Source organism: Zophobas morio, unplaced genomic scaffold (assembly GCF_036711695.1).
Source record: "Zophobas morio isolate AGI-343-1 ecotype UQ-CSIRO unplaced genomic scaffold, CSIRO_AGI_Zmor_V1 ptg000686l, whole genome shotgun sequence".
In the NCBI taxonomy this organism is placed as follows: domain Eukaryota; kingdom Metazoa; phylum Arthropoda; class Insecta; order Coleoptera; family Tenebrionidae; genus Zophobas; species Zophobas morio.
The window spans coordinates 43596-112224 of record NW_026972789.1 but is presented as its reverse complement, the minus strand read 5'-3'; the positions used below and the strand labels follow the sequence as shown (position 1 = coordinate 112224).

General features: G+C 34.2%; 7 protein-coding genes, 2 long non-coding RNA genes and 2 other non-coding genes across 11 annotated transcripts in view; 6 read left to right on the top strand and 5 right to left on the bottom strand.

Annotated features, from left to right (window-relative positions):
• LOC135121749 (large ribosomal subunit protein uL13-like) overlaps positions 1 to 789 on the bottom strand; it is an 842-nt gene extending 53 nt beyond the window's left edge. Inside the window, exons 1-4 of the mRNA XM_064046028.1 lie at positions 701 to 789; positions 443 to 566; positions 234 to 388; positions 1 to 175 (exon numbers count right to left, since the gene is read on the bottom strand). The exon at positions 1 to 175 is cut by the window's left edge and continues 53 nt beyond it. Of these exons, the coding sequence (XP_063902098.1) occupies positions 1 to 175; positions 234 to 388; positions 443 to 566; positions 701 to 724 (478 nt within the window). The 5' untranslated portion in view covers positions 725 to 789. The remainder of the gene's footprint in view (positions 176 to 233; positions 389 to 442; positions 567 to 700) is intronic.
• A 2684-nt stretch (positions 790 to 3473) lies between these two features.
• On the top strand, positions 3474 to 3672 carry LOC135121752 (U2 spliceosomal RNA). The gene has a single exon (XR_010279101.1). It is a non-coding gene; the product is annotated as a U2 spliceosomal RNA (small nuclear RNA).
• Positions 3673 to 14654: 10982 nt separating this feature from the next.
• On the bottom strand, positions 14655 to 14853 carry LOC135121751 (U2 spliceosomal RNA). Its single transcript, XR_010279100.1, has one exon. It is a non-coding gene; the product is annotated as a U2 spliceosomal RNA (small nuclear RNA).
• Positions 14854 to 17551: 2698 nt separating this feature from the next.
• LOC135121748 (large ribosomal subunit protein uL13-like) lies at positions 17552 to 18394 on the top strand. Its single transcript, XM_064046027.1, has 4 exons — positions 17552 to 17640; positions 17776 to 17899; positions 17954 to 18108; positions 18167 to 18394. Exons 1-4 carry the CDS (start codon positions 17617 to 17619, stop codon positions 18392 to 18394), a joined length of 531 nt encoding a protein of 176 aa, XP_063902097.1. The 5' UTR covers positions 17552 to 17616.
• A 91-nt stretch (positions 18395 to 18485) lies between these two features.
• On the bottom strand, positions 18486 to 20063 carry LOC135121737 (mitochondrial calcium uniporter regulator 1-like). The gene is made up of 7 exons (XM_064046018.1): positions 19989 to 20063; positions 19786 to 19909; positions 19549 to 19702; positions 19226 to 19279; positions 18884 to 18988; positions 18613 to 18673; positions 18486 to 18556 (listed from the first exon to the last, which is right to left on the bottom strand). The coding sequence occupies exons 1-7, from the start codon at positions 20035 to 20037 to the stop codon at positions 18501 to 18503; spliced, it is 603 nt and encodes a 200-aa protein (XP_063902088.1). The 5' UTR covers positions 20038 to 20063; the 3' UTR covers positions 18486 to 18500.
• A 2299-nt stretch (positions 20064 to 22362) lies between these two features.
• On the top strand, positions 22363 to 24810 carry LOC135121739 (uncharacterized). The gene is made up of 9 exons (XR_010279098.1): positions 22363 to 22547; positions 22612 to 22724; positions 22791 to 22808; positions 22868 to 23093; positions 23314 to 23380; positions 23943 to 24005; positions 24055 to 24139; positions 24193 to 24263; positions 24495 to 24810. It is a non-coding gene; the product is annotated as an uncharacterized LOC135121739 (long non-coding RNA).
• Positions 24312 to 27977, bottom strand: LOC135121738 (retinoblastoma-like protein 2). The gene is made up of 11 exons (XM_064046019.1): positions 27843 to 27977; positions 27470 to 27589; positions 25710 to 25874; positions 25557 to 25657; positions 25345 to 25492; positions 25199 to 25282; positions 25026 to 25130; positions 24853 to 24960; positions 24637 to 24801; positions 24502 to 24573; positions 24312 to 24387 (listed from the first exon to the last, which is right to left on the bottom strand). Exons 1-11 carry the CDS (start codon positions 27915 to 27917, stop codon positions 24322 to 24324), a joined length of 1209 nt encoding a protein of 402 aa, XP_063902089.1. The 5' UTR covers positions 27918 to 27977; the 3' UTR covers positions 24312 to 24321.
• Positions 24841 to 25647, top strand: LOC135121740 (uncharacterized). The gene is made up of 3 exons (XR_010279099.1): positions 24841 to 24954; positions 25013 to 25137; positions 25195 to 25647. It is a non-coding gene; the product is annotated as an uncharacterized LOC135121740 (long non-coding RNA).
• Positions 27978 to 31301: 3324 nt separating the features above from the next.
• LOC135121741 (pre-mRNA-processing-splicing factor 8-like) lies at positions 31302 to 41225 on the bottom strand. The gene is made up of 45 exons (XM_064046021.1): positions 41140 to 41225; positions 40959 to 41021; positions 40668 to 40846; positions 40465 to 40616; positions 40272 to 40407; positions 40116 to 40187; positions 39848 to 40018; positions 39618 to 39707; positions 39465 to 39549; positions 39239 to 39396; positions 39077 to 39191; positions 38950 to 39015; positions 38499 to 38885; positions 38372 to 38440; positions 38210 to 38318; positions 37888 to 38151; positions 37691 to 37837; positions 37487 to 37637; positions 37119 to 37434; positions 36939 to 37055; positions 36784 to 36872; positions 36601 to 36724; positions 36343 to 36538; positions 36065 to 36275; positions 35895 to 36006; positions 35760 to 35836; positions 35593 to 35707; positions 35399 to 35541; positions 35172 to 35335; positions 34817 to 35112; positions 34616 to 34751; positions 34422 to 34561; positions 34282 to 34358; positions 34146 to 34231; positions 33889 to 34083; positions 33556 to 33827; positions 33347 to 33487; positions 33063 to 33286; positions 32818 to 33000; positions 32668 to 32766; positions 32482 to 32604; positions 32137 to 32423; positions 31912 to 32075; positions 31763 to 31853; positions 31302 to 31700 (listed from the first exon to the last, which is right to left on the bottom strand). Exons 1-45 carry the CDS (start codon positions 41162 to 41164, stop codon positions 31310 to 31312), a joined length of 7008 nt encoding a protein of 2335 aa, XP_063902091.1. The 5' UTR covers positions 41165 to 41225; the 3' UTR covers positions 31302 to 31309.
• Positions 41226 to 58567: 17342 nt separating this feature from the next.
• LOC135121746 (dephospho-CoA kinase) lies at positions 58568 to 62907 on the top strand. Its single transcript, XM_064046026.1, has 9 exons — positions 58568 to 58681; positions 58732 to 58794; positions 58855 to 58927; positions 59165 to 59235; positions 59290 to 59337; positions 60623 to 60707; positions 61418 to 61499; positions 62229 to 62390; positions 62872 to 62907. Exons 1-9 carry the CDS (start codon positions 58606 to 58608, stop codon positions 62905 to 62907), a joined length of 696 nt encoding a protein of 231 aa, XP_063902096.1. The 5' UTR covers positions 58568 to 58605.
• Positions 62908 to 67320: 4413 nt separating this feature from the next.
• The window catches only part of LOC135121745 (uncharacterized), a 5523-nt gene continuing 4214 nt past the window's right edge, over positions 67321 to 68629 (top strand). The window contains exons 1-6 of the mRNA XM_064046025.1: positions 67321 to 67407; positions 67465 to 67572; positions 67630 to 67675; positions 67806 to 67868; positions 68444 to 68481; positions 68548 to 68628. Coding sequence (XP_063902095.1) covers positions 67321 to 67407; positions 67465 to 67572; positions 67630 to 67675; positions 67806 to 67868; positions 68444 to 68481; positions 68548 to 68628 — 423 coding nt within the window. The remainder of the gene's footprint in view (positions 67408 to 67464; positions 67573 to 67629; positions 67676 to 67805; positions 67869 to 68443; positions 68482 to 68547; position 68629) is intronic.

Genomic DNA, 68629 nt, shown 5'->3' with positions numbered 1-68629 from the left:
TCGCTTTTACAATTTTAGGAGAGTATGTCGCATTAGCTTTCTGTTCTAAATGAACTTTGGAATCAATATTTTGCTCAAAAGGATGTTTGTCGTCTATAAAAATAAATAGTCTTTTCATCATCTTGTAACGAAGTGCGTTCGAAGGGAGCATCCCCCACACAGCTTTGCGAATCAACTGCGGAAAGAATGATTTATCCCAAGTTAGTAGATACTATACATATAAAAAGGTTTACTTCGGTGGGCTTCTTTTCGTGGAGTTGCTCTGCCGTCCAAACTTGAAGGCCACCCGGATAGCCACTATGCTTGTAATATTTTTTTTCTTTCCATTTCTTTCCACAAAACCCAACTAGATTGCTATTTATTACAACAACGCAATCGCCAATGTCAACTAAGAAAATCTTAGTTAATATTAAATAAAATTTTAAAAAAATTGTTAACTTACGGGCAGGATGGTATATAGGTTTATGCTTTCCTAAAATTAGATGAGCAGCTTTTTGAGCAACACGACCGACAGGAACTCTTTTGGCGTTGATCAAATGCCAGCGTGGGGAACATGTTAAAATATTCTATCGTTAAATAAAAAAAGTTAGTCTGGAAAATAAATAGTTTTCCTAACATACAATTTATAACTGAATGTTCATTTTAGGGTAAGAAAGCTGTCATCTTACAAAAAATTTATTTATAAATTTAAAGACTAAACTGCTGCCAGAGCCAACTTGGACATGGAATATAATCCAAATTTTGACTTAAATTTGAAGTATTCTAACAAGTGATAATTTAAAACCTAATCAGGTGTTAGCATAATTAAAACCCACAGCTTTCTGAGTAAAGCAGGTTGCCGTACAGCTCTAGGCCGCTAAGCACGTACCTTTTAAACCCTGCCAAATTTAAAGAGTTCATGCAAAAACTAAGCGAGGGCAGGGAAAGAAACATCTAACGATGCAATGTGAGAAACCTCACGAGTTACCTCAATAAGTGCGCCTAGACCTGAACAGCGAAGGACCGAGTATGTTTACAAGTCCTGGAAAACCTGATTCTGCCACCGGCAAGTCAATGATCTGCGGAAACATTAAGTAATTCATGCGAGCTATTTTGCAGTCTTGATGATATAAACTACCATGCACCACAAACCCGCTCAACAGCTACGTCCCTTCTGCTCCTCAAAGCATTAGTATTTGAAGCTGCTCTGTAAACATTTCTTCGAGCGGTATGCAACCTAACAAACGCATCAGCCTAAGAAAGTACTTTATTGGAAAGTACCGAAAATGGCCGAGCGTAATATCCAATGCTTCATGAGACATATCTGTATTTAGAATTTCCAGATCTGTGAGACCCCCTGCGACAACTGTAAGGTTAAGTAGGGCGTCCACTTTTTGGCGTGGTGGGGGCTCTAACAATCTGCAAGTTTAAAACTCTCCTCCTCTCTCGAGAGGAAGTTTAAGTCATGTTTATTATTTTACATGGTTGGGTCGCATTCTATGCTTTAGGGTTCCGTTCTGTTCTGTCTGCTTTCTTCTATTTTATTCTTTCTGTTCCTTCATAGTTATATAGTTAATATAGTTATATATGTTCATATTATGAAATATTCCTTTTTGACAACACCCAATCGTCTTCGTAGAGATAATGTTACACTTTTTGGTGCGTTAGAGCATGTTGAATTACATATACAGGACTGATACTCTAATAAACCGTTTCCGTCGGAAATGAAATTTATTATTATTCTGATTTAACTGACAGCGTAGTGCGTCGAGTACTACTAATTACTCCTCTGGCGCTTTGAATTTTCAGATGGGACGAGGCGAAGTGCTTTTCGCGGGGATGTACAGATGATTGAGATGTGAAGGAAGACATAGATGACTGATTTCACGGGTTGCTCCATCGCCTAGTAGCCTGCGTGATGACTTCGTAATCTATATAGTATGACCGTCATCATTATACGTGGATGTATATGCCCTTTAGCATATAACAAAAACACCAAGTCGATAAGAAATTAATAAAAAGTAAAAAGGACAAGCGAGGTTGTCATTCCCACCTCATTTAGGTAGTCTCGGATTTGTCATATACATATGGATACCAACGCTTCTTAATTACTATATAACTTTAGACAATATTAAACTTTGAAGAGTATTAAAAACTTTATTACAATAGTATTCTCAAATAAATGTCACTATGTAATTAAAACAAGAAAGTGATAATCTCGTAGAAAATAAACTGCGAGTTCTTCGTGTACGAACTTGTAACTTGTAGCTACGCTATAAGGGTAAAGTAGCAGTAAAGTTGAAGAGCTTGTAGGTCCCAACTTTTAGCTTAAAAAATGGTATGGTTGGCCTTCTAAAGTGATTCTTTAAGTTGAAGAGATTTCAATTTTTCTACAGTAATTATATGAAGCCCTTGGTTCAAGTTTATGGTAAGCTTTTAGATAACTTTTAAAACGTAATTTAAAACTTAGTTCTCAGTTTTTTAGTTTGCTGTGATTAAAAAAACTTGACCCCTGGCAAAGCGCCAGAAACGATATATGATAACCTTCCTCTCGCCGGATTTATAACGAAATAGTTTGGAAAAAAGTGAACGAGCTCCCTTTTCACATGAGATAATAAAAAAAAGGATGGAAAGAATAGGGCTCACATTTAGAATGTAACGCTCTAAACGCAAGTTGAACAACCATTTTTAACTCTCAAGCAAAACTATTGGTTTTAAGTAAGTGTTGTAACGGAAAAAAAAAAAGATTTATTTTAACAAAAAAAGGTCCTAATAAGAAGAATCTTTTAGGCAACTTTTTTAAATCATCGTTCGCTGCTTTTGAAACTAATTGATTTTTGTTTTAGCCAAACAATAGCTGCTGAGCAAGTTTATCTTTTTTTTTTTAAAATAAGACTCTTTGCGTCTGTCTGTCTGAGTACTATTTTTGTTTTAACTCGAAAAAGGTTAGTACGCTTTTATTTGGATAAAAAGTTCAAGGCTATATATGACGCATGACAAAGTCGCCCGCAAAGTGGTTTTTCTAAAGACTAGCGGTTTTTTAAAAAACTAAAAATATACACATACGTATAATCAGATGATAACCGTTTTCAAAAAATAATAAAAAAAAGTATTTTAACTTGTTAATGTAAAGAGAGGCACGAAAGTAGAAGAAATGATGCTTCACTTCGTTACAACTTGTTCTAATAAAATAAATATAATGTTCTGCGAACTTCAAACCGAATTTTATAAGTATATTAAAAAAGAAGAGTAACAATTTTACGAGTCAAAGTTAAGTATTAAGTGTGAGTAGCCTAGCACAGAAAGGAGATGAAAGGCAAACTCGCAAAATTCCATTGCTTTAAAAAAAAAAAAGCAAAGTCATGCTTTATGCCCAAATTTAGCCTTAAGTTAAATTTTCCCAAAAAACACGTGATTCAAGTCCCAATTTTCCCCAACCCTTTAGATTTTAACAAATTGATATATATAGAGTAGGTACCAGGAGTGGGGAGGCTATCGCTTCTCGGCCTTTTGGCTAAGATCAAGTGTAGTATCTGTTCTTATCAGTTTAATATCTGATACGGGGCCACTGGCCCCGAGTCAATATTAAATTTATTTTTGTGCTCTTGGAAGTCGTAGGGGTAGCTTGCTACCTTGGACTTCCGCCGGTTGGCCCCGTCCTGCACACCTTGTCGGGGGAATCATCGGCCGGCTTTGGGTACAAATACTCAATAATGTTAACCTGAAAGAGATTAATTAAAAGGGGGGAGAGTGTGTTGTAGTTAGCTAAAAAGGGTTCTCTTACTGCTTACTGCCCTGCCCTTCTGGAGCCCCCTCCCACTTTTTTTGCCTGTCCGCATTGTGCATTCGTTCCGTTTCTCTGCGGAGGGGGGGGGGGGAAGGGAAAGAAGGGGAGGAGGGGGGGTCTTCTCTGTTTTCACTTTCTTTATTCCGCCTTTTTAGGCTTTCTGAGCTTGTTGCGTCGTCGGGTGGGGGTGGCAAAAAAGGTGGTTTGTGTAGAGTAGTACAAAATATTTTTGTTTAATTTATAGATACAAATTATAAAAATATTAAATATAATAATAATAATAATAATGTAAGAAGAAGATACTAATAAGTAAAGTAAGTAATGAATAATATTTTCAGGCTTGTAAGCGGGCTGTATATAGTATTAATATATAATAATATATATAATATGTTTTTATAATATATATATATATATATATTAGCTTTATATATATGTAATATATATAATTTTAATATAATAATAGAATAAATTTAACATATCTTAAGGTAAAAGAAGGAAGGCTTCCAAGATGCAGTTTTTAAGACACATTTCATCGTGTTACTTGCTTGGGTTGGTGGGGGTGCCAAACCTTTTTTAAGTGAATATACTAAAATAGACCCTCACTCTCTCCTTTCTGTTTAACACAAAAATTTCTTTTTTGGTCGCTTCGCTACTTCTAATATATTATCTTTTGAAGTTACATTTGACCTCACTGTACTCTCCTTTAATATAAAAAGTTTTCCCTAACGGGAAGGATAAACCAAATGCCAACGGATATATTATTTACTCCTGAGCTTCAAAAGAGTTGTGGATGCGCCGCTATATAAATTAATACCCACACTAATAATAGCTGCCCGCTGCCTGCACGTTTAAAACCATGCTCATTCCGAGTTTTTACCTCATCGAAGCCCTTTGTAAATTACTCTGTGGCCCTCAAAAATTTTTTGCAAGGTAAAAGTGACTTTAACAAGATCCGATTTATAGATTGGAAATCAAACTCTTTTTAGAATAATCCTATTTACTTGTTGAATATTTATTACCTATTCGGCTATTTACCTTAAAGTACTATTTTAGGTTAATCGGTTGAGTATTCACTACTTTATTAAAGCTTTATAATTTTATAAAAAGAATAATATTCATATTTTTAAAGCAATTTTCGGAAAATTTAAGCTCTACTGGGCCAAATTTAACTGGATATCTTATCAGTTCTGTCGCTCCTAGTTTATTGTGTAAGGCTGACAACGTTTCCAGGTGTAGTTTATTCTCAACATGGCAACTTCAATTCTATACTACACTTAATCCATCCTCCAGTATTAACTATTAAATTAGAGATGACTTTGGAGAAAGTAAATTATGCTACAAGGGATTTTCCCTTTTTATCATGGTTTTTTTTTACCTACACGCGTGCACCTTTCATATATTTTCAAGAATGCCTTAACTTTTTCTTAAGGCAGTAAGGTAACGATTTATATTTATTTCTTGTAAAATTTGCAATTTTATAGTTTTATGATTCACTTCGTCAAGGACCTTATGGTTTTATTTGGTAAATTATTCGTTTGGACGACCTAGTTCAATTCGAGTCAACAATTATATACGTAATTTAAATTTTTGCCAGCTTTAAGATCAATTTATTAGCCATTATTTAACTACTATACGATACAGTACATCCCCTATATTACACAGTTTTTTGTGATATTGTTTAAAAAAAATAAATTTACAGCTACTACTATTCTATTAAGGGTTATATGACCTTATCTTTGTTTAGGAGTGTATCCGCATTAGTTATTTTATTAAAACATTAAAAAAAATTTAAGGTTAGAGACCGGCAAAACTTTTTTTAGTTTTATAATATGTGAAGCCAAAGATACATTCGGTAATATCAGACGTATAATTAAAGCTCTCTCTAAAATATTATATTACACACCGTTTTGTATATATAACAAAAAAGTAAATATAAAATAAACTCTGCCTGTGTTAATTTATTATACTGAGAAACAAGTTCCTATTAGCTAACCAGTTTTACATCATGATGAAAATATTTTCAAGTGATAACTGCTACTTTTAAAAGCATAAATATCTATATAAATTGAGCTTCAAAACTTGATGGGGTACGGATTATACCATCCAGTGACTGAAAATGTTTTGGACTGGCGTACGAAAACGAATGTATTACTGCAGCAAAATTAATTTCTTTCTTGTTCAAAAATATCTACTTACGTTATAAAATCAATAAACTAGAGTAATTAAAATGAGAGGCCACGCTTGTTTAAAATGGAAAAAGTTGCCAAGGATTATATCTTTACAGCATTAATTGTTATAATTTCATTTGGTGATTTTACCTGAACTTTCACTTTATAAAATTGTTCCAAAATATTAGTCGTTTCTTTGTAACGATTACTATCCCTTTAATGACAAGAAATAAAAGGTATTGTTTATGAAGACGATTATTTTTTAAATAACTGTCTTTTCAGAAACTCTTTACTAGGGCTCCTCCACAAAACGGCACCAAGTGAAGCTTATAAAATTCTTGATGACCCCCAAAAAGTGCAGAGCCCCCCCCCACTTTTTGCTTGATAATTTGACTTGCATTATATTGTAAGCTACGTTCGGAAACTTATTTGTTCGAAGCTTCGTAGAAAAAAGGGCATAGTCACTATGTTAATCTTTTGTACTTGTTAGTTTAATTTTTAACCTTAAATTATTAATTCCTTAACGTAATATAATAAGTTTGTAACACATCAGGTACCGGAAAAGGTCAATGCAAAAAGCCATTTTTATATATTCCTTAACCCCAGAATCCCACCAGCATAGTAACTTAACGTATAAAAAATTTTAGTGGGCAGGTCAAACCAAAATCATATTTTTTCCTATTTCTTTGAGACATTTACTAGAATAACATTTAAAGAGGCGAAATAAGTTAAAAGAATTATTTGGGCACATTTTTTAGGCCGCAGGAACGTTTCTTTTATTTTCAAATTGTTACCATGTTATATAAATAGGTAAAACTATCAATCTAATAGAATTTTTCAATGTAACTTACGTAAAAGAATAAAGCTCTTTAACAGCACTGTTAGCTGAAGATATTATCCTCATAAATTTTAACAGTTTCTACGTCAAAGTCACACCAAATTACCATAAACTTTCATTTTTCACACCTAAAACCTTAAATACATATCTCCATCAACAATTTAAAAAACTTAATATATTAGCTAATACTCTTCATAACAGCCTTATAGTGAAGTCACACTCATATTCTATTTTATTAACAGGAGCTTTAAATTTATTCAGATGGTTCAATATAACATTTAGAAGTGAGGATATTTTGCCTTCAGTCCCAATGAAATAAAAACGTTGCCCTGATATTAATTTACATCTCCTTTTAATAGGCATTTTGTAATTACATCCATGTTTCATCAGTAACAAAAATTTCTTTAAAGATTGCTTATCGCAAAGCATAATTAAAAAATAAAAAGATTATTGGAAAGTAATGTCCTTAACCTTTGATGTACTAACAATGTATAGAAGTCGGCTTCGTGAAAATTATTATGAGATACACTTTGAATAAAGTCGGTAACTTTAAAAAAAAAACCATATTATACACATAGTAGTCTTTAGCTTTTTCTAAAAAGTTAGTGGTGGATTTAATTCAAAAGTGAATGTATATACGTTCATCGGCGACCCAAATATAGAAATTACAACAAATTCATCTTTCTATATACTTCACAAAAATAAACAAATAATAACAATGCAAAATTTTGTTTAACCGGTTACCAAGTCATCCTTATATTTCACTTTAAATATTTTGTCTGAAGATTAAATTTTGGTCCCCTAGCGGGACAAATCCCATCAACCGATAATTTAACTTATAGGACCCAGTATCACCGTCAGGATCAAAAAGTTGTCGCTGGCTCCCGAGAAGAGAGAGATAAAAGTTACAGTGCGAGCACAAGCGATTTTTGCTACCCTAAAAAAAGCCTAAATAGTGTTATTAATTAGAGCTGTTCAATATTTAAATTTTAAATTCTCTGAGTTACCTTGAGCTTAAACTAACTTTAATTTACTAACCTGAGCAACATTCTAATACAATACTAAGACACCCTAACTAGATAGTGAATCCTAATTTAACCTCTTAGCACCCTTTGCTAAATGTTTAAATACAGACTTGAACTACATGCTTTGAGTTTTTAAATCAATTTTTAATAGGAATATCTTTTTGCTCTTTGTCGCCAGGTTACTAGAGTAAAGTGGTTGAAAAAGAATACTATAATGATCATTTTAGGTATTACAAACAACTGGAAACTCCTGGAAATGACACAGCCTAGACGCCTTATTTAAATAGGTCCGATCTGGATTCTCTAGTACCTTTTTGCATGCTTCCCTGAATTTTTTGCGGTTTACTACAAGCTTTTGAAGCAATTTGATGCTTACGTGGAGTAGTGTTATTAACCAGGAGATATATTCATGCGCGAAAGGCTACTGTAAATAACTGAAATTGGTGAAATATTTCATGTTAAATCTAATCTAATAAGACTAGCAACCGATTTGGAAGAAATTTATCCCTCCCCGTGGCATTGAAGCATTGTACATGTTCGAAGAAGATCGGACCGTATAATCGAACCTGAGGAATACCTTCAATGCCTTAATCCTGGCCTTAATAGAAAGGGTATAAGAATGCTTAACCTCATGCAGTCTGCACCTTAATCTTAATTTGTTGAAATTTTAAACTAGAATCTCCCTTCTTTATAACTTAAAGAAAGAGAAATTTATCAGTGAGTTTTCTGTTTAAAAAATATCATCAGAGGCTAAAACGTTAGTAATCCTTATGCGTAATAAATAAATTTTTAAAATGGATAAAAACTTTAGGATGCTTAAGCTGGACCGACTTTTTGTCTTGAAGTAAATTTTAATGTGTTATTCGGTTTCCTTATAAATAACCTTTGCGCAGAAGTTATCTACCATATCTGTCCGACCATTTTCTTAAACTAACTCATGACACTGTTGAGTAGAACACCCTATGCAGTGTTCATACAAATTTTTTTTTAAATTCCTGGAAGACTGGAAGCTTCTTGAAAACAATTAACAGGAATAAATACTGTTATTTTGGAAGTCAACACTTTTAAGTCCTTGCACGCGCCAATAAACCAAAAGCTCCTTTTGTAATTTAAATTTTCAACTTTACTGTCCATGGCGTTATAAAAATCACTTTGTTCACTTTTAGGTTTTAATAAAATATAGGTAGGGTTAAAGGTCATGTAATAAAAAATTGTTTGTTATACCACTTATCGGAATTTGGTCATAGCTTGCCAATTTTTTGGCAAAGCATCGTTTCCGTCTCCTGCTAAGTTATTAATTTTTTATTGTAAAAGACAGACGAGCAGGCTTTACTTTAAATTTAACTCTTTTCGTATTCGAAAGTATAAGAAGTAGGATCTTTTCTGCCCTCCTAACCCTCTGAATATTCGTATTCCTTCACTTTAATAAGTTTCTGACTTTTAAATAACAATGGGAATACTGGATGTGATTGTACGCTATTATGAGTTATTCGGTTGTTGATTGAGTCTATATTAGTTAAATCATAACTACCAACATCTATGGCGCAAGTCCTTCCGCTGAGCGCCATTCTGTGACTCCCACACCCTTCCTGTTTTCCTATGTCTTCAATAGCAATTACCAGAAATATTTTCAAGAAAAGAGTGCTTCGAATATCGGTAACTAAAAATAGTAGTGAAAATAGAAGAATAACTACCTAAACGGATTTATTTCTATATAATACTTTTTGTTTAATTTCTACCGGTTAAAGACAATCACAGTTGAAAAGTTATTCATACTTTTTAACGTGATTAACGTGTAACAACCTCAGATGTAACTAAAAGTTCTTGATAGAGCTTCGACCTCTTCAGCACTTGTAATAAAAAAAAAAAAGTGCTAGTAAGAGTACTTTTTTAACCATATATTTACATGGCTCCATGTACCATTATAACATTTGTATAAAACTCAAGTATGAAAAATGAATTTTGTTTGACACATGTAAGTGCTTTTCCGGTAGTTTTTATTTTCTGTTTATAATAAGAGGGTAATATTTAACGGTAGTGCACATGTGGTTTATATAAGTTCCATTCGTCCATCCGCTGCAGTTTTTATTTCTTTTTGATGATTGTTGTGCAATTTGGTTTGGTGCGCTTAGAGAGTCTATAATAATTAGATAAACTTACAGTACTTTCTAGTACTTCGAATTTCTTATATTATATCACTTTAATGTCTATAAAATACGTTATATCTATATTATATTACTTTGCTCTCTATTAAATACAGGTTCCCGAGGACCGACATCTATTAATCAACAATATGAAAAAAAAAACCTCTGAATCGAAGTTATAATACCATTATAACATAATTATATTAATAAGTGGTACGGCCCTATTAGGTATAAGTTTACACAATTCAATAAAAACCACATTGCCTCATCTCTTTGATATCAACGCTTCCTTTTCGTTAAAAGAAAGTTCTTAGAACTTTAATTTGATAACCAGGAGAAGGCTTTACAGTATACGTTAGAAAAGGTATATATACTGCTTAAGTGTAATGACCTCTGGCTTATTCTTTATATATAACGGAATATAAAATACATATGGTTATAAACTAGTGTATGCAGTACCGCGCTCTGCGCAATAATGATTCTATATGATTATTGTTTTTTTGGTGCATAGCTAATCAAAAATAAGTAGAATTCTACAAGGAAAACGGCTTAGCGCCATCACGTACCAATGAATAGTAACTACCGTCCCTTTAGTTTAATATTAATTTTTTCTGCGCAAATAATGAGAGGTAGTTTGCTTTAATGGCGTCAATATTCTAATTAAAGTAGACTTTATATGTATCTTCCATAATAGCTTTGGCCTTTTGTATGGACATAAAATTTACAAAGGGCATCCTGTAGGTGAGAAATTAAATAATTTGAGCAAACTTCGTCAAGCACGTTTAATTTTATATTTTAAACCGAAGCGGAAAAAAAAATGTGGATACTGCCTTATATGTAACCCGAAACAAATTAAGAATGCTCCCTTTATCTGTAATCGTGTGCTGTGCCCTCAAAGATTTAACCACGTTATTCCTTGCGTCTTTTGGTAAACGTTTGCCGTAGAATCTTGACAAGAGGGTGCCATCCACAGATGGACTATTGTATCGTTATTAGACTGAATGAAAATGACGTGGTGTCTAGCAACCCTCTACTTTGATTGTGTCCTTTGAGCTTAAGCCAAGACAATAGTAACCCACGATATATACACTATAAGGTATGAGGTGTACATTTTTGTCCTCAATATGGACCCTACCCTTTATAGCATTTAATACAAGTTATTACCTTTAAAGGCCTGTTTATTTTACAGAAGTTCTATAATCGGAAGTGGGGGGAGGGGTGGGGGGAAGTAAACTGAGGTCGTTTAAATACATTACCTTTATTTTAACTTGTAGAAATTGGGGGTGGAGACTTTAAAAAAGCTTCTAGGGGACGTCTAATGTTAAATACGATAAGGTTACAATTATAGGAAAAGAGTAAATCACATAAAACACTTGTTTGTCATATATTATAAGTACATTATTTTTAAAATGTCCTGCTACCAAGTTATAATACTACGTTTGCAAATATAATGGTTCGCCTTATGAGGGCTATATTAAAATGAGGGCAACAAACCGACGTGTGCCGATCGTCAACGAGAGTACTCGGCGAACTATATAAACTCTTTACACGCTCCCAAGAAAGGGATCCCTGGAAGAATTCTTAATATACCTCTTCTACCTAAAAAGCTTATTTTTGTGCTCCCATCGAATTATATTTTTCGAAAACCATGAGCACTAACCGTACCAAATGAGCTCAAGATTTATTCCTTAAATTAATTATAGTAATGCAGCAATCTACTTCTCTGTTAGAGGCAAAAAGCACATATTGCGAAAGTATAAATCTACTAGCTCTCATACTCGCAAAATTAATGTACTTTTTTTAAATATCAATAAATTACGAAAAAGAGCAAGAATTTTTAAATTAACCCATCGCTTAAATAAGAAATTTCTCCACCTCTAAAACAAATGGAAGAGTTTAACACAGGAAAAATAGCAAACCATTTTATTTTAGAGGAGGCCATATAAACGTCAAGTGTAGGGCGCATCTTTACTATTAAACAGTTTGGATCTCTACAACATTAAAAGCATTATAAGCAAGTAAAGGACCAGTCAACGTTTTATCACATGAAATATTATTAACAAAGAGCTCTTCTGAGTATAAATAGAGAAACTCCATAATATAAAACCAACTGTTGGAGTTAAAACTCTTAACTCTAAACATTCCTCGTGAAGCAGTACAGTCAGGAGTTAAAGCGGAAAAATCTTTAAACTGCAGACTGGGATAGTAACTGTCAAGTTCTAGTTCAATTGGAACCCACGCATCTATCATTACTTGGTTATTCAGATATTTGGGACATCACCATATAGCAAATTGTAGAGATCTCAATATTCATTTTTCAAGTACTCTTTTTTAGATTATAAACCGAAACTGGCAGCGTTCAATGACGAATTTTGCGACTCAAATCAAAATATAAGTTCATACCTTCTTAAGCACTTTAAATGTTGATAACACAATCCTTGAACTTAAGTGAACTGAAACCTACAGGCCAGCAGTAAATACTAAGGTAACACAAGATCGTGGATCCGACTCACACCGAAGCGATTCTCTTTCTCAGTCTTTTGATTGTCGTGTACGTAACCTTGCCCTCACAAGTTCTAATACGTTACAAGGACCGCTCTGCTCTGCCTTAAGCTAAACGCAAGGACACCTCAGTTCGACTGAAGATCCCAGCCTGATGGTTAATAACATGGAGGTATAACAGGTAAGATAAGTAAAACCATCATACAGGGATCGAGAGATGTCGACGTAGCGAAACAAGGTAACGCTTTTTTAAGTAAAATGGTTTGCGAATATGTTTTACACCTGTAGTGTGCGAAACTTAGCTACCAGGCACAAGGTATGTTGCTAACCAAAAGGGTGGCCACCTGATTACAGGGATTGTAGCGCCAGTTTCAAAACTGGGGAAACCGACGGATACGCACTCAGTCCCGGTGCCATAAATGAAATTAAACTTAAATTAACATATACAGAAAATCTTAGATTAACGAATTTTTGCATCAGTTCTAGTATCATAGGATCGTCTGCACGGTTGAAAAAATGTGCTATTTACTATGGTATAAAAGTGTCCTGTGAGCTAAAACAAAACATATATATATCAAAATGACGATCCCAATAACTAAGTAGTGTAGAAAACTACTTACATCCGAGAGAGAAAGGGCCACAAAACACCAAGTAAGCAAGAACAAAGATATTAGGGACGTTAAAGTAAAACTACTGAAAAACTACAAAAAAAAACATGCCTGAAAAATTTGTTTGAACTTGTAATAGGAACAATACTATTCCCTATATCATTGAAAAATATTGCCGCTCGGAATCGAGTGGTTATAGTGTAGTTCTGGCTACTAGAACTAAATGAATAAAGCGCCGATCCCACAAGGCAACTAAGTCATAATGTGTTAGAAACAGTTACCATGTAGTAAACGAGGTCTTACACAATAAACTAGGAGCGACAGAACTGATAAGATATCCAGTTAAATTTGGCCCAGTAGAGCTTAAATTTTCCGAAAATTGCTTTAAAAATATGAATATTATTCTTTTTATAAAATTATAAAGCTTTAATAAAGTAGTGAATACTCAACCGATTAACCTAAAATAGTACTTTAAGGTAAATAGCCGAATAGGTAATAAATATTCAACAAGTAAATAGGATTATTCTAAAAAGAGTTTGATTTCCAATCTATAAATCGGATCTTGTTAAAGTCACTTTTACCTTGCAAAAAATTTTTGAGGGCCACAGAGTAATTTACAAAGGGCTTCGATGAGGTAAAAACTCGGAATGAGCATGGTTTTAAACGTGCAGGCAGCGGGCAGCTATTATTAGTGTGGGTATTAATTTATATAGCGGCGCATCCACAACTCTTTTGAAGCTCAGGAGTAAATAATATATCCGTTGGCATTTGGTTTATCCTTCCCGTTAGGGAAAACTTTTTATATTAAAGGAGAGTACAGTGAGGTCAAATGTAACTTCAAAAGATAATATATTAGAAGTAGCGAAGCGACCAAAAAAGAAATTTTTGTGTTAAACAGAAAGGAGAGAGTGAGGGTCTATTTTAGTATATTCACTTAAAAAAGGTTTGGCACCCCCACCAACCCAAGCAAGTAACACGATGAAATGTGTCTTAAAAACTGCATCTTGGAAGCCTTCCTTCTTTTACCTTAAGATATGTTAAATTTATTCTATTATTATATTAAAATTATATATATTACATATATATAAAGCTAATATATATATATATATATTATAAAAACATATTATATATATTATTATATATTAATACTATATACAGCCCGCTTACAAGCCTGAAAATATTATTCATTACTTACTTTACTTATTAGTATCTTCTTCTTACATTATTATTATTATTATTATATTTAATATTTTTATAATTTGTATCTATAAATTAAACAAAAATATTTTGTACTACTCTACACAAACCACCTTTTTTGCCACCCCCACCCGACGACGCAACAAGCTCAGAAAGCCTAAAAAGGCGGAATAAAGAAAGTGAAAACAGAGAAGACCCCCCCTCCTCCCCTTCTTTCCCTTCCCCCCCCCCCCTCCGCAGAGAAACGGAACGAATGCACAATGCGGACAGGCAAAAAAAGTGGGAGGGGGCTCCAGAAGGGCAGGGCAGTAAGCAGTAAGAGAACCCTTTTTAGCTAACTACAACACACTCTCCCCCCTTTTAATTAATCTCTTTCAGGTTAACATTATTGAGTATTTGTACCCAAAGCCGGCCGATGATTCCCCCGACAAGGTGTGCAGGACGGGGCCAACCGGCGGAAGTCCAAGGTAGCAAGCTACCCCTACGACTTCCAAGAGCACAAAAATAAATTTAATATTGACTCGGGGCCAGTGGCCCCGTATCAGATATTAAACTGATAAGAACAGATACTACACTTGATCTTAGCCAAAAGGCCGAGAAGCGATAGCCTCCCCACTCCTGGTACCTACTCTATATATATCAATTTGTTAAAATCTAAAGGGTTGGGGAAAATTGGGACTTGAATCACGTGTTTTTTGGGAAAATTTAACTTAAGGCTAAATTTGGGCATAAAGCATGACTTTGCTTTTTTTTTTTTAAAGCAATGGAATTTTGCGAGTTTGCCTTTCATCTCCTTTCTGTGCTAGGCTACTCACACTTAATACTTAACTTTGACTCGTAAAATTGTTACTCTTCTTTTTTAATATACTTATAAAATTCGGTTTGAAGTTCGCAGAACATTATATTTATTTTATTAGAACAAGTTGTAACGAAGTGAAGCATCATTTCTTCTACTTTCGTGCCTCTCTTTACATTAACAAGTTAAAATACTTTTTTTTATTATTTTTTGAAAACGGTTATCATCTGATTATACGTATGTGTATATTTTTAGTTTTTTAAAAAACCGCTAGTCTTTAGAAAAACCACTTTGCGGGCGACTTTGTCATGCGTCATATATAGCCTTGAACTTTTTATCCAAATAAAAGCGTACTAACCTTTTTCGAGTTAAAACAAAAATAGTACTCAGACAGACAGACGCAAAGAGTCTTATTTTAAAAAAAAAAAGATAAACTTGCTCAGCAGCTATTGTTTGGCTAAAACAAAAATCAATTAGTTTCAAAAGCAGCGAACGATGATTTAAAAAAGTTGCCTAAAAGATTCTTCTTATTAGGACCTTTTTTTGTTAAAATAAATCTTTTTTTTTTTCCGTTACAACACTTACTTAAAACCAATAGTTTTGCTTGAGAGTTAAAAATGGTTGTTCAACTTGCGTTTAGAGCGTTACATTCTAAATGTGAGCCCTATTCTTTCCATCCTTTTTTTTATTATCTCATGTGAAAAGGGAGCTCGTTCACTTTTTTCCAAACTATTTCGTTATAAATCCGGCGAGAGGAAGGTTATCATATATCGTTTCTGGCGCTTTGCCAGGGGTCAAGTTTTTTTAATCACAGCAAACTAAAAAACTGAGAACTAAGTTTTAAATTACGTTTTAAAAGTTATCTAAAAGCTTACCATAAACTTGAACCAAGGGCTTCATATAATTACTGTAGAAAAATTGAAATCTCTTCAACTTAAAGAATCACTTTAGAAGGCCAACCATACCATTTTTTAAGCTAAAAGTTGGGACCTACAAGCTCTTCAACTTTACTGCTACTTTACCCTTATAGCGTAGCTACAAGTTACAAGTTCGTACACGAAGAACTCGCAGTTTATTTTCTACGAGATTATCACTTTCTTGTTTTAATTACATAGTGACATTTATTTGAGAATACTATTGTAATAAAGTTTTTAATACTCTTCAAAGTTTAATATTGTCTAAAGTTATATAGTAATTAAGAAGCGTTGGTATCCATATGTATATGACAAATCCGAGACTACCTAAATGAGGTGGGAATGACAACCTCGCTTGTCCTTTTTACTTTTTATTAATTTCTTATCGACTTGGTGTTTTTGTTATATGCTAAAGGGCATATACTAAAGGGCATATACATCCACGTATAATGATGACGGTCATACTATATAGATTACGAAGTCATCACGCAGGCTACTAGGCGATGGAGCAACCCGTGAAATCAGTCATCTATGTCTTCCTTCACATCTCAATCATCTGTACATCCCCGCGAAAAGCACTTCGCCTCGTCCCATCTGAAAATTCAAAGCGCCAGAGGAGTAATTAGTAGTACTCGACGCACTACGCTGTCAGTTAAATCAGAATAATAATAAATTTCATTTCCGACGGAAACGGTTTATTAGAGTATCAGTCCTGTATATGTAATTCAACATGCTCTAACGCACCAAAAAGTGTAACATTATCTCTACGAAGACGATTGGGTGTTGTCAAAAAGGAATATTTCATAATATGAACATATATAACTATATTAACTATATAACTATGAAGGAACAGAAAGAATAAAATAGAAGAAAGCAGACAGAACAGAACAGAACCCTAAAGCATAGAATGCGACCCAACCATGTAAAATAATAAACATGACTTAAACTTCCTCTCGAGAGAGGAGGAGAGTTTTAAACTTGCAGATTGTTAGAGCCCCCACCACGCCAAAAAGTGGACGCCCTACTTAACCTTACAGTTGTCGCAGGGGGTCTCACAGATCTGGAAATTCTAAATACAGATATGTCTCATGAAGCATTGGATATTACGCTCGGCCATTTTCGGTACTTTCCAATAAAGTACTTTCTTAGGCTGATGCGTTTGTTAGGTTGCATACCGCTCGAAGAAATGTTTACAGAGCAGCTTCAAATACTAATGCTTTGAGGAGCAGAAGGGACGTAGCTGTTGAGCGGGTTTGTGGTGCATGGTAGTTTATATCATCAAGACTGCAAAATAGCTCGCATGAATTACTTAATGTTTCCGCAGATCATTGACTTGCCGGTGGCAGAATCAGGTTTTCCAGGACTTGTAAACATACTCGGTCCTTCGCTGTTCAGGTCTAGGCGCACTTATTGAGGTAACTCGTGAGGTTTCTCACATTGCATCGTTAGATGTTTCTTTCCCTGCCCTCGCTTAGTTTTTGCATGAACTCTTTAAATTTGGCAGGGTTTAAAAGGTACGTGCTTAGCGGCCTAGAGCTGTACGGCAACCTGCTTTACTCAGAAAGCTGTGGGTTTTAATTATGCTAACACCTGATTAGGTTTTAAATTATCACTTGTTAGAATACTTCAAATTTAAGTCAAAATTTGGATTATATTCCATGTCCAAGTTGGCTCTGGCAGCAGTTTAGTCTTTAAATTTATAAATAAATTTTTTGTAAGATGACAGCTTTCTTACCCTAAAATGAACATTCAGTTATAAATTGTATGTTAGGAAAAACTATTTATTTTCCAGACTAACTTTTTTTATTTAACGATAGAATATTTTAACATGTTCCCCACGCTGGCATTTGATCAACGCCAAAAGAGTTCCTGTCGGTCGTGTTGCTCAAAAAGCTGCTCATCTAATTTTAGGAAAGCATAAACCTATATACCATCCTGCCCGTAAGTTAACAATTTTTTTAAAATTTTATTTAATATTAACTAAGATTTTCTTAGTTGACATTGGCGATTGCGTTGTTGTAATAAATAGCAATCTAGTTGGGTTTTGTGGAAAGAAATGGAAAGAAAAAAAATATTACAAGCATAGTGGCTATCCGGGTGGCCTTCAAGTTTGGACGGCAGAGCAACTCCACGAAAAGAAGCCCACCGAAGTAAACCTTTTTATATGTATAGTATCTACTAACTTGGGATAAATCATTCTTTCCGCAGTTGATTCGCAAAGCTGTGTGGGGGATGCTCCCTTCGAACGCACTTCGTTACAAGATGATGAAAAGACTATTTATTTTTATAGACGACAAACATCCTTTTGAGCAAAATATTGATTCCAAAGTTCATTTAGAACAGAAAGCTAATGCGACATACTCTCCTAAAATTGTAAAAGCGAAGCTGGCTAACTTGTCGTGGGACGATATAAATGAAGATGGAAGCATTTTTTAATTTAATAAAAAACTTATTTATTTTTGTATTATACTTAAAGACAAATCAATATCAATTTTTTCCCCTTGAAAATATTTAATGAAACTCTAGTGCCAACAATTTATTTTTACTTGCTAAGCCTCATATAAGCAAAGCCCAACGAAATTCCGGAAATCATTGCGCCTAAGTGTAGTAAGTAATTTAAGAAAATTGTTCCCAAAAAAAAAAGTTGGGCCAACCAAAAAAATACTTAAGAAAATCCAACTTCCCTTGCTCGATCAAAGTTTTTAGTCTTTCCGCCTGAAAATAATAATAATAGTAGTTAACAATTCCGCAAATTTTTTAACATATTAGAAATCTTGAAGTGTATTATAGCTATTGGTAATAAAGTTCTCAATCATCTAAGAGATATGAAAATTTTAAAACTTTTAGCGAAAGATAATGGCGCTAAAAGGGCTTAGATCAAACTTAGGACATGTAAATAACTGGGATCTCTTATAAAGAAATTACTTCTGTGTCCACGTGGTTTCTAGCATCCTGGATCGCTTGCGACTGTTGCGCGTGGAGCTCGCGAATGCGGCCTTTTTCTAAACTGAAATCTAAACGCAGGTGGGCCTATTTAATATATATTAAAGCAAAATAAATTCAAATTCCGAAATACTGAGATTTATATATATATAGGCATCGTATCTGTCCGCAGAAACAGTCTTTATTTTTGCGGTCACCAAAAATGCCGTCATACCTTTTTATTATTATATGGAAAGCGAGTGATACAAACAGCATAACTAAACTGCAGTATGTTCTGCTTTCTTTCCAAAAAAAACTGAACATTTATAAAATTGTTTTTATTGCCTGCAACTTGGCTATCTCATCGTTAAGACTTAAACGCAACTTTTCCAAATCGGCCTATAATGGGATTCAATAAATTTATATTAACTATAAAAATAATAAACTAAAACTAAAATTAAATAAAAGTTAAATTATATAATTGCTAATTTGTATAACTTGGTAGTAAAGAAAAGATTTTAAATAATAGTTTGTTAAAAAAAACCTCAAATAAGTCTAAAACTTTTAAAAATTGCCAAGAATATAAATAATATAAAAATCACAATTAAATAAAAAGAAAAGGGTGACATTTTTATAAACAATAACTTGAAAAAGTTAACAAAGAAAACATGTATTTTCTGTTGTTCATATTTGACAAGAGTAAATTTCGATTTATCCAAAATTTCAATTTCGTTTTTTAAATTTGAAAATTTCAGGTCAATAGCTGCAGCAAACTGATTATGGTCCTCTCGTGAAATTTTTATTTCGTCTATCCGAGAAAAGCTGAGTATAAAATTTATAACTCAAGCATAAAACTATGAGAGAAGAAAAATTAAGAACTAGAAAGGAATAAATAAAAAGCAAACGATGAGTCTGTTGTATCTTTGAGGGTGTCACATAATACAGAAGCCTGTTCATTATTAAAGCCAGCTTTTTGCAATTTTTTCACGACTTCGTATGTGTCAAATTTAGGTGCGTTAGAAAAATGACCTTTGACGATTGTAACGTTTGTTATAAATAAAAAAAAATAAATGTTAAACTTTTTAGAGTTAGTAATTATAATCAGTACATATTATATTTATGTAGGAAGTTATAAATCTCCATTGATGTAGTCTCATGCGTTATTCGTTTTAAATTAGGTTAAATTTTGGAACTTAAATCTTTTATTAATATTTACTAAAATAGTTTAATACTTAATAAAACAGTTTTTTTAAAAAAAAATTTGGGGGTAGCCTTCTTTAAGGGTATTTTAAATAGTGCTAAAAGGTCAAAAGTTATTTCGTACTTAAGCGGTACAAACTATCATTTGTTTGAGGAGGTCAGATGGAGGTTAGATATTGCCAGTTGGTGCACAGGTTAGTAAATATAGAGGAGTTTTTTTTTGATTATAGCGGTAGTAGGTGTCGTGCTTAAAAGGGTTTTTTTTTTAATCTCATAATATGAGCAAGTATGTGAAATTTATCTCTTTCTTTTTAATAACAGCGGTAGGACCTGTAAGTTACGGATATTTTTTATACACTCCTGTTTAAGCTAGGACTGGTGCTCTACTTTTAGTTGTGGGTTGAAAGAATAAAGTAAAAAAGAAGGATAAATAAGAAGTTAGAATAATGAATAATTAAAAGTAGCCCTAAATATAATATAACAATCAAAACGTAAGTACCGCCCTACTGTTTACTAAACTAAGGGCGACGATACCTCCATCGTAAGTTAACGAAAAGTTTAGGTTAGGTTTTTTGATAACAATACTTTAAATCCTGATGACCGTGATGTAGGCGCTGGTTTAGTACACTCGATGGTGCTTCAAAGTCAGCTTCCTTTCGTACATGTAGTACACTATAAGAATTTTCTATTTTAAGGAAAATTTTGTTTTTGTAACCTTTTTTTTTATTTAGACAAATACATTAGATTAAATAGAAGTAGAGGTAGAAACTAACTATGACTTCAGCGTATAGATAGTTAACTTTACTTCTAATTTAGTATACTACCCTAAACTGAAATCGGTAAACTGTGCATACTGCTATTTTGCTTATATGAATATGCCCAATACGATGAGCCAGTTAGGCTTCTTTTACTAAAAGGAAGCCCTCAATCTTATTTTACATGAAGCGTAAGAACTTGAATGATTTGGGCGATTTAATTTTAAAAGAAATATTTTAGTATTATTGATATTAGGTGGTTAATTTCAAATATACGTGAAGAGCCATGCATTAAGTCTATGTATAGCTAAAGAAATAAATGTTCAATATATACGTGTAAATAATACGGATATCTATAACCTATGCAAAAGGTCGAGTTTATTGACCAGTTTTCAATCTTAACTTATACCCTTTACGAAAAAATATTTATTTTTGTTTAGTTAATTTTTATCCATCATTATAGGTTAAAATTAATTTCTCAATTTTTTTTCTGTAATTTTTTATAGGCTTTTTTCATCAATTTAAAAATCTTTTTACTTTAATATTATTTTTTACAAAGTACAAAGCCCCTCTCGTACCCGTTAAAGGTAAAGAATTTCAAAGAGGTTATTAGCAGGAATAAATTAGTAAGAAGGGTTATAAAGAAGTGTCGTTGAAGAGTATTGAAAAGAAACTTCCAAATTTCAAAAAAAAAAAGAAGACGTAAATATAGGCGTACAAACCTATAGACTCCTAGATTGACTTGTGTATGTATGTATCTACAAGGCTACGTCAGCTGAAGGTTTCAGTTCTTTGGTGTTGGCGCAAGCTATTTTAGTTGGCTTCATTTTTTTCTTTGCTTTTACCTGTGTCCCGTTATAAGCAACCATAGTTAACCTGCAGAAACGACGCGTTTAGGAGATGGCAAGGACAATAGTTGTAAGGTTTTTATATTTTTGTGTTTATGTATTTGTCTTGCGTTTGTGTATTATGGGTTAACGTTACTGTGCATGTGTCTTGTATTATGTGGTTTTTTGTGTTATTGTCGTCAGCGTAATAGTAATATTTGAATGTAATTTGAGAGTAAAAAGTAGTCGATACTTAAGAATATAGATATCCACTTGCAAAGGAGCTCCACACAAAAGTTGCGTACTTACAGTATTTAATTGAGTGGTATCTTTTTTTTAAAATCATTAAAAATTCCCTGCTCGATAAAGTACTTTGTATATTTAAAAATTATCACAGTTATTTTTAAGTTGAAAATATTGTAAATATTGTACTGCTCACCAAGGCTTTTTGGTTATGTTCTTTTCCACCCTAAAGTTTAAAGCGTGAGTATTTTATTCTTTCCGCAATTATATTCTATACAGGTGTTATAAACCCAAACCTAACGGATCTACACTTAACTTGACCGGCAGGAGGATTTATATCGCCTTTTTGGGTTTATAGCAAGTGCCTCCAATCTGTTCTTTTACATCTTTTCTTATCTTTATATTTTAGTCTTAAATTTGCCTTATTTTACTATCTAAGCAGGTCACCTTCCCCCCCCCCCCCCCAGTTTTATATACTTTCACACTTAAGCAACCTTACTAGCTTTAAGTATATAAATCTTAGTGATCTATATGACTGGAATGTAGTTTTATCTGCGGTTACTCATTAAAAGTCTAATAGGAGGTTGTTGACTCGGTTAAACACCAAATCATTTTTAAATAAAATAATGAAATTGACTTATCGTATGGCACTTATGTGTTTACTCTCCGTTCCACATTTTAGTAACATTTAATTTTTTCAAAAAAGCTGTAAATATTGTCCTTGCGGAACGGAACAACTAATTCTTCGACTTCTACTCGGTCTCTTTTCTCGTGGGGTTTTATCGCTTTATCGACGTAGTGCGTTAAAAATTGTCTTAGGTTGGATTTATCATGCTTGTGAGCTTTAAAATTGTTGCGAGGTAAATACCCTTTTATTCACTGCAGTACTACCCAGTGACGCAGGTCAACTTGTGAAAATTACTATTAATGCGGAAAAGAGCAAAGCTTTTTTTATCACAAAGAATCGCACTACACCGCCACCGTCGCTAATTCTTGAGAAAAAGGTAATCCCTTGGCGGACTCAAGCGAAATACCTGGGGGTCATTGTCGAATGTTAAACCCTCTTGGCGGTCGCATGTAAACTGGATCGCGGCGAAGATGAGGGTGGCGGTTCAAACTCTTTAACCTTTGTATACTGAATCTATCATCCTTTCAGCCACTTTGTTAGAACGGCACCCTATAAATACGGTAAGTCTCTATTGTACTAGGAGGCCCACAATTTTTTTTTAATAAGCCATTGTATATTAAAAAAAATAGTTTAAACTAAATTTTAAATTTGAAAAAGTCTAAATAAAAAAATGTTTTTAGAAATAAAACTATAGCTGTTTTGTCCCTCAAAGATTTAGTTTAATTATTAAAGCAATTAATGTGTTCAAAACTAGTATACTAACTGTTTTTCTGTCACAAGATGGGTTTATCTCCGTAGAAAAAGGATATTAGACAGAAAGGTTATCTGCAAAGAGACCGCTTTCTCGGTAAATTTCAAATTTGGCTTTTAAAATAAAGATTTGAAAAAGATTTGTACTGAGTTATCATTTGACTTCCTCCCCCTTCTCTAAAAAGAGATTTTGTTTATTGTCACTACCTACGAATTAGGTTTTATTTATACTCTGGTAGTATAGTAATAGGTTTTAGTTCGTCACGTAATACATACCACAAGAAAGTAGTCCCCTTGTAATGAATGTTTTTAAATTTTTTTTAGACTTAGTACTTTATGTTAGAATTAAAAATACTATCTACTGTCCAGTTTTTACTTATTAAAGTCTGTTAAGGCAGTTTATTCAATTTGTTTCGTAGGATCTTTTTAGCCCTTCAGATTATTTCAAGGCTACCGAAAGAGTTATGTTAGTTTTTTAAAAATATATTTTGAGTGAATATTATCTAGAATATTAAAACGTATAAGAGTACAAAATATATTAATTTAATTTTTCTTTTTTTGACTATCTTCTAACGTTTTATTTTTCGGTTGTATAATTGATTGTTTATTATGGAATTAAGGTACTTTTTAAATTCTAAAATAGTTTATTATTTTCGTAGAGATATTTCTCTATCTAAATTATTTTTGGATGGTAGGTTGGTTCGCACTAGGTGCTAAACGAGGTTAATTCTTATTTATTAAAATTCCAACTGTTAGTAAATGTGTTACCAGGTTCGCCTTCTACTATTGCAGTCTTAAAGAAAAATTTATTGGAAACTAATTTTAATTGTTAGCGTAATTTACCTGAAGCTTTTAAGTTAAATTTTTGTATAAATAATATATTTCCGGCTAACTTTTTTCAAACACTAGGGAAAAAATAGTTTGTTTGCTTATAGCTGATCTTAACTAAAACCAGTGCTTAGAAAAACTGAAAAATTAAAGTATAGTTATCTTTATTTCAAAAATTTAAGATCGAGAAAAAGTACTTAAAATCTCAAATTAGAACTTCAATGCACGTGCAGACTTTTTCTTCTTGTTTACTCTTTCATTAATCATATTAATAGCCTTTTTTAGAGAAAATAAAAATAATAAAATAAATCTGTGACTTTATCCTGAACAAGTAAAAGAAATAAGAAAAAAGTCCACTATACTTTATAATTCTTTCAATGTAGAACTAACTTTACTTGGACTGGAAAGCGGGCTCGAGTCACCGAAGCAAAGGATCCCGTGAGATCGAGGCGTCGTCGCATGCTAGAAAACGAGCAGCTTTTACGAAGCTTTATAATAAAAAAACAGAAAAAAATAGTAAAGTACGGAGGAAGCCGAAATCACTGCCGTTTCTGCTGCCGCCGCTAATTTTGGCCGCTTCGGAGAGAGAAAAACATTTTGTTCCAGTAAAACTTTTTGTTCGCTGAACGAACATGTGTGATTTAGGGCGGCGAGGAGAAGAGATTGTTCGACTGCAAGCTTGTCGTCCTCCTTTAATAATACCGCATTAGTAATCTAAACTTTTATTCACTTACACCAAACCTTTTCAAGAGAAAAAATAGATTTTTTAAGTCGCGGGATGAATATTGTGTTATAGAATCGTATGATGTGTCCCCGCTGGCCATCTTGTAAAGGAACGCGCTTGTAAACCTCAAAAAGAAGCAAAAAAATTATTTTATTACTTAAAATTCTATATTTTAAGAACAATGTCTTACTGCATTCCTGTCTCTATATAAACTGCGGTAACGCTCTATAATAACTCGAAAAGGAACAACGCTCGGAGCTAAGCGCATCGCGCCATAAATGCAACAGATGATGATCTCAATTGTACAGCGTTAGATTTTTTTATACATTTTACAAGTCTGCTTATTACAAAGAAAATAGTCACCTGATCCACGTGCCTGTCAAAAAAAAGATCGGGATGGAAAACAAGACTCGACTCTATAAGAAATCTGATCTTTTCTTTATAACTCTAAAAAAAGGGAAAAATGACGATCAGCCCAAGCATCTATAACGGTTGAATTAGCAAAAAACCGGCGGGATCTCCAAAGCGCCCGCCAAGCTGCCCAGTCGGCTTAAAAAAAGGCGATATATTTTCCGATAGAAAAAAAAAAGTTCTTTGCCTCGCGGGGGAGTTTTTTGAAGATCCCGCGGAGGCGTCTTCGGCAGTTCTACTTCGCCTCTTTAAAAAATTTGATCTTGATTAATTACTTTGTATACATAAAAAGCCAGAATATGATTATTACGAGTGTAACTTTTTATAATAATCTTTGTAAAAAGAATGATCTTTCTGAAGTGAAAGTAATTCCAATAAGGAGGCAGAGCGCCAAATTAATTCCTCTAGAATCTAAATATAAAAAAAGATTTGATTTTTTTTAAAAAATAGTAACAATCGTTACGCGTTCTTCTATAAAAGACAAGTGCTGAAGCTGCTGTCCAATAAAAAAAGTTTCAAATCTTGAAAAGAACTGGATGACTTTGAGACAATCAAAATAATCTAACTGAAGAGCAGCCACAACCGCTTCATAAGTGAATTGCTTGCAGGCAGAAGAGAAGATTACAATCTAAAAAGCAAAAAAAAATTATTCTGAAAAAAAAAATTCCAAAATAAATTTACTAGAACACGATTAGAAGTCAATATAAAATCAACACAAAAACAGTTTTTCAAATTTACGATTCTCGAATAAAAAAGGGAATAAAATCTAAAATTTAAATTTGTCCATAGCATTAATTTTTTTAATGTAAAAATATAATTAAATGCAATAAAAAAATGGTAAAAAAGGAAAACATTAATATTAAGTCAAGCGAAAGGAACAAAAATAAGGAAAAAATTACACTTAAAAAAATTTTTATGGAACGATTATAAAATTTCTGAAAGGTAAGTATTAAATTTATTGTTTAACAATTATAAAGACAATACGAATAATATATTTCGGCCAAAAAAGTTGGAATCTGATATTTCTTATCAAGTACAGTAAAAAATTTTAGTAACAGAAAAAAAAATAAAAATAATTGCTTTAATATCTAAAACCGAAAAAATATTTCAAGTAAAAAAAATAAAATTAAATTCGAACAAAAGAAATTATTTTCTTCTTCAAAACTATATATAAGAATTTTATTAAAAAATTATAACTTTGGCACATAAACCAAAACAAGTAGAAGTGTATAATTTAAACACGACTAACAAAAAGATTAACTGATAACGTTTTTTTAGTGTTCGAATTAAAAACTTTGAAAACTTGAACATGTTTCGAATGATTATGAAAACGGTGTTAACGTTGAAGCGAATAAATAAAAAAATTATTTGGTAAATAAGTTTTATGAATTAAAGATACCGAAAAGTATAGAGATCTAACGAAACTTCTTTTTTCGGCTGATGCCAAGCCAAAAATTTAGATCAAATTGTACAAAATAAAAAGTTTATGTAAATTAAAATATTTAAAACAGTATAAAGTAAAAAAAGAATTTTGAAGGGAATTGTACGAGTTATAAAAAGTATTGAAAAAAATATATTATGTATATTAATATCATAATATAAAAGAAAAATTAATAATTACAAAATTTTTTTAAAAGTTAAATAAAATTTACTAAATATTCTTAAGTTGTATATAAATTTATATTAAACTTAAATATGTTGGTATAAAAATGGTAGTAAAATTCATTTCAAAATAATTTTTGTTTCATTATTACAATCACCTTAAAAAATATTTTTAATTTTTTAATAATAAATAATTTTTTAAAAATAATTTATATTTCCATAAAAATTTAATAAAAACATCTAAAAATCTAAAATCTCAAAATAAAACTGAAAAGGGGATTATAATATAACAAATAATTGATTAAAACTGAATATCGAAAAATTATTTAAAATAATACAAAATTCATAAGTAAATTGACAAATTATAAAATAAATCAAACATTTAATTAAAGCAAAGAAACACTTTAATAAAATACTAAAGCAGTGAACATAGAAAAATAAAAAGTTTGAATATTTTTCTATTTAAGAAAATATATTTGCACTGAATATTTTAACAAATGCAAACAATTAAAAATATAATTATTTAATTTTATAAATGACGTCATGGAAATATTTTTTAAAAATTTAAAGCAAATAAAAAATTAAATTAAGATTGAAATTTATATAGTAAATTATTAATACTTCCAGCGCGAGAGCGAAGATGGCTGTTTGAAAATTCCCTAGCAATAATAACTTTTTATAATTGTCAGGTGCCTTGCGAGATTCGGCGTTGAGCAAGCTTACAAGTACTTGAGAGTACAGCTGGATATAAATTGGTAAAAAAGATTTGAAATCCATTTTAAAAATTTACTCTAGCGCAATTAAAATAAAGAGAAATTTGACTAGAGTATGACAAAATTAGAATAAAAAATAAAATTTATTTTATTTTATTTTTTGCTGAAGATTAAATATGAAAGTTTGCTAATTATAATTTTTTAAAAAAGAATATAAATTAATTTTATAGCTATTCAATCTAAAAAAAAAATAAATTTACAAATTTTAAATAATTAAGTACCTTAGTTGCTTTTGGGAAAATTAAATTTGATTTTAAAATTGCCGATAGCTGGTGAGAAAAATAATTGTCAAGCATATTTTCACAAGTCTTCAGCGTTTTTTCAATTGCGGTTATAATAAGACTCCCGCTGCAGCCAGGAAAAATCTAAAAAAATATATTAATTTATGATTGAACAAGTAAATAACTTAAAAATTGCATTAAAAAATTAACTATTAGAAATGGTTATAAAAATAAAAAAAATAATTTTAAAAACTGTATACGAAAAATTTTAAGGGCTTTCTAAAATTTATGTTAAAGGAATTATAAAAAATCACCAACTTTTGTAAAAATTATTCAAAAACTAAATTTACGAAAAATCAAATTATAAGTTTGCATGTTAAGAATTTAAATCACTAAAAAAGTAGATAATCATAGCTTAATTAAATTAGGGTTCCAAGATAATTTTTCTCTTGAAAAAATTTTATATAATAAATAAACTTCAAAACAAAAAAGCGTAAATAGAATTTATAAAGTACACTATAAATTTTTATTATATTCAGCACAATAATACAAAAATTACTCAATAAAAAATAAAAAAAATTAAAAATTGAAATATAGAAAAGTTAAATCTATTTTCTTTTAAAACACTAAAGTCGTAACATAATTGAGTAAATATTCTTAGAGTAATGTTTTATTAAAAGCCACAACAAACTTCCTAAACGAAATAAATAAATTGAAATTTGCATATTAAATATAACAAAAAGTTTGAAAAAATAATATAAAAATAGTAGTATACATAAATTTTTAATAAAAAATTTGTTTTTTGAAAAATAATACATTTGCAGTACATAAAAATCTTACGTTTACCAGAAACTAAAACTTATATAAGTTCTCATATGTATAGAATTTTATAAAGCTACTTCCATAATTTTTAAAATATATAGAAATAAATGCCTCAAATTCAGTGTTTTTTAAATCCAGAGGAAATGGTACAGTCTCGAGCTTTAAAAAGAAATTTTGAAATTCAGTAGATTCCTTGTCATCTGAGATAAAAATAATTTTTAAAGTAAAATTATAAGTGAATTATTTCCAAATTTAAACTCGAATATAATTGAACATTCGGAAAAATAATCAATTAATAAACTCAACCATTCAAAAAATAACAAAAGAAAATTAACTATTTAGAAAGTAAAGTTGAGTGCAGTTTACTTAGAAATATATAATTAACAAATAAAAAATTAATTAAGTCTACTATAAAATAAACTGTAAACGAACTATCTAACAATAAACAAAAAATTTTTAAAGAAGAGCAAAAGAAACTGCAAAACGTGAAAAGTTGTTAAGTAAAAATTAAAGTAGGAGAGTTTTTTTATAGAAAAATTGATAAACAACAGAAAAACATTCTGTGTAATAAATTAAAATATAAATAAACAAAATGAAACTTTTAAAAAAATTGGTACCAAGTTACTAAAAATTTAAAAAGTAGAATGGTTCTAAAAATTATAGATTTTACTAAATTACAATAAAGGTATTAAAAATTTTCACATCAAAAATTAAAAAATTATTAATAAAAAAATTTGAATATAGCTTACCATAAAAATCCAATTTTTCTAACGAAGCTGTTTTCATAATTTTCCGTTCGTCAAAGTCTGTTTTACTCAAACACTGCAATTCATAAAATTTCTGGAGCTTTTCTTTATTACTGTCAAGACACTTATAAAGATCGTCTAAAATAGCAAAGTTGGTTAAAAAATTTACAAGATTATTTAATAAAACAATATGAAGACAAGATCCGTTTGAGTTGTTACAATGAAATTTTATTATGAAGAGGAGCAGTTGGAAAGCTCAGAATTTATTTTTATTACCCAAAATCAAGATAAATTGTAATTCAATAAACAATTCTAAGCATTAAAAAGCACCTAAAGAGTGTACGAATCATAAATTTATTATAAAGAATAATGGAGTACCAAGCTGAAGAGAGGCCGTAAAACTATTAAAAAGAGGAAGCAGATCCATAACTTTTTCTGCAGGAAACATAAATAATTCACACAGTTTCTTTAAACCCTCCTCTTACATAAACATTATAAAATGTGAATAATATCCTTTTAATAAAATAAAACCTTCCTCAGGAGTATCCTGTTGATAACTTCGCTTTACATAAAAAACATACAAGCAGCACAGAAGCAACTGAAGAGAATTGAACAAATTTGCTCGCGTGCCCAAAAGCTTAGCTGTCCAAGTAATAGAGCTATGAAAAGCCGTAACAGTGAAAAAAGGAAATAACATATAAACTATTTTTTTAGAATTTACAAATAATAAGACTTGGAAGAAGAAATAAAAAATATTAGCAACCTTTTGAAAAGAGAAACAATAACCAAGTAAATTCGAAGCAATTATAAAAATCAAAGCTTTCAAAAGTTCTATGATAAAACGATAGGAGTAAGTGTTACATAACCAGATATTGATAGAAGATTGCTAAACTTGAGAAGTATATAAGAGTGTACCCTAAAAAACTTTGGAAAACCGATTCTGAAACTTTTAAGTATTTATAATATAGGACGGCAACGGAACTAAAACGATCCTCTACTTGGGCTACCCTCTTTTGAAGGCTCTCTTCTACGTTTGCTAATAAGCAAAATTCCTTTACTTTTCGTATAAATTCCATTCCACTAAACTTCCCAAAAATATACTTTAAGTTAAAAAAATAAAGACAAAAAAGCAAGCCTCAGGTTTATTAATTCTAAAAGGTGTTCAGTCGAAAGAATGCAAGAAGATTCCGTTAGTAAACCAGAAAGATACAAAGAGCATACGATCCATGTTTTCTCGTTATGCTAGATGTATAATTTTACTAAAAGTAAAAAGGAAATTAAATAGTAAATATACCACAAACTCGTCAAGGTTGACCTTGCTTAAAAAATTTATGTACATTTCTCTTGCCAAATTTTTAGCAACAGAGTGTACATTTAAAATTTGACAAATATGCTCAAATGACTTAAACTGATCTTGGTTTTTAACAAAATTTTGGTTACTTGTAGAGGCTTCCATAAGAGCTATATATTCAAAAAAGGCCAATCTCTGTTCTCCGGGAGTAGGTAAAAAAAACTATTTTCAAAAAACATTACAATCTAAAATCGCTTCAGTTTTTATTCCTTAAGAGTAAGTATCTAAGCAGTATCCAAGCACGTAAGTAAGCTCAGCAGCTCGAGAGCAGAAACCTCAAGGGAGCCTTAACGATTGGCGCGTAACGTTAAATTGGCTTATATTTTAGTGATTACACTTTACAAAGCGTATTGCCCAATCAGAACTAATCGTTATTGGTAATGTAATGGGTCAACTTCTATATGTATAAAACACGAGGCCAAATCAGAGTTAGTATATACTTTTCTAAAAAACAAAACGCTGGAGACACCCTTTTCTGCTTTATTATTTATATTTGATATATCATATTAGCTTCGTAAAAAAAAAGGGTAATGAAAGTTTTCATGCTTTTATTCGTATACATTTTCAAAATCCAAGTTTAAATCGTCTCGATTTTCAATTTTAGAAAAGTTGGAAAAGTGATCTGGACGGTGAACTTCGTGGTAATATTCTTTCGGATTAGCGAGTTGCAGATCATAGTCGATGGTGGGGTCATGCGAAGTGTGAAAGTTGTAGTTCCACGAGCCGAGCGCAGGTACCATGAAGAAGCCGAGAAAACGGTCGGAAAGGAGCATTTGGACATTCTCGAAAAAGGAAGTCAAGTAGCCTTGAATGTTCGAGGCATCGCGGCTACTCTTGCCCCACTCCAAGCCGGATGGGGTAATCTTATATGCAGAAAGCGAGCACGAGCCTTGCGTGAAGCTGCACGTCATGACTATCGCCTTCTCAATATCCCATTCCCTGCAAAAACCGCAGATATAAGACACAACAAGCACAACATCAAAGCAGAATGGAAAAGGCACGGATGCTCCGCAAGAATCTTCGAGTGGGTGGCTACGTCATGAGGATTTAGATACGAGCCTCCAGTCTCTTCCGGCTGGGTGTGGATCCAACCTACACAAGCCGCCAGTAAATATGGAGGGGACGAGAGCAAGGGAACAACAGTGAGAACCAAGCGGCTCCAAGTCGTCCAAATACTCGTTCTGCGGTAACTTATTGGGGAAGCGGACGGTCTGGTGGGTGCCGTACTGGGGCGGCATGACAATGCAGCGCACCTCGTAGACCTGCGGGTTATCGGGAGGATGCACGCCGTAGAGATACCCGCCAATCTGCGTTCTAACACCCGCCCAAAAATATAAGAGCTAAAGACGCAAAAGAGGGAGGCGGGGAGCCGAACCTCAGGTCGGCGACTATAATAAACTTCTTCAGTATATTCTTAGGGAGCACGTAGGTATAACCAGTCTCTTTCACGTTATCGCACAGCACATAGATATGATTGGTTCGGAGGTGTAGAAGAGTGGAGCTAATTGCCCGTACGCGCCAATCCGTTTTAGAAGAGAAGGTGCCTGACCACTGGGCGACGTTGGTGGTAACGAGCATTTCGTCGCCATGCTTATTAACAGTGCGTGTGGTTTTTAAGGTCAGCTGTCCCTGATCTTTCGTCTGCTTCTCAATTTCTGCAATCTGGCGGATGATAGGCAGTCACAAGATGTATGAACCAATCGGAAAAAAGAATCGATGCCTGTTGGCGCTGTTGAGAGGGCGCAGATATTTCCATCCCCAAAATGATATCGCGTATTTCTGATTGGGTTAAAGAAGAGACATTGACGTTGTTTTTCTTGCCGTAGTCGGCCAATATAAGATCCTATGAGCCAACCAATAACCTTCAAGTATAGAAATCAAAAGAAAGTGGATAATAAGCGAATGCCTTCAGCTGCACTTCCACATTCATCCATTCCTCATCAGTGAGCGTCGGCCACACGTGATGAGCCTCGGTAATAGTTGTCTTGTTAGGCTTCAAGATGACCTGCACGAACGCGTTAAAAAAGGTAAAAGGCAAATAGCAAGAGCTAGGCGCCTTCGCTTTGTCCGGGTTCACGTGGAGGGCCCGTAAAATAAGGATCAGCCTGGAAAAAGCCGTGTACGAGGAGATGCTCTTCAGCCAATCGTCATACAGGTTAAACAGAAGCATCTGCGGTTCCATCGCCTTGAGAATGAGATCACCGAACTTTTCGATCTTCAAACACGCCTGAAAGGGAAGCTGGAAGAATAAGCAAAAATTATCAGAAAAGAATGCAAAATGCAGCAAAATGGGCGTTGTGCCTGCAACTCGGATCCCTTAATAACAATGTTGGGGAAATCAAGCAAATGCACTTCCAGCGGGTCCAGCATGCCCGTCCTCGTCACTATAATTTGCTTGGGCTGCTCCTCAACAGGGCAAGAGCGAATGAGAGCGGCCACCTCCTCGGCCGTCTTCCACTTGGCCAACTGCCCCAAGCGCTTCTGGCCCGCCCAGACACTCGTGTGAATGATTTTCAAGTGCAAGCCTGCAATGCAAAGCACAGCGCTTCAATACAAATGGGGCCTCCAAAAATTAAGCAGACGACCTCCAGTGCGTGGGTTAAATATAAATATGGCGCCGTTAATGGGTTTGGTAGTCAGATTGCCTTCAAAAGTCTTGTGAATTGTCACACGGTAGACATTCGTATCATCAACGAACCAAATAATCTGATTGGAGAAGAGCTCGCCTAAAGAACAAAAGACGAGCGCGTGAGACAAACCAAACACCCGCAATTGACTGCAACACAGAGATAACCGTAATTCTGTGAGGACAGGTAAGGCTCGGTCGGCTCAGATGAGTAAAGCTGCAAGCTTTTCCGGATGCGGCTGCGAAGGACGTACAGTGCCGGATCGGCTTTCATGATCTTCGCCATCACGTTTTGTATAAGGGGCTTCGCGCCAGGAAACCAATTGCCGTAAGCCGAGTGCAAATTGTAGGCAAGATCAATGGCAATCAGGCAGCCAGTGCCGGACGGATACATGCTCATATTATCCATTGTATAGTCAAGAAACTTAGCTCGCGCATAGCTAACAATGAGCAGAGTCATGAAAATATAAAAGCACGTGTCGCCAGAGAGGCAAAAGCTACCGTTCAACATCGTGGGAGTCGTAGTCGCCCCACCGAAGTTGGACATCGAGCCAATATTTGGCTGTTGTGGTGCTATCCATCGTGTCTCTGCTGTCCGCCAGAAGCGAGGGTTTCGACACGTTCCACTTGTAGGAGGCAAACAGTAGAATGTCGGCGCACGAGCTGTTCATCTTATAAGACTTGCGGGGGTGAATGCTGGAGAAGACGTTCATAATAAAGGTCGGCTTGCCGAAAGCAAGCAAGCACAGTAGTGGCACCTCTCTTTCTGGACAGTTTCAATATCAAGCGGGTCCAACTCCTGATCGAACGCCTGACACAAGTCCATTACAATGCTTTCGTGTATCTTAAAAAAAAAGCTTAGAGACGAACAGGAAATAAAAAAGACAAATTTGCCTTCTGCCATAAGTGCGCCCGGAAAATTTGAATTAACGATATCTTGAGAGTGGGGATCTTGCCGTGCATAAAGATGCCTGCAGATATACCACGTGTGTCAGACAAGAGAGCAAAAGCAAAATGAGACGACGGGAACAAACCAGTCAGATCGAGCTGGACTTGAAAGCCCACATAGACATTTGCCCGGTTGATAGTGGGGGACCACCACAATGTGAAGCGGCGGTTGGGGATCTGGTTCAACCCCGATCGCTGGGCATTGGTGAGTTTCTTGTATTTCATACTTTTAAGCAAAAATAGTCTAAGTGCAGGCTATAAAAAGGGGTCGTCAGTCAACCTTTCCTCGAAGCCGCTGGCCTTCTCCCAAAAGAGACCCTCCCATGTGGGAAAGTAGGTGCCCTTAAAGAGCGTGTGCTCGAGGATTCCCTCTACGCCCCCGAGGGCTTGGATCATGTCCGTGCGGTAGTTGTTCACTAACAAATGGAAACAGACCATGTGATGCGCTACTCGGAGAAGAGGGGCCTCAAGACAGTCATACAATTCCAAAGTTTTCCATCGTGCCGCTGGTGAGTCCACCAAAAGGGGTTGTTTTTGAGGACCTGATACTGCTTGAAGTCGGTGCGGACGCGCCACCCCTTGTCGTACGCGAGGGTGTGTCTGTCCTTCTGAAATAGCGTGTTGATTCGAGGGATGCCCCTATCCCAGCTGTCCTCGAGATCTTCGAGGGTCAGATGCCTGTTTTGCTGGGCAGCCTCCTGTCTTTTCAAGGCGTACTCCGCCCAGACTCGCTGGGAGTCTATAAACTCGCTTTCCCAAGGCTGGATGTACCGGTATCTATCACGAGTCAATCATGTGGGTAGGCAGCGCGGCACACGCCAAGGCAGACGGCTTACAAGTTGGGAATCAGACAGTCTTCATCATGGCTCATGCCCGACCGAAAATGAGTGATCTGCGTCTCCGTCTGCTTGGACCAACGCAAATCTGACTGGGGAATTAGCACGTGGCCCATTGAAAGCATTCCCAGCCCACCCAGCTCTTTGGGTGTATAAAATACCACCTGCCGGAAAAAAAAGAGAGGTAAACCAATCGTGGCTGAGTATAAACGCGGCAACGAATGTACAGGAGGAAAGCGGGAAGGCATCTTTGAGTTAAGCCCAATCTTCACGCGAGTCTGGATTTTGTTCTCGCACTTCACAAGGAGATCCAACAACTCCGGCGTATTAACAGCCGCCTCCCGAAAATAGGTCATCAAGCCAATCAGGGCTGGTAAAAAAGTTAGTCACCAATACCAGCCAAAAAAAGAGAAGAAAGGACCCGTGTTCCACTTATTAATAATTTTTGTGAACGTGGTAGAGCCCGAGGCCATCAATATTTGCCGGACGCGATTGTTGAACTTCGCCATGCTGGCATCATCAACCCGTAAGAAAGCCTGAAAAAGCATGAAAACGGGAGCCCACAGGAAGAAAAAGAGGAGAATTTACTTGTGCGGTCCGCTCTTTTGTTACTTCGTTCTGCAAGTTCCACACGCCGTCGCGCTGAGACATTTCCTCGAAAGACGCTGCAAGCAAGATGCAAATGCAAAGGCGCCACAAATACAATATTCATGCCAAAAAAACCTCGACATTTGGGAAGAATACGGACTTCAAAGCCGCACATGTTGAACAGCAGCGACGGGTTGTCCTTGCTGTACACTGACACAAAGCTTTCGTCCCACTCGATCGTCGTCACCTTCATAGCAAATAAGGATCCGCACTTAAAAGATTCTCCATAGAATGTAAAAGCTCACAGCACGTGGGAGGCGGTTCTTCATGTCCCAGAAGACCGCACGGCCCAAGTTCACGTCATGCTTCATTAGCCGCATCCTGCAGTCCCGTGCCCAGCACTTCTTGTTGTTGTAGCCAACCACGTTCTCGTTGTTGGGGTCGGGATGGTCGGTTAGGAACCGCTGGATCAGATCCCGGCATTCGTCAGCAGTAAACCGGAAAAATATGTGCACTCTGTTGAGGCGGAAGATATCAATATGAGACACCATCCAACGGAAACAAAGAGATGGGAAAAAGAGACTTGTCGATGTATCTCGAATAGAGCCGGATGGGGTGCCTTGTTTCAATGGCCACAGATTGGTACGTAAGAAAGTCGTTGGGTAGCTGAGGCGGGCCGGCCATATCACTGGCCCGGTGCATGCCCGCAAGAAGAAGGTCAATGACAAGTCCGTAGTACTGAACAATGAACGAGGCGAACTGCAAGCCCCGGATAAGGCCTTGGCGAAATGCGTTGTGAGAAAAGGTATGGAGAGGCGGGGACGAAGGAGAGAGTACTTACCGTGGACGTTCGTGTGGTTCATGTCTTTGTAGTTTATGACGACGTTGTTCTTGGAAGTCATGTAGTCTGCAATGTTGTGATCGACGATGAGCCGAAGCAACGACCGCAGGAAGGTCAGCTCAACCTGTTGGTGGTATGGAAACGGATTAAGTGGGTGCCCAGGGATTGGCAACAAATACAAACTTTCTCGCATAGTCGACTCAAAGAGGTTTCAAGCATCACACTACACTCGCCCTCCGACGTCTCCCAGACATCCTGAAGGTTGTTGATCCCTGAATAGCCAATAAGCGCGCGGAGTAAATAGAAAGGTCAAAACACAAGGCGCACGAAACACCGACCCTGGCACCACTTGTAGACGAGCAACGGCGGGGGCTCGGTGTCAGCGGGTTTAATCCACGGGGGAAACAGTCTCCTCTTGTCGGCTTCGTACCACAAGTACTGGTCGAGGTATGCGTCTGCAGCGGAGCGGCGAAAGACTTACAGAAAGCAGGGCCAATGCATAACACGTGCAATCAAACCTGTAATTTTTTCGAGCGGCTCGATGTCGTAGACAGGGATAAGATGGCTGTAAAGATCCATAAATTCAATCCCGACCTCCTTGAAGTACTGCATAGTGAGGAGCTGGCGCTTGATGCGGGAGAGAGTCTCGTGCGGATTGTCGTAGGCCTTTTCGATCCAGCCAAGTTCCTCGCGCTGCTGCTGGTTTAAGCGGCTTTTCACGCTGTGCGCTTCCTTGAGGCCCTCCAAACAGAGAATCAAAAGTTTGGTGTCGTGTTTGTAGGAGAGAGGCGGAAAGGGAATAGGAGAAAACCGCCGCGACTCGAGCCAGTGGACCTAAGGGTAACGTAGTGAATAGAGAGGGGAGACGGAAAAAGATTCCACTAACGGTGGTGGTGAACATGGCTACGGCCTCCTCGGGAGACATGTACGGGCCGTCCTTGAGGTAGTTGTGCTGCCTCTCCTGCTCTTCCTTCAGATACAAGCGGGTCAAGCGCCCAAGATTCTTCTTGCAGACAGTTTTGTCAACTGTCGCGCCTCTGAGGCACAGAGATTAGGCCGCCCGGCAAATGCTGGATAGGCTAGGCAAAACCTTCTGATTCGCTCTCGGTTATAGTGCGACGTGTTTGTCCACCAGTCAGCCTTCATTTTGACATACCGTGAAATCATGTTTTCCACGGGGATGGGCATCCCAGGAACTTTCCAAGGAATATTAGCTTTCCAGCAACGCCAAGCCTCACTGAACGACTATTCATATATGAGAATTATAAAGAACACGTGGATGAGGACCTCAAGTGCTGAAGAATGGTCCTGGCCTTATTTTGGCGGATACCTTCTGGCATCATGTCCAGAATGTCATGCATAACAGAAAGCCTCAACTCCAAGTCGAAGTGCGATTCCACTCGTTGCTTGGTGATGGTTTTGGCGATGCCTTTGCTGTGGCGGCCTTCGAATTGGCGGGCAAGCAGATTTCCGAGCCAGCGCTCCAGCAGGGGGACTATACCGCGAAGAAAAAAGATCCAAACCCGCCATCCCGGCGCCCAGAAGCCACAACTGCCCAATGGAAAACAGTATAATAAGAGAAGCGAATCGGAAGGCGAGAGCATATTACCCGGGGCCCTTCCCCACGGCACCGGTGTTAAATCGGTAGTAAATGAGATGTTTTAAGTCCTTACACATGCGAATTTGGCGCATGAGTTTGTACTTGTAGCGGTACATGCCTGCAACGAGCATAAGGAAACACGCGGAGGTGGGGGAAAGACAAAAGAGCAACCCGTTAGCTGCCCCACGTGAGCAAATATGTATTGAATGCCGTCTGCTAGCTGAAAGGCATCCACGTTGCCTGCGGTAGGCACTCATCTAGCGAGAGTTGCGCAATGTTAATGTATATCGATCGATACCGAGGCGAAACTGGACGTTGGAGTCGACCACGAGCTTGGTGAGGCGAAGAATTTCCCTGCAGAGGTGGAAGGCGTTTCCGAAGCGTGACTTTTTGCGCTCTTTTGTGGTGAGTGTCTTTACAGGCTTCAGATTGAAGTTATAGTCCAAATGCAGATAGTTGAGGTTCTTCCGGTGTATCAGAAGATTCAGCATGTTGTAGCCCTGCCGGCAGATCTGCAGCCCAGCCTCTACCCAATCCAATTCCGTCGTCTGGAAAAACTTGGTGGCCTTGAAGGAGCGAAACAAGAAGCGTTTGCGAAGAGCCTTCGGGTGGCGCCGCTTCAGCTCGTTCAAGACGAAGCATTTAAGCAGCTTTTGGTACGACAACCGGACTTTCACGGGATGCCCTGCGCACGTGCACAACGAAAAGGTAACACAACGTGGTGGACGGATACAATAGACAAAAGAGACCGAGGGGCACGTGCTCCTTGTACCACGACTTGACGAGGGGAATATCTACGGCCCTTCGAGTGAAGTCTGGAACGTAAGCGAGTCAGAAGGAGCGCCAAGCAAGCAGGATATAGAATATAGTAGTCACCGGAACGAAGATTGAAGGGGCGCGGCGACCAGTAGATATCGATGCCGCTGGCCGTTCTGTCCGTGTAAAGAGGGACGTCGGAAAGAAGCGCTTCGAGGCTAGGCGGCAACGACCACTGCAGAGTAGTCTTTAAAGTAAAGAAAAAAGAAAAAAAAGAAAAACACGAATGTCTTCCTCATCAGACTCGAACTCAAATTCGGGAGTCTTCACTTGAAGCGTATTCCGGTGGGAAATAGGATTTATAAGCGGATCAAAGTAAAACGCAGGAAGATCCGGATCTTCAGGGTTAATGTAAAGAACGTTGGGAGTGTGGTACCACCCTTTAATAATAATAATAATAATAATAATGTTAATAATAATAATAATAATAATAATAATAATATAGAACCAATATGAACTTTCCGGGGGCGGCTGTTATATAAATGAGGAAACGCAATTTTGTATTCTGTGCGTATCTGGTGGCGTATAATAATCTACTCACAACATAGATATTACTATAAAATATTTACAGAAACTTTTCTTAAAAAAATACTCAACCAACCTTGTTAATGTCGTTGAACTCGTCCCAATCTTCTTGCCCAGGATCAATGTCACGGTACAAAGGCTCAAATTTCGGCCCTCCAGGAATCGCCTGAACAATAATTAACGGCTATATAAAAATTTGTAGAGATGCAAAATAAATAATATACTCTAAACTAAAAAAAAAGGTAAATTAAATATTATTTAAATACTTATATTATTATTAAAATAAACATTATTACTGCCACTAACCATATTCAAGGCCTTTGCAGTAAAAAAGGATTTCAAATCAAACAAATAGAAGTAGTTGTCGTCGGAGAAATCCGAGAGTAACTGAAAAGCTAGACGCCTCAAGTTAGACATAATAGGAAGTGTCAAATGCCACTTTCGATAAGTTCCTCCATTAACAAACTTCGTATTTATCTATTCATAATAAAAAAGATTATAAGTCTCTAAGAAGAGTTAAATTAATAATTTTAACTTTGATTAGCTAAAAAATTATTGTTAAAAAAAGTGAAACCAGAGGCTTTGCATCATAAAACCAGTCGTACACGGCTGCATCATCTTCTTCATCAAGTTCCATGCATATCGCCTAATGTTAAAGAATGTATAATAAAAAGTTAGAAGGAATGCATAATTTTTTTTTTAAAATTCATATAAAAAGGGTAAAGCCAACCTCCAAAGGCTCCACGTCCAGAACATTGTCACCATAATCTAAAGGGGGCTCTTCATCATCAAAAGGAGGAAACCGCATCCGTTTAAAATGTTTACGATCCTTTTTTTCTCGACGCATCATAATCCACATAGTCCCCCTAAAAACAGAAAAAAATATAAATATTAATTTTCTTATAAATAATATTTACTAGAACCATTGAGCGATGTATACGGGCTCTATTACCCAAGGAATTTCATTTATAAACGTGATGGCGCCAGTCACGTGGTATAAAACTTTACATTCTTTGACTTGCTCCCACGGCATGGGAAGATTTTCAAGAAGTTTAAGAACGGCGTGGGGGATGTACTTATATAACAAATTTATACACTTTATTAATAAAGATACCCCAAAAATTACTTTCAAGGCGCCGAGGTAAATGCGTTTATCGTGACGAAATTTTCTACTGGACATATCGCCGTGACTTTTTATAATAGTTCGGATATGCTCAGGAGGCATATCCTCTTTTTGTGCTTCCACAAAACCAAATCGGCGTTTTTCACTGTAACGTTTAATCTGAAGCTGTTGCCATTTTTTGGCTAAACAATAAAGGATAAAAAATGATAAGGTCATAAAAAAATAAACAAAAAGAGTTTATATGCTTTCGGTAATATATATAAATATATAATGAATTTTAATAAAACTAAGTACCTTTCTCTCGAAGAGCTTCCTCCTCTTCCGTCATTTTAAAGGAATTACCCGGGGACTCGGTACCTAGTTACAGAAAATATTATTAACTTGCAGCCAAAATTCCTAGCACCACAAAACTTTCATTATAGTATAGTCAATAATATATTTTAATTTAACTATATCACTAATAAAAAGTAAAGACCTGGTGGCTGTAGATCTGGTCCCATTAACAAATAATATTTAAAGTATTACAAAAAAAACAAACAAGACGTTAAAAGTAGGCACACGAAATCGCGCTGTGCTAGTCGAAGTGAGAAGCTACGCGCCGCTCCTAATTTTTCAACAATTACCAATCGTTGCTTCGCTGAACAAGCGAGTGTCGTTCCGGCGTGTCTAAGGCCTTTATATTATAGCTCTATACTATGGTGATTAATTTCTGGTGAGGGCCTTTCTTGCTTTTGAACATAATTTGTTTAATTACTATATATAAAGTTATATATAATATTTATGATATAATGCAACAGTTTTTGTAATATTTGAACTATATATTAATGTAGTTAACTATAAATTATTTTTAAAAAAAAATTTGAAAGGTATCCTCACTTAACTTAGGTTTTATTAATTAATATGTTTTGGTTCTTTTAGTTTTTATTAGTTAATAGTAAATATTTATATTTATTGTGTATAAACTAGCATTTCTTTTTCGTCTCGTCAAGAGGCATCTATAAAAAACTTATTTAACGGACTTCTACACTTCCAACCTAGCCGAGGACAAGGCTGGCAGCGGTGCTGCCCGTATCTCTAGGTGACACGGGTCTTATGCCTAAGGCTGCTTCTCCCTGTGGTGGTTTTTAGCGGTTTTTCACATGATAGGCCGGATGGCGGGGTTTCTGGCTCGATATTTTCCGCGTTTCTCGGGACATCTGTAGAGCTCTCTAAAGGGCGTACACTAGTGGGCACTCGTGCTTCACGCCTGCGGAAGAGGGGATACAGATATAGCGGCTTAAGGTCTGAAGAAAACCGACCGTAGTGTGCTAATAACAAAAAAAATCTAGTCTACAGGTGCTTATTTACTGTGCCCCAAGGGAGGTTCTAATAAATTTTTTTTCTAAACATTGTATAATAGTAGTATACCTTGATATATCCGGCGCTATACTGTTTTTACTTATACACTTAAAGATAACAGTTTTGACCATACTATAACCTCAAAGTAAGTTACATACACTTTCTTAATTTTTTTTAATGAAAACCTGGTTAAAAGTTACTTGAAACCAAGTGTAAAAGTTTAGCGATTGCCTCGTTTGTACTTTACGCTAACTTTTGTAAGACCTATTAAACTTTTTGGTGTCTATTTGTTCTAGTACTAATTATTATATTACGTGCAATTTTACTTAAAATCGTAGATTATATTCGTTATATTTTCAGTTAGCGCTTCGTCCTTTTTTTTAGTGTAAAGTTTTTAAAAATTTTTAAAGTAAATTTTGTTAGCAATAGTTTTACCTTAAAACTTAGGATATTGTTTACTTTACGTCGAAGTTTGTTCTAAGATATCTACCGCTGTATATTATCGAGAATTTACCCAAGTTTTTCTTATAATACATAAAGTACTTGAGAAAGTTTTAATAACGTCCGAGCTGTATATTTACGCCCATACAGGATGCATTATTACATGTCTCTATAGTAGTAACCTCCGAATATATTTTTTTTTCATTTTATTTTTTCAGATTTAGTTCTTTCTTTAAGTAGCTTAAAAAGCCTTGTTTTTTGACCTAATAGACTTTGTTTTTTAGGGAGTGTAAAAAAACTTAGCCCTTCATGTCTGTCACTACCTAAGGCACTTTTAAGGTCTTTTAAAAGCGTGATCCTGGGGTGGGAGTCTTCCATTTCGACATTATAGCTATGTTTCGCCAAACTGCCAATAATGGATCTTTGATAGATGCTACATCGATGGATTCAACCCAATGAAGGAGTTGCTAGTATATGCATCTCGCTCAAAATGAAAGATAAAAAAGTGCACGCAGCACATGCTGCAACTCGAGCGAGTTGTAAAGGCTCCGCTCTCATAGAAGGATGGCGGCGATTCTATAGTATATACTAGTCTCTAACACCATTGTATTTGTATATTTCTGTAGAACTTATCCTATATCAGGAGTAAACACACTTTTAGATCTCTGAAAGGTTACAAGGACCCCATTCTACAGGGTCCAAAAGCTTACCTGTATCTCATATACAGATAGAATTTTTGCATACTATTAAAACACTAATAGGATAGGCCCAGTTTCAAGCTAGTTTATCAACCCTAGAATCAAGGTCATTAGTGTTACTTAAGATTACTCCATACATTATCCTCTTAACTACGGAAGTTAGATTCAGTGCTTTCCTTGCTTTTGTTCGCGACTCTTCACTAAAGATGCAGTACCTAACCTAGCTTAGTCCCGGCCACGATTCCCCTCATCAAGAATAAGAATTGAACAAGTTAGATACACTGCATGCCCCGCCCAGACTCCTTCAGATTCACGTAGAAAGTTACTACACAGATCTAGGGCAAATGCAATCCGGCTAGTATACCAACAACAGATATTAGAGCCAAGTACAGTAGGATGCTAACTAAAAGAAGTTACCATAGAGGGTTATTAATCAGCTCTCTGTGGTCACATAACTTTAGGGAGGCCGTTCAAGCTTAAATTCCCCGTTTATACTTATTTGTGTAGAACTTGGGATCAAGAACTTGTAGTCAGACGTCTTAAAAGTAAGGGCAAGGACGTAAGTCTCTATTATCCAGCTTTTATTGTAGTATAACTAGGTTGCATTAGGTATTATCATTGCTGCTTAAGGGTATGACAGCTGATTGAACAAAGCAGTAAAAGAAAAGTAAATTATCTCAAGTAGGACCATTTAAATAAGGAAAAAAAAATTACGCCAGATTTGTAGATACCAGAATAATATTTCTTTCAAATGCTCAACAAGGTAAAATACAACCTGGTCCTCCCAAGCCAATGCCAAAATGACCACCTAAAGGGACTAGTCAATATACTAGCTTGCTACAAAATACTGAGTTGGTAAGAACACATTCGCTCTTCACATGCTGGTCTAAACTAACTAGGCTAAGTATATTAGTGTCGGGACCGTCTGGGAATAACTAAAAAGGAATTAAATTGTTCTTTCTACCCCCAAGGTTATACCAAAATGTTTCAATCCGGGTTTGACTATGACCTAATAACGTAGCAGCTTTAGGTAAAATGAATTTAATTCCCTACTGAGACCTTGAAAGACCAGGTACTGGTAAAACTCACTGAATCGGCTACTAAAAAGATCAATAATAGTACGAACTCTATCTCAACTATAACCGTTTCTCTCCAGTTTAGCTCGTTTCACTAGTTGTTTGTAGGATTAAAAGAGGGAATAGCCTAGCTATGCGTTGCTATTTCGAATTATTGATATTGCTGATCAATTAAGACAAAAACCAGAATTTATCCATGCTATTGCAATACCTCGTATCTACTCCCATAGAATCAACATCATCACAAGCATAAGCCGGAGAACTTTACTTAACTTATTATAACTAGTAGCTCTGTCAGTTTTATGCTAAATGCCATAGGATCACCACATAGAGTACTTACGCCCAAATCACTAAATAAAGAAACCTTCACTCGGTATCGTATCAAGAAGAAAACTACAGACCTAGTCCTACTAATAAAGGATATAATTCGAACTTGCATTACTTACCCTACAGCTGTGTTTTAGACTCCACGGAATCCCTCCAGAGTCAGAAAGACTGACGTATAAACAGGCCAGGTTTAATTACTACAGGTTAAAATGACCCTTTCCAAATAAAGTTAGTATTCCAAGTCAGTGGGTGTTAAGACTTTCTGCAATATAAATAATAGTTAGAATCTTAAAAAACATAAGCCTGCATTAGCATGATACCGAATTCTAGATAAAAAAGAAAAAATTAAAAGCAGCCAAGGCATGTTCGGACTCATACTCAATAGATTAGAATGTTTATACAAGCTTCTGTAAAAGTCTGGAACAATGATTTGCAAGAGCTAAAAGGTAGTGTCATTATTGCATGATCTTAAGCCTAGGCTTATTTTCCTTGCAGCACAACCAATAATCTCCATCGGGACCACTAACCTATCTAATACCATAAGAGTTGAGACAGAAAAAGTTGACCAAGAAATTAAACCCTTGGGGCCTGAAACCGAAGATTTTTAACGCTCAATCAGACAAAGGAAAAGGGTCCTATAGCTACTACTAATTGAGAAGTCGGATTATAAGCAAAAAGAACAAAGCATGTACATTAGTAAGTACTAAGAATAAATATAAAGATAGTATAAAAGACAGGTGAGACGTTAATATCTTGGCTCATTTTGCAAACTTTGTTAGTTAACCCCTTTTAGGTTACTGGTTACTATGTTTACCACTTGGCGCCTAGGTTCAGTTTGCAAGAATAGGTCTATGTAATTAACCCTAAAGGACAGGCTCGGTCTCTGAAACAAACTCCGGAAAGTTTGAGTACCATATTCTGAAGGATTAGGCAGCAGCCAACCAAATATAAAAAAGTGGTAAATTTAGTTACCAGTAAGCGTAAAACAAATCCATTTTAAGCCCCAGAGTTTTGCCCGTTAAAGATTTAAGAAGTAGGCCAAAATAGTTCAAAATGACCAAAGGAAACTTAAAAGCAAGTCGAGTTAAACCCAAGTCCGCCCCCAAAGTTAGAAGAGGGTTAGACAGCTGTTTGGGTAGACCTGGAATGAAAGTGAGTTTGCTGCAAGTAAATTCTTCTAGTATAGTCAATTCCTATTTATTGATACTCGTTTTAATGTAACCTGGTCTCACTTGTAGGAGGAACAAAGGCAAGTATCGTTACACTAGTGGAGTGAAGTTTAAGCTTAGACTGCCAGGGGAAGGCTCCAGACAGAAGGGATTAAACCCCATCAAAAAGATAAACCTGGTTACAGCCAGCCTATAGAAATAAGATATTTTTTTAATTACAACTAAAGAACTATAGGGCTCACATGCTGATAAATAATTAACCTATAAGGGGTGTTATAGGCAGAAATTCTACTTAGTAGAAAAAAATAACGAACTAACTAAAAACGTTAGCTAATGAAATGTTCCACTAAAGTAGAACAAAAAAGAGGACTCATTTCAACTATGTTAGGATTTCATTCCTAAAATCGGGATATGCATCCTCTTGCAAGCTAAGAAAATGTTAGATTTTTTAAAGTTTTTTAAATAATTTTTGCTTTTAACAATTTTTCTTCCACGGGCATATTAAATGGTTATCACTAGGGAGCCTTGTAAAAATAAATCCAGTTGTTTATCGCCCTTACAACTTTTCTTAAACAAAATTTCCTATGCGGATTGTAAATTTTGTTTAAACCAACTGTATTAAATAAATTCGATCGATTTGAAAATAAGTCTGTATTGCTGGTCTTTTTCAAGACTTTCCTCGTCGTCTCTGGATATCATGGTGGAAGTTTTAATGGACTTGGTTATAAATCCTGTAACCCTAAGAAATTTGTTGCGTTGTAGAGTTCTTCTCTTGGAAACTAAATTAAGTATCAGGTTTTTTAACATTTTTATGATAAATAACAGATTTCATTGTCTTAACATTTACTTTTAGAGTTACCTTTGCAAAATTAATGAGGCAGAAATCCATATTCAAATGGAAATCTTAAAGTTTACTTGTTCACCCTATTATTTATTTTTAATAGTGGGTAGAAGGTTTTTGCCTTCGAGTTTTGAAAGGATTTTATCCCAAAAAACAAGTTTTAATATCAGGTCATTATTTGTAGTTTGTAGTTTTGTTACAAACACATCTATTTTGATAATTTAGGTTAATTTAATTATATATATAATATTTATATAAATTAACTGTGAAGAAAGCAAAGAGTAAAATGTGCCAAAGTAGCGAAGTACAAGTTACGGTAAAAAATAAAAGTAAACTGCGCAAAATTTTGGTCCACTTTTTTATTTTTAATTACAAACGTTGCCACCCTATAATAAGACCTATGGAAGGCTTTTCGCTAGCTTTATTGTACTTTCCCGAAGAAGTAGTGTAACTATATTTTAAAGGCCTGAGGGATGCTAAAAACCCACATCCAAAAGGGACGGCCACGGGTCCAAAACCTAATTTATATATTTTCTAATATTTTAGAGTTTGAAATATTTGAAACTTTTTTAGAATTTAAAGTAAACTTTATAAACTTTCAACAAGGTTGACTGGGAAATACCATAGGAGTAAGAGGGCAGCACCACAATTGTTAAAAACGAAGTACTGATATTACCACTTGGGGTAAGCGCATTATACGAGTCCACTCAAGTTGTCACGCCTCGAGCGCCCAAATTTTCGCCCCCTCTTGTTTTCGTCTCAAAAAAAAAAAGAATTGCGTTCGTAGATAGCTCCTCGACTGACATTATATTATTCATAGTGAAGCGCGTCCTGAGTCTCTCCTTTTAAAATCTCGAGTTTGGTTTAATGTGTTATCTTCTTAGTGTTGCGCTTAGTTATTATAGGTTATTCCTTTTTAATTATAATATTATTTTTTATGTAGTAAATGATGTTTACAGGTCTGTTTTTTAAGTTCTCAGTATTCTTTTAAATTTTTATGTTTAATAACTTTGGTGCGCTTCATTAACATTGTACAACCCCTTTGACTTTTAAGGTTGGAAAATTAATAAAGTGGGCATTATATATTTCAAAATTTTTAGGTCTGTCCATACAGGTTACTCTAATAGAATACGGTCTAAAATTATTTACAATGGTATTTAAGTATCAAAGTACATATAACAGAAAATGCTGTTAACATATTGAAATATTATTAATTAAATTTAACGTTTTGTCCACTTACAGTAAAATGAAAGAGATAAGGATAAACAATAACCAGACCAACTTATAAAGTTAGATCTATTATCTTTGTTCACCGGTGCTTACCTCGCACGGCACTAATATCAAAGTACCAAAATTGAATGGTGATCCAACCTTTTAAATGAAAGGAGTTAGTTTGTAATATTTCATGTATTTTTTCAAGTGTTTACCTTATAAGTAAATTTTTACTATATTTACGAATTTATGATCGAGTAAAAATTATAAAAAAGAGGAATAGGTGTCCAAAGAACCACAAAAATTACTTAATTTAGTTAGATTTATAAGATAGCAATAGGATTTTAACTATTTAGGAAAGCGAATTTTAATTCCTGAGTTCTTGAAGCCTATACAAAAGAAAGGTTCATATTAAAAAAACGCTAAATTCATAAAAATCAATTAAAGACCTCAATGTTTTTCATATACTTACGAAAATTAACTATGTGAAAGTGACAACCAACCTCTAGTACTTAAAACCTAAGCGTTCCTTTATAAAAGACAACTAGCCTACAATAAACTTAAACATTAATACAACTTAAGCTTTATATTATGATTTAGATATTGTCAGTCATTATAACATTTGTTGTAAAAATTGCATATACTTTAAAATTATGCAACGTAACTTGCATCCTATGAAGTTTTTAAAAAAATTGTTACTCTTTACAGATTTAAACTCCACGTAATGATTAATTTTAAAAACAAAAGCTGCGCTGGAGGATGTGGAAAGCAACCCAACTTTAATTTTCTTGGCAAGTTTTCATATTGTAATATTTTCTTAAATTGTTAAGCGTAATTTTGTGATATATGTAATTTAATTGTCTAGTTATAAACATAAAATATAAAATCCTCTATTCATCTTGACACCCCTTAAGAAACTATAATATGTTAAATATGCTTAATGAAGAATGCGCAGGTAAATTAAAACATCTTAATTTCCGTTAACTCCGTGAAAATTATCGTAAAGGAGGGTAAAAAAGAGTGGATATATTATTAGAAGTGATATAATATTAACGCATCGAGGCCCAAGGGGAATAATATTTTCTTATGTAATTCACTTGTTATTAATCAAGAAACGCAAGTTCTTTTGTATATCGCTTATTATAATAACTGGAAACGCGGTATAAATTTTCCCAAATAGTAGAGATCAATAGGAACTCTACTTAATTCTTTTAGAAACTAACTGTAAAAACGGCATTCAGTAATAAACCAGTGGAAGCCATAATTATTTACTTTCTTTTACCTTAAAGGTCTAATTTTTTTGTATCTCCGAGCGCTTGCCAAAATATATTTAATTATATGGCAGATAGACACCCCCATTTGTTAAGTTCTAAAGAACTTCAGACAATACAATGTTTACCTTACATTTGTTAAGGGTAACGTTTATAGTAACTAAAAAACTAGGAATTTGAAAATAAAATGAAGGTCTACAGCTATATTCCCACATTTACTCATTTACAAGGTGTTTAACTTAGTTTTCTTACTTTTTTTTTCCAAAGTACATAACTAAATTTAACGCTTTGCATCATTAGCTTTGATGAAAAAACTTAAGTTAAAACTAAATTTATGTATACGAGTTCGTTAGACCCAACTTACAAAAGTTACATGATGCCAATTTGTCTAAAAGAACCCGTATGATATCTGAACAGTAATTAAGAACTAATTAAAATGTCTGCTAAATGGTAAAGTTCTTATAATTTATAGGTGAAAGAAAAGCTTTGTATTGCTCTAACTGCCGCATTAAGGGAATGGTAGACGTGGTCCACAAAAAATGCAAAGGGGGATGTGGAAAAATACCAAACTCAAATTATCCTAATGAAAAGAAAGCCCTTTATTGCACAGCTTGTAAAAAGGAAGGAATGGTTGATGTTACCACCAAAAGGTATATATATCAAATTATATAGTTGTAGGTTTAGTTATTACATTTTATATTACTGGTAAGATGTGCCGGTGGATGCGGAAAAATTCCGGCCTATAATTATCCCAACTTAAAAAAACGTCTATACTGTAGCACTTGCAAATTAGATGGCATGGTTGATGTAATGAGTAAAAGGTGCAAAGGAGGTTGCGGAAAAATACCAATTTATAACTATCCTGGGCAAAAAAAAGCTTTGTATTGCAATAGTTGTAGAATGGAGGGCATGGTTAATGTGCAACGAAAGGAATGCCTGGGAGGTTGCGGAACGTTTAAAGCCCCTATATATAATTATCCATTCGAGAGAAAAGGAAGATATTGCAAAAACTGTAAACTCCTAGGAATGATAGATGTCATGAACAAGAGATGCCTAGGGGGCTGTGGCCGCTTTCCAAGTTGTAATTATGCTGGAAATAAAAAAAGGCTCTACTGTAATAAATGCAAATTAAAAGGTATGATAGATATCATCAACAAAAGAACACCCCAAAACAATAATAGCAGGAATTTTAACCATATTACCAAAACAAAAAACTTAAATAACCGGCTCCAGTTTTGCAACAAAAACCAAATTTTTCACTCTGTCTCCTACAGCTATAAAATTACCAAAAATATATCAGAAGGTGCGGAGGAAGTAAAACTTCAAATTCTTAATCAAAATTTAGATCAATTTACTGAACCTGTTAGCTATTGTTATAATTATAATTATAATGGCAATTTAGAAGAGAAAAATTCAAATTCATTAAAATCGGAATGGTCATTCCCGAGCTATGAAAATGAGGTGGGGGGAAATATCCTTTGCAAGCTTCACGACTCTGAGACAGTATCAAAACTATATGATTACACTTTCAACAGTAATAATTATATAAAAATTTATTACACGGGTAATAATATCACAGATTACAAACAAGCTAAGTCGATGAAATACGCCAACTATTTTGGTTATTTAGGCGAAAAAAAAGAGCCTAAGAATCTTGCAAATCAATTTTATAAAAATAATAACAAAATTTTAATTGATAATATAAATGTTAACAATTTAAGTTCTTTAAAAAAAAGCTCTAATGATGTTAAATTAGATTGTGCTTATAAGCAACCACTTAATCTATCTTGTAAAGCTTTATCTGGAAGGGCGGAGCTGTGGAGACCATTCTAATTTCAATTTGATTGGGACATAAATAAAATATATTTTATTTACTCCTAGCACAATAAAATAATGAGAACAACCAGAATTTTTATAGAAGCTAATATTCAAGAGGTTTCTCTTTAATAAAAAAAATATTTTTCTTAAGTTTGTATTTATATAAATTTTTTTTTATGCCTAACAAAGCAAGTTTAGTTTTATTAAGTTAGTTTGTGATTTACTTTGCGATAAACTGTGTTACATGCAGGTTAAGTTACTTTACTAACAATTGGTCTTTAATAAAATTAAGTTTAGCCTCGCATAGCATTTGGTTAGCTCACTCTGCAATTAACGATTATAGGCACTTCATTTACTTCTTTATTTATTAGCATAGCTAGAAATATTTTGTATAAAGATTTTTTTCTCTGCCTACTTGCCTTCTTGCCTTCTTTAAAGATGATAGAAATTTAACAGCAAAATCTTATATTGCTTTATTTCGATTCTTGTAAGATCGTAAAACTATTTTGTGTATTATAACTTAATAAAAATGAACTTGGAACTGAATTATTAATAGAATTTAAATATTTCCGTCTAAGGACAAGATAATTGTATTAGTAGAGCTCTCAAAATAACTACTTCTTAACCAACTAAAGGTACTAAATTTTTAGCTAACTATCGGCGGCTACAAAATGCAGGAGCAGAGGACTAACAACAAAAAAAGAGCCAAAAACTTTTAATTGCATTGGCATGCTACAATTTTTCTGAGTAAAATAACGTAAACTGTTTATTTACTATTTCCAAGGAAAAAGTATAAAAAGTTGGCTTCTGAAAAGGATTTACCATAAAAAACCATGTGAAGAAAATATATAAAGCCAAGCATAACTTTTATAGTAGCATTTTCATAAAGTAGAACTAATATGAGCAAAGCTATATTAACTTAGTAGATGCAATGAAATTATTAATATAACCTGCGATATTACTAGTACATATTAGTTGTTATATATACATATATATCTTAACTCTTCCTATTTAATTGTTATAAATCTTATTATTGCTATATTATAAGTTACAAAATAACAAATAGAATGTTAATTATTGTAAGTATATTAGTAATAAGTTTCTTATTAAATCTTGCATTAAATACATTATCTAGTATAATAAGGTGTTCTGCAAATTTAACAAAGTGAGAGGGAAAGGAGAGTAGCTAGCACCCACTACAGTGACCTTTAGATGCTTTTAGGTAATTATCGGCTAGGCGCTGTGTATTCTAAAAAAAAGCGTCAATTCGCATTCCTAGAGGGTCTCCTGTAATCAGTTTTAGAAGGTTGCTTAGTGCTAGTATGTACGATTTCTGTATGTATTATACTAGTGCTGTTGGCTACTCTTGGCTCGCTGGATTCTGAGAGTGTCCTTTACTAGGATTGCTTCTCGGAGCCGGTTAGTTCGGCCGCTGATTGGTAGTGCTGGTTCCTATACGGGATCTTCCTGTATGGGGTACTAGCGCTATCATAGAATAGTGCTACTACCTAGTATATATATTAGATATAAGCGCGCGAGCTTGAAGTGAAGATAAATCTTTTATTATAACCCTTTTCTTTCATTTCTTGAGGTAAGAGTCATTTTGTTAACCTATACAACTCTTTGGCTATTGTTTGCTAAAATAGGGTTAGCGTAATCATTTACCAAACCTTTTCTTTGTGATTATGGTACCTTCCTGATTAAGGCTCTGAGTTGTGAGCTGCAAGTATAGTACGCTCTTCAAGAAAGCAAGGATTCATGATCCACAGGTTCATGTCGTAAATCCACGAAAGAGACCGTGCCTATATAGAAATTTGCATCTGCTGGCGCTCTTAGTCTGGTAACATTTAACGAGTTGGCTTCTCACTTAAAACCCCTTATTGGTTAAAAGGGTAATCCTCAGTGAATAAACAAATTAGGCTAAGCAGAAGGTTTTATTATTTTAACTTTGTAATAAAGAAAAATAGTAAGGCTTAAGATTCAAATCTTCTGCGAATATAGCTAATCCAAGCTTAGATAGTGTTTCTCACTTAGCTTTGTTATAGTGAACAGGGGCTTTAAAGAGTATGTAGTAATCTAGTGCTTAATTCTAAGCATTAAAAAGTGATCGATAAATATGGACAGCGACTTTGAAGTTTACTGAAATTCATCGAGGCAGCTTTCTATACTAAGTGCATGGTTACGCTGGTGTTAGTTCGGTTCTCATTCGATCGGCCTTGATAACTGTGTCGCTGGCTACTGGACTAAATAGTGTTGTTTGATATGCTTATATAAGCTGCCGATCCCAATGCACCTCATATATATATATATATATATATATATATATATATAGAGTACCAGCTAATAACACCATTCAGGCTCCTAGCAAACAATACATTTTCTAACAAGGTGCATCGAATCTAGGAAACTAACACTAATACCGTCACCCAGTTAAGTTCGTTATTTAGTCAAACTTTCTGTTGCTTTATGTGACTGTACTAGCGACTCCGGAAACAGAGTTAAAGTGTTATTAGAACATCACTCATTATGCAGTTCTTGCTTTTATGGCTTTCAATTAAAAAGAACTCACTCGGATGTGAAGTAGTGCATCGCCTAACTTAGCTTACTATTAATATTTTATTCATTTATTTATTAGTTTCAATAGATCTTTCATAGGGATTTCTTAGGAGAAACAGAGCCGAAAGGGGAAGCTAGTACTCCTCAAAGTCTCAAAGTTATTTAGCTAAAATACTTTTACTAAAATAAAGCCAATAAAAAAAAATCGCTGTCCATATATTCTAACCAATCGTTAATACTCGTAAAGAAGCACTAGATTTTTTAACTATGACTATTAGTTCAAGGTTATTATTTTCTTCCTTGCTTTTATTCCTTGTTAGATCACCTGACTTTCGTCAACTGTCAATTTATCTCTGCTGCTGTTCCATTATTTGACTTCATTTGAGTACTTTTAGCCTTTAAGTTAGTACTAGTTGGTTTACTTTCCTACGGTTATGTAAGAAAAATTACCAGGCGAACTTCAAGGTTATTTAGAAGACAGTTATCTTGTTGCTTACACAATAATACTGGACTATTTCGAACTAGTTTCTCCAATGCTGATGACGGATTTACTAAGTAAACCACAGTAAAGTTCCACTTTAGTAGAACAAAGCTTAACTACTACTCTAGAAATGATAGCTAACTATCTAATCCTACTAAAGTAGAACATAAAAAATTTAGAAAAGGTGAAAAGTCATATATTAATCGCAAAAGGTGGAATTCTTGATCTATTGTATATAACAGTGTCATCGGCGTACAGCGCTAAGAAAGTTTAAACCATCCTTAGTGTTTCGGGGTAAGAGATAACCCAGTCCTGGTTCCTTCGTGCGCTACTATTTGAGGTTTTCCCTGATAACGTGGTGTGTATAAATTACTTTAAGTGTTTTAACTTTAAAGTAAAAGTCCCTATTTCCCTGATACATGTAAAAAACTTGTTCTAAAAAATTGAGAAATTTATCTGCAGAATACCCCTCAAGAAATAATGGTGCCTTTATCTTCCAGCACCCTAACGAAGGGTTAAGTAGTGAGGAGAGTTGCGTTAGGCATTTGTTGCTGAATAATGCTGGAATGATCCGTCAAACCTAATTACTATGATTTAGGGGTTTATATCTCGATATTGCGCTCAAATGCTCATGATTTTCAGTTAAAGATTAAGCGGTTAATACTAACTCTTACTTCTCTTACAATGTGAACATGGCCCTCTCGGATAAGATAGAATATGCTCTAATCTCTATAATAAATGCGCTGACCTTACCTAATATACTTTCGGTATTTGTTGTACTGTGACTTTAATTCCTTTCCTTTTCAACAATCTCCTTAGTTCTATTTCTGCAAGCTTAATATCTTTGTTTCTAGATTCTTTTTTGCGAGCTAGTTCTACATTCGTTTTATCTGGATTAAGGGCAATATTTTTCTTTAATTTTACATCTCGTTATTATTAAGTTATTCCAATTACACAATTTTGCGTTTTTTTATTTTCAATAAATTAATATCACTGGCAAGTTTCTAGTTCATAGCTAAATATTCCCAAAAAGAAATTTTTTTACCTTAAAAACAGAGGTGGACTCTGATCAAAAAGAAATATACTTAGATGTTGTTTTAGGAGACTCGAGCTAAAGTGGAGTCTCTCCTATAAACAAATAAGAACCACTTTTTAAAGAACCACTTTTTAACACCCAATTTCTACGGTGATTGGAGAAGAACGAAGTATATTTTAAGTCAACTGGATTTAATTTTACAGGTCAGAAGAATGACTTAAGACGAGATAATGATGTACGGCTAGTCTCTAATAGGGTTTAGCATTTAAATGATTAAAAAAAAAAATTGATGTTTCTAAGCGGAGCTACCCATAAGTTCCTATTTAACCTGTTTAAATCAAGCTTCGGCACCTTGATGAAGCTAAAGAAGTCCAAGATCAGTTGTTACCTCTGCGTCAACGAATTAACAATCCAAGATGAAGTTTTTGAGCTGGAAGATATAACCCCAGTGAACCCAAGACCACCTGAAGAGGTTATTAACCTTAATAGATGAAATGTTCCCTTTACTCTTTGACAGATATGAAAACAGTTGCGGATCCAGTATTCTAGAAGTATAGTTCATAATGATTGAAGACTCATATACTAGGTCTATTCTAGAGGAATGGCATGTAAATGAAAGAAGAACCTCTGCGAGTAATGGAGACGAATTTCTCAAAGTTCACAGACTGCCCAATTAATAAACAAAACAAGCAAGGTAGATTACCCCTCGCGAATAATTACTGTCACATCTCTTTTGAATACTTACGCGCAAATCTAACTAACTCACTAACTGCTCGTAAAAGAACACCAGCACTAGAGTCAAAGGTTTAATAGTCTTTTCTCACGCGGATAACAAAGGACCTATCGCTAAGAAACGGCTCTATAATTTGTATCAAAATACAGAAAATGTACCTTTATCAAATTTTATAAAACATTTATACTATACGCTGTTAATAACTTTCTACGCTAAGGAAACCAAGAGTAACTTTTTTTTAGTTAAGTACAAGCCTATGAGATTTGCTCAGCGGTGGAATGACTTCTTCGAGTACCAAAATGATTGGCTAAAATACAGTTTTCAATGTTAACCAATCTTTGCAACCGTAATCGAAGCAGACCTTCCGCAAGTTTATTTTTAAGCAGAAGAGTAAGCTTATGGGGGTTATCAAGGTGTATTCGCTGGACAAGAGTGTTTTCTGTGTATATAGAAACCATCAACCTGTCATAATATATGTAGGCAGTAAAATGAAAATAACTAAGTTATTGAGCTCTATAAGTGAAAGAAAAATTGTTAAGCAATTGGTAAAGATTGCAGCGGGGCCCAAGTTTTACTAAGTGTCAAGTTTGTCAATAATAATAAGGATCTCAGCTATGTTGGTAAAGACTTTAAAAGTGAAAGACGGGTCTGCACAGCGTAGAAAAAAGGAATGTTTGTTCCAGTATGTGCAGAGCACGTCCCCTACCTGTTTACAGTAGTCTCTTACAGGGACGATACAAAATCTCAACAACGAAGACTTTTTACGAGTTTGAGTAATGACTTCCCGTTGTTTATCATAGAAACCTAAGACTTATTTTTGTCATCCACATCAACGGTCGTCTTAAAAGCTCGCAATTCTTGTTACGAAGTATTACTGACCTTTTTAAACTTTCTTGAACGACGCCCTTTGATAAAGAGTTCATTAATGCGAAAAAAAGCATAAAGTTTTAATTTTTTTGAAGGTTAAAGGTAACCCCATAATAAAAAGACTCAACGAAATCTTTAATAAAAGATGTAGTTTCGTCAATCCCGGATTAATAAGCGGGATAGGGGAAGGGCGGTAAAAAGTCGCTTATGGATTTACTAAAAAGAGTCAATCAGTTGATTAATAACTTTTTAAATTTCTTCGAAGTAATTATTCCCAATTTACAGCTGGACTAAATAATATAGGATGATAACTTGTAGAGGGTTATGATGCGTACATGTAGACGTAGGTTCTCTAAAAAATTAAAGTCTCCTACAATCTTGGAATCTCAAGTTAATAAGTGTGTAGGTTCAGAAGAAGCTAACACTAATATGCTGTTCCCTTCCGCATGCGGTTTTAATATTTTGCCAGCATTATCATTCAACTCTTTATGTCTATTTTATTAGGCCATCCTTCGGGGCTTTAAATAAGTTAAAAATTTTAAGGAACATATTGATGTTTAGTGCGCATGTCAGTGCTTCAATACGCTGTAATATAGAAGTATTTCCAATAAAAGTGTCGTCTTTAATTAATGAGTATCTACACCTCCAAAACCCTTATTATTAATAAATCGGTCTTTTCCATAAAACGTGTGGTTAGTAAGAAATATCTCTGAACACTCTCTGAGCGAGTTTCAGAAAGCAAAATAAGGTCGTATTCTTATTAACCCTTGTCGAGTGCTTAATTTGAAAATAAGTTCACTGTCAATATGGCGATTTGTGTGCTAATGGCTATGGAGAACTAACAAATTGTTCAATAATTATCTTATCTAAGTAATCGGTATTTGTGTACTTTTATCTGCAGTAGATTGAGTATAAGTTTAGACAGTAAAACTGTTCTGTCTTGTGAGATAATGGCAGGTGTTAAACAGGTTTTTCTATATGAGGTGTATTTTAAAAGTAATGTTGGCAACTTCTAATTTGCAGGGTATTTACCCTTACAGTTGGCGAAAAACTGCTTCTCAATCAAGTTTGCGTTAGAGCTTTTATGGACTAGGCAGCTGTTGCTCAAACATACGAAAATCGTCGACGATCGTACTCCTGCAGACGCAATAGAACAAGATCCCTGCGCCTAACAAAACTGTGCGCCTTGTCTGGCGGGCAATGAAACGTTGTACGAAAACTATGAAACCACTTGAAGTTTTTTTCCGAAATCCCTTTGAACGTGTTAACATGCAACCTAACTACCAGTGGGCTCAAGAACTTATATACGACTTCTGGCATATTAGTATAAGTTATTAGTAAAGCTAAGTAGTCTGCTCTCGAATTTACCGAGCATCTACACAAATCATTTCTAAAAAAATATCTAAGTGCACGAACTGGGTGAAAAAAACTTTTTCTTTCCACCACTTGCATACCACGGAGGAGCTTTAAAAAACCGCTTTACTTGTGTTCTCCCTCCTTAAAAAGGGTAGGGGCATGACTCCGCAAGTGTATTCACTCGAAAACAAAAACAATGATAATCTATCACAAGGCCCAATAGGAATACCCAAAGGTATTAATTTTTAAAATAAACAAACTAAAGTATAATATATATATAAAATGACGCTTACTCGTGAAGATATTTGCTTAATGTGTTAATGAAGGCAAATATATAATTTAATAAACTGTCCCCGGTTTATTGTAATTTACGGCGTGGTTCAGTTTAAAAGGTTAAATACATAAGGTCATAATACCGGGACCGAGAGTTGCCGTCGTAGTTCAGCGGTTAAGAGCATTAGGTGGATACTCAAATTCGTAAGTTCGATTCTCACCAATGCGACACTCTTTTTTGGTCTGCGATGCATGGGCATTTAACCTGTGAAAGTGTCACCGCTAACACACAACAAGAGTGTAACCCTTGGGTTAGAGCAAAATAATTATAAAAGGCCCCACTCCCTGCGTGCGCCCTTTTTCATTATATTGCGTTAAGCCTTCACTGCCTTTTACTTACTGGTAGCTACAAGTATTTAAGGGGTTTAGTTTAATTTTAGAGTTAGTTATGGTGGTCCTTCTTGGCCTAACGGGAGGCATTGCTTCGGGAAAATCTACTGTTTCTACTATTTTTACGTCTTTGGGTAGTTGCTCTATTATTTATTTCTACTCATAAAAGTGATCGGAAGGTTAGGAAGTAAAGGCACCATCGGTGTGGTAGACGCGGATAAGATTTCAGCAGATGTGCTAAAACCAAGTTCACTTACAAAGCTTATATTTATTTCTCACTTTAATGTGGTTTATAATCATTGATAAGATACTTCCACTTGGAAAAAGGTCGTTGCAATTTTTGGAGAGGAATTTCTAAAAAAGGATAAAAGTTTGGATAGGTAAAAAGTTACTATTAATATATATATATTGGTTCTAAATTTATTACATACATAATTTTGTTTGACTGATTTTTCATACATAATATTTATCTTTAATATTATTTAGCTAGAAATTTACTTTTTATTTTATTCTATTCACTCTTAACTTTTTATATCTATCAACTTAAATATATGATTTCTTTATTCCTGGTTTCATGGGTATTTTTTTCCCTAACATTTTTGTGTCTGCATTATCAGAGTAAAACTCGGGAAAGTGATTTTTTCCGACAAATCTAAAAGAATTGAGCTTAATAAAATTGTGCACACCGGTATTCCGTTGTTTTGAAGTTTTTATAATTGCTTCATAAATTTTTTTTCCTTAGCGATATTGAAGGAAATGTTGTTGGCGGCCGTTAAGTTGTATTTTTCTGGTTTTTATTTTTAATATTAACGAGTTAGCTGCTTTAGTATCATGTTTTTACTAACTGTTTTTTTCAATACTAATTTCTACTATAAATTATTGAATTTATGTTGAGAGGCCCTTTTTTAATAATAATAGTATGACTTTAGTTTTTCTAAACAATGTCATATCCTTTTTAGTTTATGAATTTATAAAAAAAATATTCAATAAAGTCGAGCTTTTTAGTTAAATATAGTCTTTTCAAAGTTTAGTTAAGATTATTATTTGAAAATTGGTGTCACTAACTTTTAATTTTATAATTAATTGTATATTATTGATATTACTTAATAAGTTTTTTAAATATCCTTACCATAAGCTTGCTGCACGCTGCGTAACTCAAAGTTTGCATAAGTTTTTTCTATAACTTTTATTTAGAACACCAAATTTTCAGAAAGAATTTTTTTTGGAAGATTATAAAAATATCTGTACTCAACTAGCTGATTATTTTTTTGATGTCAAGTTATTTTGAACGCATTGCCTGCTATAGTGAGCAAACAGTGTGCCTGTAGTACATAACATTTCATATATTAAATTTATTATATTAGTGTTCTTGTATTTTTATTATAATTATTTTTATAAAGGCACCTTATATTTTACTTTACTTGTAAGTTTTTGTATTTTCTTAAATTTTATTTTTAATACGTCTTAATAAAATTTTTAGTTATTTGATTATAACTTTCTAACGAACTTTTTTCTGTATTTAATTTTGTTCGTCTCAATTTGCTCACACATTGACTGTTCGCCCAGTTTTAGTCGTATAGGATGCGTAGTTTGTTCTAATTAATATCACGCAATAAGTCTTTTATGGTGCCAGCTGCCTTTATAAACTACTGAAGTTAGTGCGGTAAGATGGTTAGTATCATAGAGAAAATTTATAGCATCCAGGGTTAACCAATAACAAAAAGTGAGGGCTTCTCAGAAAAACGAAGGCGACATCACTTTGATCTCGGCACGTGGGCGGCACGGTTACGGTCCGGATATATGTATGCCTGCCTCATCCACTCCTGCACCTTTTCTCCTTTCCTTAACAAGTCGCTAGTTAGTGCCCACCAGGAACTTCTGGTAGCAATGTTTTGCGCGTATCATAAAGTTTGGAAAGACATACAGTATTAGAAACAATGCTTGATTTCGTTTTTCTTTAACAGATCTATATATATAAATTCACGTTATAAAGAACACTTTAGTTAACAGTAAATTTTTTTTTTTACACTTTACATATACTTATTTACAATCATCATTATAACTTTTAATTGCAGGTGCTCGTGTGATTATATTTGACGTTCCATTACTATTTGAAACGAATTTTTATAAGATTACTTCTCCAAATGTTGTTGTTTACTGGTTAAATTTTTTTAAAAACTTTTTTATCGTGCAGTTCTTCGTTTCATTGTCTTATATCGTTATCTCTTAAAAAAAATTGTTCAATTTTTTTTAACTTTTCAAATCTGCGTTATTTTGTTTATCTAAAATATTACTTAAACCATAATTGTATTTTGCTTTGCATTTTGTGCATGATGAAATTTTTTAAATATTACTCCATATTAGACTAGACTGAAAGTTTGGGTATTTTCTAGACTCACTTTTTTATATCTTAAAAGATTGGCATATTTGTTGCAACAAAAACATTACACAATTGTTATGGCCAGAAAGTATAAATACATTTAGTTTATTAATTATTTTTTTCCTACTAAAAGAAAGTAGTTCGTTGATATTTACTAAATAAAACTTCTTTATTATAATTGCAGTTGATCAGTATAGTGTTTTACAAAGTTTTATATAAAACTGCACGTAACTATAAATATTTTAAAGTTTTTTTAAAAAAAAGAAATATCTTCTAGCATCTTAGTTAGTTTTGCTTTAAGAAAACTTTAAAAGACTTTTAATTACAAATCTTGAACTAAACGTGCCCGATTTACAACTAAAGTTGTTTGTGTGCGGGATGACAGCGGTGATCATGATAGATGTTTTACTTTAGCATAATTTCGTTGTTTTAATCTAAATTCATTATTAAATTTTTATTGTATTTAAGTTATAATATTTTAATTGAGCAGTTCCGAAAGCAAACAAATTCAGAGGCTCATGGCGAGAAGTAAGCTTTCAGTCCAAGACGCTAAAAACCGTATAAAATCACAAGTTAATATGATAATTACTTCTTGCTAAGTTTTTTGCACATATTAAGGTTTATACTATTTGCCACGACAACATTTTCGTTAATAACTAAACAATTTATTTGTAAACCGTTAATAACGTTAAAAAATAAAAATAATAATCAATATAATAAATTGTTATAACAATATTAACGGAAATAAAACAGTGAATATAAAAAATTCACTTTCGTACTTTTCACGGCACCTCTTTCATGTCCAAAACAAGTTTTTAGAGTGGCTAATCGAGGAAACTTTTCTATTGCGCACTAACGCTGTGGCGGTGTATATTCGCAAAGTTGCAGATTAAAAAACAGTCAAAGGAACTTTTTAAGGGCATGGGAGGGCTACTTGTACTACCCTTGGCGGGGTCATTACGTGATCTCTTGTTTTTTTACCAAGAAATTCACCTTTTCTTTATTGGCTTTTAGCTCTAGAAACTTAGTGTAGTTTCTTTTAAAATCGCACAGTTTAAAAATTTAGATTCCATTTTTTTATTAAAAAATATTTATAATAAAGTAGGAAGGTTATATCAAGTTTATTAGGATTGATTAATTTATACCCTTAAATAAAATCATTATTTATTATAAGTTTTTTATAAGTAAAGAAGTTTTATTATTCGAAAAGTTAAAAAAGTTAATACTTTTTCCTTTTTAAAACATTTATATAAAATATTTTTAAATGGTTTGAGCTAATATTTTAAAATCTCTACGTAAAGATGTCTTTTAAGGAAAAGCGAAAGCTAGCGGACTATATTATCAACAATGATGGAAATCTAAAATACTTAGAAAAAGAAGTCAATAAACTTTTTAATAAATATTATCCGGACTTTTGGAAAGGCCATAGAGAAAAAATTATCGTTATAACGGCTTTGCTTTCAGTTGTATTGATTATTTTATCTTTTGTTAATTTTAAGTAAAGGTACTTGATAATAAAGTAATATACTCTTTTTTGTTTGATGAATATATTTGTATCAGCAATTTGGTAGGTAGGCGTACCTAGTTTTTATTAGACTTTGAAATCATCTTTATTACAGCTGTAACTGGTCAAGATTGTGTAACTCTTCAGGCGACTAAAATAATTTAAAATTGCGACTCCCTTTGATTATATACCACTTATTTTTCCGGCCTAAAAACTATGTGGAGATCTGCGCTCGCTGCTAAGTGAGAGACAATTGTGGGCTCCATATCTGTTAACAGTCGGTTTACTTTAGATTATAAGAAAAAATTAATTACAACTATTTTTTCGTGCTAACTTAACTCAGTAAACCAAATTATTAGTTGGAAGCTGACTAATAAATGATGAAAACTTTTAACATAAAAGCGAGTATGCTTTATCTTTTAAATAACCATGCGTTATAGATTGCCTCTATTCTAGCGGTGAACATGGGTTTTTAATTTTTTATTATTTATCTTATTTCCTCTCGAGCGGATAAAAAAAAGTCGATATGCACTAATGCTCTCCTTATTTTGACAATAATAGCCTATTGTTTTCTCTTTAGTACTATAGAAGTTTTTTATTTTTTTTTTATTTTAACTAACTTAAAGTTATTATTTATATTACTGGTTTCTCCTTAACTGCCATTATAAATATGATCTCCAAAGTTTGCATTTTCTTAATTTTGAACCATATACCTTCCGTTGAAACTCATTGGACATAGTTAACTCTCCTTTAGTTGTACTTGGTCCCGAAGGACCTACATTTAACGTCCCGGCTCCATGATACTGGCCATGGGCGTCGTTGATTTGATGACTAAATCTCCTGCGTCCTTCAGAGTAGGTAGTAATTGGAGAGGCAACTGTAAGAAGAACGTATAAAGTTCGGGAGATTTAAGAAATTCGCTGAGGAACTAGGAAACCGTAATAACAGCCGGGCACCTGTTTGGTCACAGACCGAAGTACTATTATATAGTACTGGTTGCTTTGTTAAGTCAGGACTAGAATTTTTTTAAGGTTGTAGAATCGACCTTCGCAAAGCAACATCGGTCTTTACCCAAATTAAGTCGATAACGCCTTCAGCTTTTATTAAAAAGGCATAAAGAGATCGGTAAGTCTTTCATTTACAAACTCTGATTCTATATATGCCTGCCTCTTATATTATCATCAGATTAAACCATGTATACTTCAGAGGTCACATCCTTACGATTACTAAAGGACTAAACTATACTAAGAATAACGAAAAATTATCCAACGCAAGTGAGCTATGTCTACAGTTTAAATAGCGTAGTTTGTGTGAGATGTGAACAACTAGTTTGTAATGAAAACCTGTACTTTTTTGAAAACATAGAATGTCACAAATGCGGAAGATTGGGTTGTGTCAAAAGTCAGTATAAGGTAAAGAGGCCCAACTTTCCATAAGTGCACTACCCCCGGATTATATGACATAAAAACCGACCCCTTTTTCTTTAAGAGTTTCTATAATATGAGAAATAGTTATTCCTTATGTCTTGCCATATAAATCTAGACAAGAGGACGGTGGGGGACTTGAAACCTACTAAAAGTTTTTAAAACTTAAAAAAATAAAACAGTATTCCTAGGAGACGGCAAATTTTGTAAGAAAAAGGTTTTATTTATACGCGAATGCCTTAATAACCTCATAGTGTAACAAAATATGTAATGAAAGGAGATTAGTATTATTCGACAGGTGTTGATATTGTTGATACTACAGACTGTAAGTATTGAAAACTATATATTATAGAAAAAAGATGAATTTATAGGTTTATCGTAATTACTAAAAAACTATTAATTTATTTAATAACTTTCGAGATGACTGAGGAGTACACACGAACCCCGACACTAATGTGAGCTCAACCATTCAACCTTCACATTACATGCATACACCCCCTTCACCGCCCCCAAATTGCCACTATATCAATATACCAATGAGAAAAAAGTCGGTTAATGATTATCTATGTGGCCCTGGAAATTCTGGTTATTTAAAAACTTGCAAGCAGCCAACATATTTGATTTTTTGGGTTTAAAAGCCTTATTCGTGTCCCTAAGTAGCATTGATAACTTAATAATTTATTATCATCTGGTATTACAAAAAATTTCATCCTAGATACTTGTTCAACAGTATCCAACCCTCCAAAATGGCGGAGACTCTCCCTAATCAGAGACTGCCAAATTTGGCTATAATTACACGGGACATTCTTTCTTTGTCAGCGATAACAACTTAGGAGTTATTGAACAGTGCACTAACATATTTATTTTTTAATTTTCCTTAATATCCATAAATCGTCTCATAGACATTACTGTCTAGTCTCGATGTCTTTAAAGTAGCTTCCCTTTGAAATTAAATTTATAGACTTCTGTATCCAGGAACATTTTTTTACTTTTACCTTTTTACCTAATAATTTTCCTTTAAAAGCTTTATTATTATATTTAACATACATGTCTCTAATTCAAGTGTCCTTGTTCCTTACACCCCCTTTCATAGAACTTTTTTATAGTCTCTTAAAGAACTACTTTCAAACCACTTATACACTTATTATAGTCTATATATTGCTCCGACATTTAGCTCTATCTACTTCTTCCATTAATTTATCAGTTAGAACATAGTGTTTTAAAAACATGAGCATAGACGACACTCCCAAACTTTAAGCAGTTTGCTAGGACATCATCATCTGATAATTCATTCCGTATAACTTGTCTTGTATAGCAATTTCCCCTGTCAGTGGTCTAAATAGTCCGTTTAACAATACCATTAACGCTGATGTCTATTAACGGCAATTACATGCTAAAAGTTACTACGAGCATATAATCCTTCATTTCAGAGCTAAAAAAAAAAAAGTTGGTGCGTTTCCGCTATAATTCCATCGGTTTCTGTATACCAAAAACTGTTTTCAATAATCTAATTCGACATAGTAGAATCTTTTCTCAGTTTTAAAGCTTGCAACGATCACCCAAACGCTATCAAAACTTGCTTTGGTTTTGCTTAAATTCATAATCTTATCGATTACTTGTAAAAAGGTAATTTCCATCTATTTACTGTATGGATATGCTCCTCGTCCAAAAATTGATTTGTTACTAAACCCCTGGCAAACAACACAGCTGTCTACTGTTTTTGGTAGTAATTACAAGCTCCACCTCTTCATTGCCTTTAAAAATCGGAAGCAAATTTTTTTTTCCAGTACGCAATAACTTTAAATGCTTTTAATCAAAAATTACTACTACATTTTTTGATCTGTCACCCTAGTCGACTTCACAGTTTGTCAATACCATTTTAAATAGAAATTCGGCTGTCTCATTCTCCGCCCCTGATAAATGCAGGGTCTACCTTTTTCATCTTTTACCTCGGTAAACATTCTCATGTCGTTTTTAAACATTTTTAGCTAAGTTTTATAATGTACTTACACGATTTCTCTGCTACCACTCATTTCTATAGATCCAATAATTTAGTAGCATGGCAAGCTACTGCTACTGCTCCTCGGTTCGTTTCACTATAGTTCATTTGAGAGTTGTTAAATTTAGAACTTACAAAGGGTACATTGTGCTCTTACCATCATAGGGGGTAAAAGGCTCTCCCCCCTCGACCTTCATATTAACATAAAATTCCTTTGGTAAACTGCAAACCCTAACGCTGTATTTTACGACGCTATGGAGTCACTCTTTATGCGTAGCACAAGAGGAGCTTTAGCACCGTTAAAGGAAGTAAAAGTAGGTGCATTGTCTCCCCCACGTCTTTTATTTCTTCAAAAGTTTGGGGGGGTTTGTTAGTTGTTTATAAAAAGGACTTGCTCGTGTAAGGAACATAACTTATGTTGTCTTCTACAAAGGGTGAGGGGAGAAACGCAACTACTTAAACTTTCTCTAACGGTACTAAAGCGCCACTTGTGCTACGCCTAAAGAGTGACTTTTACCCTAGCATTAACCGAAATACAGCATTAACGATTTGTAGTTTACTTGATTAAGTTATGGAGGAAGGGTCTAAAACTAGTTCAGTTCTATTCAACATTACTAATACTTTGAGCTTTACCTTTGGCTTTCGTTAGAAGCCAGTACCTTGTCTTAAGAAGGCTTTCATTCTAAAACACGATGACCTGCCAGTATGGTAAGAAAAAATCCCTTAATATTCTTTCAGTAGCATTCGATTTAGGAGCTAAAGTATAAAGTATGGAAATAAATTTTTTTCAACAATAAAGGCTACATAATTCTACGTAGAATACAAATTGGTTCTAACCTTTTACCTTTCTTTCTCTCCTTCTTTGCTATTCCCCAATATTTCCGCGAAGGCCCTGGCCGCTCTAGTATTTGTAAAACCTATTTACAAAATTTTTGTTGCTTATACTATCGAGAGGCTTTTCGACTATAAGACTTGAGTTTAGCCTTTTTAAATTCTAACTCCCTTCTGAGTTCTTCAATAATAGCTAATAATTTAGCAATAAGAGCTCGCTGCTCTTCTCCAGTGGAGATCATTATTTTAAATAAAGATGTATAAGTAAAGCGAATAATAGTAATAATCATAAAACTAATAGAAATTTTAGTAATTTTGTGTGAGAATTTTCGTTTAAAAAAGGTAAAAATAGCTGAGAGATATATATGTAAATAAAATGAAAATCTACGTTGAAGTATAGAAAAATGGAGAGGTGCACAGGCAGCACCCCAAAGTTTAAAGGGGACCGCGCCGAGCTGGAGGAGATTTTGAACTAAATTGTTTAAGGGTAATAGGGGTGTCACTAATTTTTACAGTAATTGCAACCTATCGGTGGTTGGATTTAAAGAAGTTTGATAAAATTTTGGCCATTTGTGAACTCCTCCTTTGATCTATAACTTTCTCAGTAACTCTGACCGAGATCGTTTAATTTAATTATGGAGTTAGGGTCAAAGGTCAAAGTCAGGGGCCTATATGGTGTTATAAAATTTATGGGATTCACAAGTTTTGCTCCTGGAGAATGGGTGTTTCAGTTTTTAAATGAACTATTAACATCCTCAATATATTTATTAATTAATCAGATAGGAATTGAATTACAATCTCCTAAAGGCAAAAATAACGGATGCATTCAAGGAGTTAGGTATTTTGAATGCCAAGAGAAACATGGTATTTTTGTCAGAAAAACTCAAGTACTTATTTTATTATGAAGTACTGAAACCGTTTTAAGTTTGAATTACGTTATACAGGTTAATATCCTCCAACAGTCAACAGAAAGTAAAGACGGCGAATTAAGTGCCTACCATATATTCATACTTATATTTCTTTTTCTGTTAGGCCTCTGCTTATCATATTAAATAATAAGTCCAATTTTTGCTTTTTTAAAAAGTCAACTAAAAAAAGCTTAATAGATAATATTATGTAGTTTTTTCCCTAGACAAGCAGGAAGCTGAGCTAAAGAGCGAAACCAACAGGGCCATACCGCTAGGTAAATGCTTCATATTCGGTGTAAACTACGTAAACCCTTTAAAGTAATTTAAGAAAAAGACCTATGAACTTATATGCCTAAAAATTATTTCTGACTAATGCTGCCCGGGTAGGATGCACTAAATTTACTGATAGATAAATTTTATTATACTTTGAAAAACTTTAAATAGTTGTATACTGTGTTCTATTATAAAGTGCTTTACCGTTTTTTTAACCTGCACTCCGATTTAAATGCGTAGTTAGAAAAAAAAGCCGTTGTAAAAAAATAAGCCTTTTTTCTTTACTGAAACCATCTTATCATAGTACTAATCTCAAGGAAAATAAAAGCTTATTATTTAAAAAGAAAATTAAATGATTTTTTTGCTTTGTGAAAGAAGTCGGGAGCCCCGGCATATTTTTATGTAAATTAATGACACCAGCAATCGTGCTGTAGAGCTGCTGAGCTTATTTGAAACTATCCTCAAGAAGTTATACTTTTATCTATTCTTTCTACTTCAACATAAAGCTAACTCTGCATGTGCACCTCAAGGGAATCTACTTACAAAGTTAATGTTATTACTAAACTTTTTATTTTAGAAGAGCCCTCGCAGATGATTTTAGAGGAAGGGGAAGAGGTTAATACCTTCCTCGTTGCACCTTGCGATTTTTAAAAGTCCACTTCTTCTTTTCTTCTAAATAAGTCCAGTCGCCTCGGGCGTGAAAACAATGAAGCTGCAAATAAACTAAAGCAATATGATCGAATGGCGGCCACGATTAACCAGG

What these genes read in the sequence shown, in the direction of transcription:
- LOC135121748 (XM_064046027.1), top strand. Translation starts at nt 17,617, where the DNA reads ATGTCCAAGTTGGCTCTGGCAGCA. An exon ending in CCAAGTTGGCTCTGGCAGCA is followed by an intron (nt 17,641 to 17,775) that starts GTTTAGTCTTTA and finishes ATTTAACGATAG; the next exon opens with AATATTTTAACATGTTCCCC. An exon ending in ACGAAAAGAAGCCCACCGAA is followed by an intron (nt 18,109 to 18,166) that starts GTAAACCTTTTT and finishes TTCTTTCCGCAG; the next exon opens with TTGATTCGCAAAGCTGTGTG.
- LOC135121737 (XM_064046018.1), bottom strand. Translation starts at nt 20,037, where the DNA reads ATGAGACTACATCAATGGAGATTTATAACTTCCTACATAAATATAATA. An exon ending in ATGAACAACAGAAAATACAT is followed by an intron (nt 19,280 to 19,548) that starts GTTTTCTTTGTT and finishes ATCCCATTATAG; the next exon opens with GCCGATTTGGAAAAGTTGCG. An exon ending in ATGAGATAGCCAAGTTGCAG is followed by an intron (nt 18,989 to 19,225) that starts GCAATAAAAACA and finishes TATATTAAATAG; the next exon opens with GCCCACCTGCGTTTAGATTT.
- LOC135121738 (XM_064046019.1), bottom strand. Translation starts at nt 27,917, where the DNA reads ATGCTTGACAATTATTTTTCTCACCAGCTATCGGCAATTTTAAAATCA. An exon ending in TTGACAGGCACGTGGATCAG is followed by an intron (nt 25,131 to 25,198) that starts GTGACTATTTTC and finishes TGTACAATTGAG; the next exon opens with ATCATCATCTGTTGCATTTA. An exon ending in CAGTGATTTCGGCTTCCTCC is followed by an intron (nt 24,574 to 24,636) that starts GTACTTTACTAT and finishes CTCGTTTTCTAG; the next exon opens with CATGCGACGACGCCTCGATC.
- LOC135121741 (XM_064046021.1), bottom strand. Translation starts at nt 41,164, where the DNA reads ATGGGACCAGATCTACAGCCACCAG. An exon ending in TGGACGTGGAGCCTTTGGAG is followed by an intron (nt 40,188 to 40,271) that starts GTTGGCTTTACC and finishes CTTTAACATTAG; the next exon opens with GCGATATGCATGGAACTTGA. An exon ending in TAGCCATGTTCACCACCACC is followed by an intron (nt 37,435 to 37,486) that starts GTTAGTGGAATC and finishes CGTTACCCTTAG; the next exon opens with GTCCACTGGCTCGAGTCGCG.
- LOC135121746 (XM_064046026.1), top strand. Translation starts at nt 58,606, where the DNA reads ATGGTGGTCCTTCTTGGCCTAACGGGAGGCATTGCTTCGGGAAAATCT. An exon ending in AGCAGATGTGCTAAAACCAA is followed by an intron (nt 58,795 to 58,854) that starts GTTCACTTACAA and finishes ATCATTGATAAG; the next exon opens with ATACTTCCACTTGGAAAAAG. An exon ending in TTATAACGGCTTTGCTTTCA is followed by an intron (nt 62,391 to 62,871) that starts GTTGTATTGATT and finishes CATGCGTTATAG; the next exon opens with ATTGCCTCTATTCTAGCGGT.